Source organism: Dama dama, chromosome 3 (assembly GCF_033118175.1).
Source record: "Dama dama isolate Ldn47 chromosome 3, ASM3311817v1, whole genome shotgun sequence".
NCBI classification, from domain to species: Eukaryota; Metazoa; Chordata; class Mammalia; order Artiodactyla; family Cervidae; genus Dama; species Dama dama.
This window is the reverse complement of record NC_083683.1, coordinates 70,770,085-70,839,107: the sequence shown is the minus strand read 5'-3', so window position 1 is coordinate 70,839,107 and position 69,023 is coordinate 70,770,085. Positions and strand designations below refer to the sequence as shown.

Sequence of the window (69,023 nt, the reverse complement as noted above, 5' to 3'; positions counted from 1 at the left end):
TCACTGCACTTCCTTTTAATGCACCTGTTGTTCTACCTTGTCTGAACTGGGGCCCTGAGTCTCAGTCCACACTGTCTGCCATGACACGCATCTCATGCAGCCTTCGTCCCCCACCCCGGCCCCTGTGTAGGATCAGCAAGGAGGGTCATGGGGTTTAACATCACAAGCTCTCTACAATCTGAAGAGGATCCCTGAGGGTTAGTCCCAAGGTCCTAAACACCTACCTTCAAGTTAAAAAGTGAATCAATGATTATTCGATTTCAGTTGGTTTATGTCTGGCATTCTATGTGTGTGTGTGTGTGTAAATAATAATATGAAAATCTTAAGTCTTCAGATCAAGCATGAAGTTCTAGGTCCGCATCTGAGTAGGGGACATGGAGTGACCTGAGGGCCTGACACCACAGCCTTGAAGGACTCAGAGACTCTTGATCCTCCTGGTCATGCTGACTCTTCATCAGTCCCCTGTCTGACACCAAGGACCAGACTCAGAACTTAGACACTTCAACCCTATCCTCTCTCTGCTCTCCTCCCCTAGTGATGCCCTGGCCATCTCTCCTCTGGGAAATCCCCTACCCGGGGACACGACTCCCGCACATTTGGAAGTGCCCTCACTGCAGCCCCTGGAGTCTCACCCACAGTTGTGACGCAGCAGTTCCCCTGATGAGTTACCTCATGGTTACCCTCCCCACAGGGCGCCCGGAACCTATATATGTAGTAGTTAAGCACACTCAATCATCAAGTGTGCAGGACTGCACGCTGAAATCATTTCAGTCCCCACTCTGCCTCCAAAACTGACCGTGGGCCCTCAGGCAGGCAGTGATGTGTTTAATCAAACTCCTTAGTCCTAGACCCAAGTGGACACCAAATAGATAAAAAGTTTCTTCCCGGTGAAAGACCTACACAGAGCAAGAGAGAGAGACTTGGAAGGAACAGTTTCCAGAGAGAGGAAAGCCCTGAAAAACAGTGCCCTGCAAGCACAGAAGCAGGAGGACAGGGAGGACGTGCGTTCAGGCCGTAACCCGAGGGTCTGAGAAGGTCTCCACGCCCTACTTGGACGTGAAGTAGCTTCCAGGGTTCACCCAGCCCACGACACTGGAGACGTTGACCACACGGCCTGCTCACCTTCCACACCAGGGACAGCAGACTCAGGGTCACCCCTAATAGGTTTACGTACAGAGTTTTCATGAAGTACCAACCGCTCATTCAGTGGGGGTGGACGTGGAGATGCTGGCATTATTCACCAGACCCCAGAGTCCTGGGAAGAGTGAGGGTGGGTGGGCAACAGTGTGCCGGCCCAGGAGCGAGGACCCAGCTCTGATGCCAAATCCCTTCCAGCCCAGGGAGGACTTTGGGAGAGAGGGTGCAAGGGGAATGGCTGGAACAGACACCACCATGATCCAGCTGGCTGGGGACCAGAGCCTGGGCCCTGTGAGCAGAGGGAGGACAGAAGGTGTGCCTCCGTCCTGACTCAGCCTTCACAGCACAGTCCTTTGCCTGGAGACAAGAAACTGGCACCCCAGAGCTGGTGAAATCAGGACGGACAAAAATGAAATAAGACGGATCCGTAGTCAGGAAGTCGGTGTGAGAAACTTCATAGTCCATGTTGTCCTCCTGGATGTTATAAATATCTCGTTACATAGATTCTCAAACAGCTTCAGGATGATGCTCAACAGCTAGTAAGAGGGAAAGAGAGGAAAACATAGACAGACAGTAAGGTAGGAGGGGATGAGAGAAAGAATATTGAATAAAAGGGGAAAAAAGTGGTGAGTAAAATCTGGGTGCAGGTTGGTTCGGTAAAATACACCTGAAATCCAGGTTTAGGGGAACATGTTGACAAGCCTGGTATTGACTTTTTGGACCTGGGCTTGAAACACTTTCATCAACACTAAACTGCATTCCTGAAGGAATCTGAGGAATTCTGAGGGTAGTGTTTCAGACGGAGGCAGGCATGCCTCTATTAACCACCATCACCAGAACTGGAATTTACACTTTGCGCTAGGAAAATCCACCCTCCCTCCCACCATAGGAAGCCACTCAGGCTCCAGTCCCTACCTCAGGTGCTGATCAGTCCCCTCCAATCACAGGTGCCCAGCTTATGGAAACCTGTCTAGGAGAAACAAAGATGAATACCAAGAATTTAAAGATGTACCAATTAATAGGACTCAGGGCAGAGAGCAGGGTCAGGGCAGTTGGGCACAGGAATTATTAACACACATAATTAATCCCTCCCCTGCTCAGCAGCAAGGCTGCCCTTGTAGGAATGGTCATCCTCCCTCTGTATTTGACAAAATATCAAATTAATATACATGACTAGAGAGTAAGAAATTGTGTGGAAAGAAGTTTACCAAGACATCATTTATGTTGAATACAATGAATAAAATGTGGGAAGCTATTATATTCACACCATGAGTACTTTTTACTAAGTAGTGCTGTTCTAAAGAATACAATATTTTCCATTTGTAGAAGAGCTAGTGCCTATCCTTCTAAAACTCTTTCAAAAAATTACAGAGGAAGGAACATTTCCAAACTCCTTCTATGAGGCCACCATCACTTTGACACCAAAACCAGACAAAGACAACAACAATAAAAAAGAAAACTACAGGCCAATTTCAATGATGAACATAGATGCAAAATTCATCAACAAAATTTTAGCAAACAGAATTCAGCAACACATCAAAAAGCTCATACACCATGGTCAAGTGGGTTTATTCCAGGGATGCAAGGATTCTTCAATATATGCAAATCAATCAATGTGACACACTATGTTAACAAATTGAAAGATAATGTGGTAGCCACGAATTCCAGGAAACAAACACTCAGAAGGACAATGCAGATAGTGGGGTGCAGTTTATTACACTGGCGGGCCCAAGGCAGAGTCTCCTCTTAGCCAAGGACCCTGACCAGTTTTTGTGAAAACCTTATATACCCTAAGGGTATGTGCTCAAACCCATCCCCCCAAATTCCCTGAAACTAGTCTGAACAAAGGAAAAGAAAGATACAATCAAATTTAACCTGTGATGCCTTAAGCCTAGGTAGCTAACAGTGGACAATTATCAATAGGCCTGTGGTCATACCCCAATAAGCATAACAGAATTTATGATTCTATTTGGTCACACAGATAATTAGGGTATTCTTTTAGGCAATGGAGAGTAGGTAGGAGCCCTGGGACTCTTCCATGGGGTGGGGGGGCTCTGGTTTTCCAGTTGGTATGTCGTTTCCATAGATCCTGGGCATAGAGCTCAAAGTCCACAGTCTGGCCCAAGATGGAGTCCTGCTTTCAAGATGGAGCCTGTTCTGTCTCTTTCCTCCTTCATTCCCCACCTCCTAATGCTCTTAACTCATAGTATGAGCATCACTCATAGGGATATATTGCACCCTGGCTCTCTGACTGCCAATTTGGGAGAACAACACCAACCTTTGGGTCACAAAGTTCATTATACATTGTACAATGCAGGGTCCACAAAGCAGAACTATCAAGGCAATTGTAACAATGGTAAATATAGTTTCCCACCAATCACTGTTCACCCAAGATAGGACCGAAGTCCAGAAAGGAATGTTTTCATTTGACATTGATTTTAGCTGGTTTTTCATGTCATCTAAAGCAGCTGATACATTGCAAGATAAATCAGGAATTTATACACAACATTCAACCTTAATTATAGCACAGGTCCCTCCTTGAGCAGCTGTGAGCATGTCCAAATGCATTCTATTTTGAATTACCACTTTTCTCATTTGGATTTGTTCTTCATTTAAGGCTTGGATGGCTTTAGCGCCATCTAGAAGGGCCTGTTTTGCGAAATTAGTCAAGGCCTCTACTTTATTTTATTTATTTATTTTTTAATGTTAATTGGAGCCTAATTACTTTACAATATTGTGATGCCTTTTGCCATACATTCACATGAATCAGCCATGGTGTACATGTGTTCCCCATCCAGACCCTCCCTCCCACCTCCCTCCCCATCCCATCTCTCAGGGTCATCCCAGTGCACCAGCCCTGAGCACCCTGCCTCATACATCGAATCTGGACTGGCGGTCTATTTCACATATGATAATATACATGTTTCAATGCTGTTCTCTCAGATCATCCCACCCTCGCCTTCTCCCACAGAGTCCAACAGTCTGTTCTTTACATCTGTGTTTCTTTTGCTGTCTCGCATATAGGGTCATCGTTACCATCTTTCTAAATTCCATATATATGCATTAATAAACTGTATTGGTGTTTTTCTTTCTGACTTACTTCACTCTGTATAATAGGCTTCAGTTTCATCCACCTCATTAGAACTGATTCAAATGCATTCTTTTTATAGCTTAGTAATATTCCATTGTGTATAGGTACCACAGCTTTCTTATCAGGCTTCCCTGGTAGCTCAGATGGTAAAGCATCTGCCTACATTGTGAGAAACCCAGGTCCGCTCCCTGGGTTGGGAAGATCCCCTGGAGAAGGCAATGGCAACCCACTCCAGTATTCTTGCCTGGAAAATCCCTTGGACTGAGGATCCTGGTAGGCTACAGTCCATGGGGTCGCAAAGAGTCGGACATGACTGAGCAACATCTCATTTCTTATCCATTCGTCTGCTGATGGGCATCTAGGTTGCTTCCATGTCCTGGATATCGTAAACAATGCTGCGATGAACACTGGGGTGCACGTGTCTCTTTCAATTCTGGTTTCCTTGGTGTGTATGCCCAGCAGTGGGATTGCTGGGTCGTATGGCAGTTTTATTTCCAGCTTTTAAAGGAATCTCCACACTGTTCTCCATAGTGGCTGTACTAGTTTGCATTCCCACCAACAGTGTAAGAGGGTTCCTTTTTCTCTGCACCCTCTCAGCATTTATTGTTCGTAGATTTTTTGATAGAAGCCATTCTGACCAGCGTGAGATGGTACCTCATTGTGGTTTTGATTTGCATTTCTCTGATAATGAGGGATGTTGAGCATCTTTTCATGTGTTTGTTAGCCACTTGTATATCTTCTTTGGAGAAATGTCTGTTTAGTTCTTTGGCCCATTTTTTGATTGAGCCCACTTGAAGAGTGGGTCTTTCGTGGGGGGAAAGGTCACTTGTGCCCCCAATTTAGACAGTAAGCCTCTTCCCAACAAAGGTACTGGGCATTGAGGGATGTATAAAAATTTATGAGTCACTAGGTGTCCCCCCATCTGACATTTTCAGGGTAGGCTTGAGACACAAAGGCTGCATTTATCACCATCTGAGACCGAGTAGCCTCTGGATGTATTGGTGTGTAAAGTCTACAGGCCTTGCACAGTCTTTTGTAGAACTCAGGGTGATTCGCTTTCCCTTTGAATCACTTCGGAGGGTTTTGCCATATTCATAGGTTTTGGGGCCCCCCTCTTGAGACCTTGTAAAATAGCTGCCTGATATCTCTCCAGGCGGCCCCTCCCTTCCTCTGGGTCACAGCCCCAGTTGGGCCTCTCCCCGGGGGTGGCTGGTTCTCCCACCACTGCGCGTTTGCAGGCCCCTCAGGTGCCGTTTCTCTGAACCATTTTCTGGCCTCAGTGAGGATCCTGTGTCTTTTTTCAGTGCTGAAGAGGGAGACTAGGAGTTGGATTATGTCATCGCATGTAGGGCGGTGGGTTCGAACAATAGTCTCCATCGGCCTAATCATGGCGGTGGCTCCCCTGAGTAAGGTGGAGTGTGTCTGCCAGTTTAATACATCCGTTGAGGAAAATGACTGGTAATAATAGGCTACAGGGGGCTGATGGTAGTGCCCACATGCGTCCTGACCCGGAGGCTGCTGTAGCTGTCTGAGGGGCGTCTATAGTGGGGTTCTTTCCCCTGTTCCTTGGCAGAGTGCAGCCTCTGTCTAATTCCTGTGCTTTCTTCCCCTTCCCCATCAGTACTCACTGGGAGAGGTGGATACAATCTAAGAGGTCTGGCTGAGGTGGAATTCTGGGGGCGTTGACCAAAGGTCTCCATTGCTGGGATCGGAGCCTGCAAAAACGGCGGCTCTACGATCTCTGGGAGAGCCGGTGGAAGAGCAGCGGCTGCTGCAGGAACTTCCCCTGGCCCTGGATCGGGCATTAAGGCGGCCTCCGGTCCTGGTGGAGCACTGGGAGGCAGGCGCGTCATTATCCAGTATGGGGGAGGGGTCAGATCATCCCCGTCCAAATCCTGTAGAATTTCCTTTTTCTTCCTCAGCCAATTTTTGTGCCATTAATATTTTTCCCTTTCCCTTCTGGATACAGAACCTTGTCCAAGTAGGAGGGTCTTGAGCTAACCCTAGGCATGAGTCAATATATGGATATTGGTCTGGGTGTCCTGGCTCTCCTGTGACTACTGTATGGACTGCTTCCACTATTTTTAAGTTCACGGTGTTCTCTGGTGGCCATCCTACTCCCACAGGGGGCCATTCGACCTCACAGAGTATGTGGAGGTGGTTAGGCGTCATTTTCACCCCATAGTCTCCTCCAAATCCCTTCTTTAAAATTTTAATCATGCACTCCAATACAGTTACCTTAGATCCACTTCCCCCCCATCTTGCTTACCTTCTCCGACCTTCTTCTACTTTTCCTTTTCATTCTGTCTACGAATTTCTCAATACCCTATGTACTTCTAATGTTGCCACTCAGTGAAACACTTAAATTGCCATTTCGCCTGCTTCCTAATTGGGGTGAGAAGAGCCTTACTTGGCAGACCCCAGAGGGAGAAGGGGGATCAGCATGTCTTCACCTGCCAATCAGCACAGCCAAACCAGAACACCACGTGGTCCAAGACTGTTGATCCCTTAACTTTTTAGGTCCGTTCTGCCTTGGAGGGCTTGATCAGGTGTGGATGAAGACACAGATGGGTTATATATCCCACGTCCAGGCCGTCTCCGGAAAAGCTAATTCATACTCACTTATGTATCCACCTTCTTCTAGCCTGACAATTCCGGGGGGGCCAAGAACTTCACAGCAGACGGGACACCTCCCGGGGGAGGGCAGAATACAAGCACACAAAGACCAAGTTTCTTTTCCTAAAAATCCCCTGGCGATTGCTTGGTAATAGTTTTCCCCAAGACGGCGTGGACACGGCCTCCTAAATGACCTTCACAAATTTCCTTCCTAAGCCCTAACATGCTCGCCGACCTGTGCACCAAGCGGTCGCTGCCACGTGCCTGTTCCAGGCTCCTGTGGGCCCGTGCCCCTTCTAGTCCCACCCGGGGTGGGGGCGGTGACCAGGCCCCCTTCCCACCCTGCTGGGTGGGTTCCTCCTCACCTGAGTGGTCAGTTCCCCACTACCTGCTACCTGCCCCACTATGTGCTAACGTGGAAGGTCTGGGCGTTGAGAAACATAATCCTCCCAGAAGGGCGAGGTTCATCAAATGTTGTAGCCACAGGTTCCAGGAGAGAAACTCACTCAGAAGGCCAATACAGATAGTCGAATGCAGTTTATTACACCGGTGGGCCCAAGGCAGAGTCTCCTCTTAGCCAAGGACCCCGACCAGTTTTTGTGAAAACCTTATATACCCCAAGGATATATGCTCAAACCCATCTCCCCAAATTCTCTGAAACTAGTCTGAACAAAGGAAAAGAAAGAGACAGTCAAAGTTAACCCGTGATTCATATGCCTTAAGCCTAGGTAGTTAACAGTGGACAATTATCAATAGGCCTGTGGTCATATCCCAAGAAGCATAATAGAATTTATGATTCTATTTGGTTACACAGATAATTAAGGTATTATTTTAGGCGACGGAGAGTCTAGGTCCGAGCCCTGGGGCTCTTCCATGCGGGGGTGGGGGGGGGGGTGGAGTGGGGGGGGGGGTCTGGTTTTCCAGTTGGTATGTCATTGCCATAGATCCTGGGCGTAGAGCTCAAAGTCCACAGTCCGGGCCAAGGTGCAGTCCTGCTTTCAAGGTGGAGCCTGTGCTATCCAAAAGTCTACAAGCAATAAATGCTGGAGAGGGTGTGGAGAAAAGGGAACCCTCTTACACTGTTGGTGGGAATGCAAACTAGTACAGCCGCTATGGAGAACAGTGTGGAGATTTCTTAAAAAACTGGAAATAGAACTGCCATATGACCCAGCAACCCCACTTCTGGGCATACACCGAGGAAACCAGATCTGAAAGAGACACGTGCACCCCAATGTTCATCGCAGCACTGTTTATAATAGCCAGGACATGGAAGCAACCTAGATGCCCAGCAGCAGATGAATGGATAAGGAAACTGTGGTACATATACACCATGGAATTTTACTCAGCCATTAAAAAGAATTCATTTGAATCAGTTCTAATGAGATGGATGAAACTGGAGCCCATTATACAGAGTGACGTAAGCCAGAAAGATAAAGACCAATACAGTATACTAACACATATATATGGAATTTAGAAAGATGGTAACGATAACCCTATATGCAAAACAGAAGAAGAGACACAGATGTACAGAACAGACTTTTGGACTCCGTGGGAGAAGGCGAGGGTGGGATGTTTTGAGAGAACAGCATCGAAACAAGTATACTATCTAGGATGAAACAGATCACCAGCCCAGGTTGGATGCATGAGACAAGTGCTCGGGCCTGGTGCACCCGGAAGACCCAGAGGGATTGGGTAGAGAGGGAGGTGGGAGGGGGGATCGGGATGGGGAACACATGTAAACCCATGGCTGATTCATGTCAATGTATAACAAAAACCACTACAATATCGTAAAGTAATTAGCCTCCAACTAATAAAAAAATAAATGGGGGAAGAAAAGAAAAAAAAAAAAGAATAATGAGAGGCTCAAAAATCTTAAAAAAAAAAAAAAAAAGATGGAGCCTGTTCTGTTTCCTCCTTCAATAATAACCATATGATAATCTCAATAGATGCAGAAAAATCCTTTGACAAAATACAGCACCCATTTGTGATTAAAGTTCTTCAAGAAATGGGCATAGAAGGAACCTACCTCAACACAGTAAAGGCAACATATGATAAGCCTACAGCAAACATTATTTTCAATGGTGAAAAACTAAAAGCATTCCCTCTAAGATCAGGAACAAGACAAGGGTGTCCACTTTTGCCACTATTATTCAACATACTTCTGGAAGCCCTAGCTATAGCAATCAGAGAAGAAAAAGAAACAAAAGGAATCCAGATGGGAAAAGAAGAAGTAAAGCTCTCACTGTTTGCAGAAAATTACTAGAGCTTATCAGTGAATTTAGCAAAGTTTCAGGATACAAAATGAATACACAGAAATCACTGGCATTTCTTTCTTTTTTTTTTTTTTAAACCATATAAGTATGAAGCCTCCCTGATCCCTTTCGGCGCTCAGCCTGGTCATTAGGCTGACTGTCACCCCTCCTTGCCTGAATAAAGGTAACCTACTTCTGTTGAGGTCGTCTTTCCTTTTCTGCCTCGCCGGAACTATGCCTTACACATGTCCCTCGTAAGAGTCTAAGTCCAGATTGGTAAACTTTTGGAGGGCCTCTTTTAGCCTTTCCAGAAAGGCAATGGGGTTCTCATTGGGCTCCTGAGTTATTGCTGAGACTGGGCACAGTCCCACAAGTAATAGGCTTCTTTCTGTTTCCATGGATGGACTTTCTTAGGGCTGAGTCTTTCTGAAGCTTCTCCTACCCAGAACTGTTGCAACCTGAGAGCCAGGCGTCCCCGGGTCAGGGTGCAGATCCCCAGTCAGGTTGAGGCATGACAGCCTCCTAGAGACTGACTCCCCGGGCAGGTCGAGGCGTGACAACCTCCCGAGAATTGGGTCCCTGGGCAGGTTGAGGCGTGATGACCTCGTGGGACCCCTGGGACTGGCGGATCCCCAAGCAGGTTGAGGCATGACAACCTTTCGAGGACCAGATCCCTAGGCACGTCAAGGTGTGATGACCTCTTGGGACCCCCGGACTGGAGTTGGGCATCCCCAAGATCTCCAGTGTGACCCGTGCTAGGTAGGATTAAGGGGTTGGATATTATACAGTATTTCCCTCCCAAGTCCAGCTATTTTCTGATTGTCCCTCTAGAAGATTGTAGAGGCAACATTGTGGGCCAGGATGGGGCTGAGGAAAGGAGCATGAGACAGGAGGGTAGGAGGTAGAGCACAACCTTTGAAAGAATGACATAGCACAAGAGCATAAAGGAAACCAATTAAAATCAACTGGGTCCAAAAAAAAAAAAAAAAAATCAACTGGGTCCTAGAAGACGAGTCAAATTCAAGTAAACCTTAATCCCCAATCTATAAACCACAGACACGCCCAGAGGTGACAGGACAGCTCCAAGACACTGTCAAAGAGGGAGGAGTGGGTGGCTCCCCCAGGGCTGGGATGATCGTCCCACTCATTAGCATATGAATTCACTCACAAAACCTATCCAGACCACACTGCCCTCGGCAATGGCCCACACCCTGAAGATTCCCTCTGAATCCTAACAAATCCACCTCTTACCTTTGGCTTTGTCTCTCACTGAATTTTTGCAATAAGACCTCAGAGCCTGAGCTTTATTAGGTCCTGAAACCAGACATTCTGGGTTTTGGCCGGGCTCGAGTCCCAGGAGAGAGCTAAAGGACAGGAGGAAAAAGCAGTGGGAAAAACGTGCCAAGGGATCCCCTTCATAGCCTGCTGGAAAATCTGCTAAATACCTGACCTGTGCTCACAGTTTTCATTGGCCTGATTCTTGGCACAGACAAGAGTAAGGACAGAAGAACCCCCACCAGCTTGGGTAACAGCTACTGGGGCCCAGCAGATAGCTCCTTTGGGACATACCGAAGAGTAGCCTCTCCAGAGGCCCTCAATTGCGCCCACTGCTGCCCGCCTGTTTGCGGGGAGTTCGAGGAAACAAGAAACGAGAGGTTGTAAAGGAATTAAGATTTCGTTAGGCATGTTCCTCCAGCCATAGGAGCGAAGACCTATCTTAACCAGAGGTCTTCTGGAACCTGAGGCTGAACCACGTGGGCTTTCTGCCGAGTTCGTTTTTCGCTGTCCCGGTTTCCAGCACGATGGGCCTTCCCCTGCGCTGGGTTTTCTTCGCGTTCCGGGTTTTACCGCGGGAGCTTCGCTGAGTTGGGCTCCTGCTGTGCCTGGCCTCTTCTGTGTGGAGGTTGTCTCTGCCAGGTTAAATCCGAGTCACGGCACCATAGATGTCAGGCGAGGGTATGCTCCTAGGTTCTTGTTTTGGCACAACAATGATTTGGCGCTACGGACATTAAAGCCCTCGGCCGGTCACAGCTCTTGGGTCTGGACAAACCATGTCATAGCTCTTAGACAAATCAGTGTTACAGCTCTATTTTAGTTAGAAGATAGAAGGAGAATCCATCCTCGAAGGAGAAGAGAGTGGAGGAGTGCGCCAGTGCGGGGTGGCGGGTTGTGGAGAGAGAGAGAGAAGGAGCGTACGCAAATGGGGGGTGGGGGGGAGGAGAGAGAGAGAGAGAGAGAGAGCGCATACGCATGTGAGGGGGGGAGAGAGAGAGAGAGAAAGAAAGAGCAAACGCACGTGGTGGGGTGGGGGGAGAGTGAGAGAGAGAGAAGGAGCGAACGCACGTGGTGGGCTGGCGGTGGGGGAGAGAGATCACTGGCATTTCTATATACTAACAATGAAAAATCAGAAAGAGAAATTAAGGAATCAATTCCATTCACCACTGCAACAAAAAGAATTAAATATCTAGGAATAAACTTACCTAAGGAGACAAAAGAACTCTATACAGAAAATAATAAGACACTAATGAAAGAAATCAAAGATGACATAAACAGATGGAGAGATATTCCATGTTACTGGGTGGGAAGAATCAATATTGTGAAAAAGACTATACTACCAAATGCAATCTACAGTTTCAGTGCAATCCCTATCAAATTACAAACAGCATTTTTCACAGAACTAGAACAAAAGATTTCACAATTCATGTGGAAACATAAAAGACCCCGAATAGCCAAAGCAGTCTTGAAAAAGAGGAATGGAGCTGGAGGAATCAACCTTCCTCACTTCAGATTATACTACAAAGCTACAGTCATCAAGACAGTATGGTACTGGCACAAAAACAGAATACAGACCGATGGAACAAGATAGAAAGCCCAGAAATAAACCCATGCATCTATGGGTACCTTATTTGTGACAAAAGAGGCAAGAATACACAATGGGGCAAAGACAGCCTCTTCAATAAAGGGTGCTGGGAAACTGGAGAGAGATTAGATTAAAAGAATGAGATTAGAACACCTCCTAACACCACACACAAAGATAAACTCAAGATGGATTAAAGACCTAAATGTAAGACCAGAAAGGATAAAACTCTTAGAGGAAAATATAGGCAGAACACTCGATGACATATATCAAAGCAAGATCCTCTATGACCCACTTTCTAACGTAATGTAAATAAAAACAAAAGTAAACAAGTGGGACCTGATTAAACTTAAAAGCTTTGCACAGCAAAGGAAACTATAAAGAAGGTGAAAAGACAACCCTCAGAATGGGAGAAAATAATAGCAAATAAAACAACTGACAAAGGATTAATTTCCAAAATATAGAAGCAGCTCATATAACTCAATACCAGAAAAACAAACAACCCAATGAAAAAGTGGGGGAAAAGACCTAAACAGACATTTCTCCAAAGAAGACATACAGATGGCTAGCAAACACATGAAAAGATGCTCAACATCGCTCATTATTAGAGAAATGCAAATAAAACTACAATGAGATATCATCTCACACTGGTCAGAATGGCCATCATCAAAATGTCTAAAAGGCCAGCCATCACAAAGGCCAGCATCAAAAATGCTAGAGAGGGTGTGGAGAAAAGGGAACACTCTTGCACTCTTGGTGGGAATGTAAATTGATACAGCCACTATGGAAGACAGTATGGAGATTCCTTATAAAACTAGGAATAAAATCATCCTATGACCCAGCAATCCCACTCCTAGGCATATACCCTGAGGAAATCAGGGCTGAAAAAGACACAAGTATCCCATTGTTCATTGCAGCACTATTTACAATAGCTAGAACACGGAAGCAACCTAGATGTCCGTCGACAGATGAATGGATAAGAAATTGTGGCGCTTATACATAATGGCGTATTGCTCAGCCATAAAAAGAAACGCCTTTGAGTCCGTTCTGATGAGGTGGATGAACCCAGAGCCTATTATACAGAGTGAGGTGAGTCAGAAAGAGAAAGATAAATATCGTATTCTAACACATACATACGGAATCTAGAAAAATGGTACTGAAGAATCTATTTTCAGGGCAGCAATGGAGAGACAGACATAGAGAATAGACTTATGGACATGGGGAGAGGGGAGGAGAGGTGAGATGTAGGGAAAGAGTAACAGGGAAACTTACATCACCATGTGTAAAATAGACAGCCAACGGGAATCTGCTGTATGTCTCAGAAAACTCAAAGAGGGGCTCTGTATCTACCTAGAGGGGTGGGGTGGGGAGGGAGGTGGGAGGGGGGTTCAAGAGGGAGGGGACATATGTATACCTATGGCTGATTCATGTTGAGGTTTGACAGAACAGAGCAAAATTCTGTAAAGCAATCATCCTTAAATTAAAAATAAATAAATTTTAAAAATATAATATTCTCAATCATTATTTATTTTGTTTTTAAGAAATTTTTGTTACCTGTAAAATTGTTCACCTTCTTTCAGTGAAAAATTAAGATACAGACTAAGTCCAAAATGTAATATCATGTATGTCAAAATGTTGTGAGCACTTATCTGTGCATAGTGGGATTTGGGATAATTTGGTTTTCATCCACATACTTTTCCCATGGTCCACATGTCATGTTTTAAATCTATATTTAGATAAATTAAAGTTCTTTCTCCCATAAAAAACAGGCACAACTGTAAATACACACACTCAGGGGGGAAAAACTAGAGTAAGTAACCCCACAGTAGTTTATAGGCCTTCCTCAGACAACTCCTGAGATTCAGTGTCATCACTGAAAATGGGTGATATTTAAACCCAAGCCAGACGAATCTGGGTCACGAGAAAGAACTGGATCAAGGGCTGAGAACACAGACCAGCTCCAGGTGTGCCCCCAGCAAACCATGCAGCCAGCCAGCCAGAGTGCCCGCCTCCACCCCTCCTCCAGAAAGTCTGCCCTGATCACCCTGCTCACACAACACAAGAAACCCAGACCCTCTGCTGAGGAAGGAGGGGACGCCAGAGAGAGAGTCTTGCGAGGACACATTCTCATCAGGGAAATCCCTCCCCCAAACTGCAGAGCCTCAAGGTCAGGAGGTGTGGGAGCAGAAAGGAAGAGGCTGGACTCATCTGGTGGGTAAAGGCAGGTAGGACTTCAGCTTCTGGAAAACACCTTGAAACTCTCCAGGTTGCTGTCAAGGGTCTCCTCTTCAGAGAGAAAGAAAAAATAAACAAAAGAAACCTGGATGGTGCCTCTGTCCCCTGCATGCTCCATAAAATCTACTGGGTGGCCACAGTGATGCTTTCTGTCTTGATGAAGTTCAGGATCACCATTGCCAGCCTTCAGACCTCTGGTTCCTGAGTTTCTCCACCCCCTGCTCTGGCACACACACAGTCAATACCCTCAAGACACGCAGGTCCATCTGCCTAGCTAGTAGTTCTCTGAAGCCCCAGTCATAGCGTGTGATGAAGATGCACTTGTCCCAGACGTACTCATCTCCTGCTTCTCCTGGTATCAGCACCGGAGGTACAGCAGGCCCAGGAGGACCACCAGGTACAGTCACATGGTGAGGGGACAGACACAGACAGGCGGGGGTGAACTAGAGTCTGGCTAGTGTTCAGACAGGAGGAGAGAAGAACATGCACAATTATTATTGGCCTGTCAGACTCTAGGCTCTCTGGCGTGGAGTTCTAAAGACTTTCTTGTTCACCCTGTTTAGTGAGTATGACTGACTCTAATGACAATGCATTCGCTTTAGTACATTAACCCATTTCTCTTTTTTATTTTTCCATTTATTTTTATTAGTTGGAGGCTAATTACTTTACAATGTTGTAGTGGTTTTTGCCATACATTGACATGAATCAGCCATGGATTCACATGTGTTCCCCATCCCGATCCCCCCTCCCACCTCCCTCTCCATCCCATCCCTCTGGGTCTTCCCAGTGCACCAGCCCTGAGCACTTGTCTCATGCATCCAACCTGGGCTGGAGATCTGTTTCACCCTTGATAGTATACTTGTTTCAGTGCTGTTTTCTCTGAACATCCCACCCTCGCCTTCTCCCACAGAGTCCAAAATTCTATTCTGTACATCTGTGTCTCTTTTTCTGTTTTGCATATAGGGTTATCATTACCATTTTTTTTCTGTTACCATCTTTTTAAATTCCATATATATGTGTTAGTATACTGTATTGGTCTTTATCTTTCTGGCTTACTTCACTCTGTATAATGGGCTCCAGTTTCATCCATCTCATTAGAACTGGTTCAAATGAATTCTTTTTAACGGCTGAGTAATATTCCATGGTGTATATGTACCACAGCTTCCTTATCCATTCATCTGCTGCTGGGCATCTAGGTTGCTTCCATGTCCTGGCTATTATAAACAGTGCTGCGATGAACATTGGGGTGCACGTGTCTCTTTCAGATCTGCATTAACCCATTTCTAATGGACACCATTGCACTTCCAACACAACCTCTCAGGGATGACAATACTCTCCCCAGCTACTTTTCGCTGGTCCTTCCACCCCTGCCTGTTTCACTCTGCTCTGCTCTCTTCAGCCCCATGACCATACATTTTAAGCCTTACATCCTAGGTTTCATGGTTCACAACTAAATTCTTCCCTTTTTCTTATTGAAGCCTGTGACTTGGGTCTCCAATCTCATAGTCTTACAAAGAGACATACTTGAAATAAACACGTGGCTTCAAAACCCAGTTCTCTGGCCAACTAGCAGTGTAACACAGGGCAGCTGGCTCAGCCTCTGACCTGGTTTCCTCTCCAGCTCAGCTCGCAGAAGTTCCTCCTGAAAGACTAAGTCCCCTCAGCCTCTCTAGGATTAGAAGGGGAAGGCAAAAGAGAGTAAGATTGCTCCTGATGAAGTGGTTCTCTGGACCAGAAGGGTGTTCAGAAGAGCAGTGGGGGTGTCTGAGGCAAAGAGAGGGGACTTAAAGGGAATGGGGGGACACAGGCAACGGTGAGACTTCTCCCAGATGCTGGGACGGGTGTTGGAAGGACTCACACAAGCTGCGGTAACAGTCGTGGCCCTTTTATTCCGTGAGATGCCCTGCTCACAGACCTGGGTGCCCGGCCCCATTGCCCCCTGCTCCTCGGGCGCTCAGACCCCGCCCTGCCCCGCACACACCCAGAAAGCATAGGCTCAGACACCAAGAACGGACAGGCAGTAAGGACGAACCTGCACAGGGACCACGGGATGGGGAGGGTTCACCTCCCCTGAGCAGGGAGGGCTGTACACCCCCAAAACCTGAAATTAGGTGAGCTTCTATAAGGGTGATGGTGGAGAGGAGGCGGGAGCTGACCCCTCAGGGGACTGAAGAAAGGACCCGAGACTGGCCCCGGAACATCTGTGCATGGAGGGAGGATACCATCCAGGAACCGGGGTGGGCCACCAGGGGCGTGGAGCTGGTGAGAGGGGCAGGGACAGAGGAGCCGGGGTCGGTGCGTTTATCACACGCACCGGCCACGTTTATCACAGCTCCGACTGCCAAGTCAGGAAAGAAGACGGGCGCTGGGTGGAAGGAGAGGCTTCCCCAAGGACACAGAGGCTCAGACGCCCCTGGAGCCCATCCCAGCGGCCAACAAACTCTTAAGAGGAAGGCAGATTCATCCTTTAGTGGTTACTGCCTCCTGCAAGGGGCGGACAGTCTCCCTGAAATTGTCCCTCAGGTGGGACTTGGTAATAGTAATGCAGAAACAATCAAGGATGAAGGATGCGCCCTGGAAACTGGCAGGAAGCCAGGGAGCCATGAAAGTCTTAGACAAACACAAACCCTACTAAGGGGTAGAGTCATGAGTTTATTACTTGAAAGAAACAGGAGCTTTTTTTCTCAGTAAACACGAATTTCTTCAACCATAAATTCCCAAGGGGCCAAGCAACAGACACGTCCCAGCCCTCACACCATCAGCTTCCCTTTCGTGAATCCTGAAAGCTGTATGATGGTTGTGGGGGTCCCGGGAGGTTCAGGCTGGGAACAATCACAGGAAAGTCGGAAGAGAGTGGGAAGAGACAGGACACTGGGGTGACTCTCACTCACCTGGGAGCTGCAAGGCCCAGAACTAGAAATCTTTCAGGGAGACTCACTGACAAAACTCTCTGCATCCTTGTCCTGGGAGCCGCAGCGGGGCCACATTCCAAGCCCGCAGTTGTCAAGCCTACACGCTGGGGAGCGGGGCTATCGTCCCCTGGTGGCGATCTCCCAATCTCAGGAGGACCGCTGTCCAGACACAGGGCATTGCACACCCATCCCCTCCTCTCCTCCCAGGATGAGCGCTCTGAAGAGAGAGAGGCTTCGGGAACAAAGGGGGCTGGAAGGGGCCACGAGTGAGGGCTAATTGTGCAACCTGTTTCCAGCCCCACCTGTCTGCCGTCCCCCTGCAGCAGGGAGCTTCCAGAATGGACAGACAAAGCCTGTCTTCACGTCCTAAGGGTCTGATTCTGGGAGGAGATGATATTTGCGGTGGGGAGTCACTGAACCTGTTCTCCAAAAGCACCAGGATGGCCAGGGGAGGAGGAGGAAAAGTGCCTTGGGGGTGCTGTGTGGACTCTGGCACGGGTTCCAGCCGCTGCTCACGTCCGTCAGCCCAGACCTGGATCTGCCCCCAAGGAAGGCATCCCGGAAGAGGAGGTTGGGGATCTCTGAGAGTCCAGGCTGAGGACTCAGGACGGTGTGCATCGCACTTGTTTTTCTTGCTGATCTGGGTCTTTGCTGCTTTGAGTGGGTTTTTCCTGGCTGCAGGGAGCAGGGGTGCTCGTTGCTGTGGTTTCCCTTGTGGAGCACAGGCTCCGGGCCCATGGGCATCAGGACTTGAAGCATGCGGGCTCTGGATTTGTGACTCGAGGGCTCTCGGAGCCCATGCTCAGTAGGGGTGGCACATGGGCTTAGTCACTCTGTGGCATGTGGGTCCATCGGGGACTAGGGTTCGAACCCGTCACCTGCACTGGCAGGCGGGTCATTATCCACTGCACCACCAGGGAGGCCTGCACTTCATTTTCAATGCATTTGCTGTTCTGCCTTGTCTGAGATAGGGCCCTTGAATGACAGTCCACACAGTTGGCCATGGAACCCATCTCAGTAAAGCCCTGCCCCCACCACTTGCAAGACCCGCAGGATGACCAGGGCCTGGTAACCTCAGAAGCTCTCTACATTCTGGAGAGGAGTTCTGGGTGTGGGTCCCTATTTCCTGAACACACACCCCCAAGGCATAAAGTGAATCAGTGATGCTTTATTTGATATCAGTTGGTTTTGTGATATTGGGTATGTATGTGTGTGTGTGTAAATAAGAAACTGAAAGTCAGGAGTCTTCAGATTAAGCATGAAGCTCTAGCATGCATTCGAGTAGTTGAAATTTTCTGCTATAATTTTGAGGAAAAAAATAATCAGTGGAAATTCTTGCTTTTATTTCCTCTTCAGGATCCTATTTCGGCTGAGGTCTACTGAGTTGGCACTGGGCTGATGGCTTGGGCTTGGCCGCCCTCCACAGTCCACAGATACCTTCAGGCAAGAGGGCCTTTATCTCCCCTGCCCACTTCTATCCTGGGGAAGAAGGAGACTGAGTATAGGAAAGATACATGTGAAGAGGTGGACACGGGCAAAGCAAGGGGGACTGGAACCCCCAGTGTCTCATACCCTCCCCAAAATATGGCTTTTCACAGCTGGATGTGGGTCATAAGGCACAAGGAACAGAATGGAGACTGGACTGCTGACTCCAGCTCCTCAGCCACAAAACTTGTCTCTTTCTTCCTAATACCCCTGAATCCTAAGCAATGTCCCAAGAGAAGCCTGGGGTGGAGGTGGCGAGTGAGGTGAGATGGGTGTCCTGGTGATATGAGAAGCCTCTCGTCCACTCTATTTTCCTCCCCCGATGTACCCTCTTCCCACCCAGTACCCAACTACCGCCTATCACGCACCCCAGTCTTGGGTTACAGGGCCTTAGCAGGCCGAGGGTAACACCAGTACACCATGAGATCCACCAGGAAGCTGGGCAGGTTGCTCATGGGGAGATAGAGGAACTTGGCGTCCCAGCCAGGCGAGTATCGGGTGCAGGGGTGGCAGGCAGTCAGGGCATGCTCCATGCAGTCGGTCACCAAGGACAGATTCTGAGGCCACGGTGGCTTCAGCAAATTCAATATCTTCAAGACTGTCCAGAAGGAGACAGCATCTAAGTTATTCTCATTTTCCAACCCTACCAATTCCAGATCAACTTGAAAGTTTCTAAAAATTCCTTTCTCTCCCCAAATCAGCCTCCAAATTAAATCAATCGATTTCACTGGAAAGTGTCCCAATACCCCCATATTTCTATCCACACTAAGTAAGCCCACTCTAGAGCTCATCCTGTAGGTGTACCACATAATCTGAAGATCTCTACAAACACTAGAAATTGAGGCACCTGAAACAAAGTGGTTCTAACACCAGCTTGCCATGGTTCCACGGGTGGCCATCCCCCTGTGACTTCAGTTACCTTCCCCAATAAAAGAGCATTGTAAGAGAAACTGGTCTGGTCTGCCAAGCCTGGATCCTTTCCTTCTGTCACCAGTTGACCACATGGGACCCTGGAGATAAGCTCATGTTCCCACAGTGTGGTGGGACTCAGAGCCTGGAGGGTGGACCCAAGACTGGATGGGGCATTAATGATGGACCCAGGCTTCCAGACAAGAGCTGGTTTCTCTCCCTAAGGTCCATAGCTCACTCACAGTCAGCAATGAAATTGTCTCCATAGAGTTCTTTCACCTCTGGGCTGGTCTGATTCCACGATGCCTGGAGGTTTTCAAGAAAATTGTCACCTTGGGTCATATTGGTAATGAAGTAACCGGGCTCAATCATAGCCACCTTCACTCCGAAGTAGCAAAGCTCCCGTCTGTGGACAGGACGAGGGGCAAGGACTTGAGAGGTCGTGCAAGTAGAACATGAAAGAACAGTCAGACACCAGTACAGGGCTGGGTGAGATGGGCTGGGAGCTCTCAGAAGTTGAGGCACAGAAGCCAGGGAGAGAAGCTCATGGTGATGTTACTGCTTTTCTATGGAGTTTGACCGTTTTCCCGATTGTTTCACGCCCTGTGCCTGTCAGCTCTACATCCTGCCAACTGTGCTGCAGAGCACCACTGAGATGCTGCCTCCTCCTGTTCCTCTCAATCAATCAGTCACCACGTCTGCACATCCTGTCTTTCCGTAGTCCACGTCCCCTGTCTCCCCTTGCTCACCCCAGTAACCCCTCTGTCCTCTAAGGAGCACCCACCTGTCTGTGGACAGAGCTCCCACACATCAGAGCCACCCTCTCTCCTCAGCCAGTGGTCTCCACCACTGATTTGATGAGGCGGCTCCCTTAACTAATTGCTGCAAGGGGTACACTTCCCCCCAGGGCTCCCAGAGCCTAAATACCACAGCAGCTGAGTACATGGAAGGCCTGCACAATCAAATCTACCCATTATTGTGCCTCCAATAATTTCTGACCATGGGCCCTCCTGCAAGGCAAGAATCAGTTGAATCAAACTCTACAGGTCTAGGACCAACGGGGTGTGCGAAACATAGGAAGGTGTTTCCCAGCTTCCCAGTGAAAGACATACACGGAGTAAGGGAAAGGGACCTGGAAGGAAGCACCATTCGATCTGTGATGGATGAAAATCTCTGCAGAACCTCCGCCCCACTCCCAGCCCCCCCATCCCCCACCCCTGGCTCAGAGCACAGAAGCAGATGAGAAGAAGGGCCTCCCTCCCAGACCATCACCTGAGGGAGTCCGAGAAGGCCTCCACGCCATACTTGGATATGCTGTAGCCTCCACCATTGAAGGCCACCTGGCCCATGATGCTGGACATGTTGACCACACGGCCCCTCGCCTTCCGCACCAGGGGCAGCAGACTCAGGGTCACATCAATCACCCCCAGCAGGTTCACCTCCAGAATCTTCACAAAGTCCTGCTTGGTCATCCACTGGTTGGGTGCCGTGGGTGTGCAAATGCCGGCATTATTCACCAGACCCCAGAGTCCTGGGAAGAGTGAGGACGAGAGGGCAACACTGTGCTGGCCCAGGAGAGAGGACTGGGCCATGGCCCCAAGTCACCTTCTAACCCGGAAGGACTTCAGGAGAGAGGCTGCAGGGGGAGTGGCTGGAGCAGAGACCAACACTCTCCTGGGGGCTTGGGGGAGTCTAGACCCCGTGAGCAGTGGGAGGACAGGAGCTGTGCTCCCTCTTGACGCAGTCTTCATACTCCGCCTACTCCTGGTGACAGAGAACTCGCACCCCGGAGCTGACGAAGGCAGGCACTCAGCTTAAGGAAGTCTTGTGTGTCCACAGTCTCTAACTCAGAGGGTGAAGCTGTGTCTTTCACAGTCCCTGTTGTCTTTGCAGACATGATAAATATTCCCTAGCTTTTCAGATTTTCTGACACCTTCAGGACTGAGTGATTAACAGCTAGTATAAGGGAAAGAGAGGGAAACAGAGAGACAGTGAGAGAATGAGGGCAAGAGAGACAAAAAAGAGACATTGGATAAAAGACAAAAAAAAAAAAAAAGTGAGTATCATATAGCTGCAGATTGTTTGGATAAATAAGACTTGAAAGGGAAATTGTGGATAGGCCTGGTATTGACCTCTAGAGCCTGGGCTTGAAACACCCCCATCAATACTGAGTCATGTCCCTGCAGGAATCTGGGGAATTGCATGGGGTATTTGGAGGGGAGGCTGGGCTCCCTCTCTTTACCCATCACCCACAGAGCACAGGGTTCACCCTCTACCCCAGAAAACCCCACCCTGTCCTCCCACTAATATAAGAGATCACTCTAGCCCATCTCCTCGGGAAAGATTCACCAGCTTGAAGGAAACTACACTGCGGGAATCAAAGACACAATCCTAAGGATTTCTTTTTTGTTCTTTTTTTTTTTTAAGTTTTAATTGAAGGATAATTTCTTTAATTGAAGGATAATATTGTGCTGGTTTCTGCGATACTTCAGTGTGAAACAGCCATGGGTATACAAAAGTTCCCTTCCTGTTGAAGCTTCCTCCCACCTCCCATCCTATCCCCTCCCTCTAGGTGGTCACCAAGCACCTGATCTGAGCTCCCTGCATCATACAACAAATTTCCCCTGGCTTCCCACTTGACATATGGTAATTTATACTGGGACTGACGAGCCTGTTAGCAGGGCAGCAGTGGAGACAGGGACATAGAGGACAGATTTGTGAACAAAGTGGGGAAGGAGAGGGTGGGAGGGATCAAGAGAATCTCAAGGTTTTATTTAGGGTAAACACTTGGGAACCATAAGCCTCAGGGCAGCAAGAGTAGGCATTCAGGGTTGCTGGGGTAGGACTGTCAGAAATATCCACACAGAGAGCTGAGTTCCTCTTCTGCTCAGAAACACACCTGCCTTGTAGGAAGAATATTCTCCAACCATTTGTTATCAGAGACACAATCAATACACACGATTATAGTGTAGGGACTTGGGTAAAAAGAAGTTTGTTGAGATATCATTTATGTTGAATGTGGTGAATAAAAGGTAGGAAATGATTATGTATCTTACCATAAAGTACATTTTCGTAAGTAATACTATTTAAAAGTATAGTATTTGCTCAATGATAACCTATGATGTTTTTGAAGAAATTTTTGAAATGTTCCAAATCTACATATACTCATTTAGAGGAAAGAAAAAGATACTAACACGTGAAAACAGAAGACTATGTACATCAAAATGTTAACATTACTTATCTTTGGGAGATGAGCTTGTTTCAGAGTATTTGGTCTTAATCCCTACACTTTTCTGAGTTTCCACAATGATCACGTAGTAAGATAAGAGAAATTAAATTTCCTTTCTTCCCTTGCAAAACTTGGGACAATTGTAGTAATGAAAAGAAAATGCAGAAGAAGAAAAACTGAAGAGAGAGAGAGAGGAAGTGACCCCAAAGTAGATTTCCGACTTTTTCTGACAAGTCTTGAGAGCACAGTGTCATCCCCCCAAATGGGTGACATTTAAACCCAAGTGGGACGGCGATGGGTCACCAGCAAGAACATGACGAGCAGCTGAGAACACCGCCCAGCTCCAGTCCTGGGCTCCAGCCCCTCAACCACACCCCTCCCCCACCTCAAGCACTTTTTCAGCCAGACTTCTCCTCCAGAAAGTCCACCCTGATCACCCTGCTCACTCAGCAGCAAGAAACCCAGACCCAGAGAGGAGGGGACACCAGACAGGTTGTCTGCAAGGACACAGTCTCATCAGGGAAAACTCTCCCCAACTGCAGATCCTCAACGTCAGGAGGTGGGTGTGGAGAATGGAGGAGGTTTGGCTGGTCAGCTGGGTGAGGTGAAGAAGACAGGTGTGACTTCAAATCCAGGAAAACACCTTGAAATCTTCCCCAGGGAGCTGACAACCAGTGCCCCTCACACAGAGAGAAGAAATAAACAAACAAGAAATCCGGGTGTTACCTCTGTCCCCCACATGCTCCTTCACCCACTCGGTGGCCGCAGCGATGCTCTCAGTCTTGGTGACATCCAGGATCACCGTCTGCAGCCTGTCTGACGTCTGGTTCCTCAGCTGCTTGGCCCCCTGCTCCGTCAGACACCCAGCCAGGACCCTCAAGCCTCGCAGGTCCAGCTGCCTGGCCAGCAGGTTCCCGAAGCCCGAGTCACAGCCCGTGATGAAGACGAACTTGTCCTGGAGGTGGGTCACCACCTGCCTCTCCCGGTACCAGCGCAGGAGGTAGTAGAGGCCCACGAGGACCACCAGGTGCAGCCACATGGCCTTTTACGGGACAGACACAGCCTGGGGTGAACAGAGTCTGGCTAGTAAACAGGCAGGAGGAATTAAGAACACACAGGATTATGGTTGGCCAACCAGCTTCCATGCTTTCTGGCATGGAAAGATTTTCCTGTTTACCCTCTTCAGTCAGTATTACTGACTCAAACCCCAAAGCATACTCTTGTCTCTGGCCAAAATCTTGGCTCTCTCTGTCCACAGAAGCCAAATGAAAAATACAGACAGAGTTGAGAGGAAATAGAAAGGTGGCTTTCATTCTCAGCCAGTGGAGAGGGGAACACAGTAGTCTCATGTCTCAAGTACTGTGCCCTCCCACACCCACTCCGTGAGGAGTGTACTGCTGCTGAGTCGCTTCAGTGGTGTCCGCCTCTGTGCGACCCCATAGACGGCAGCCCACCAGGCTCCCCGTCCCTGGGATTCTCCAGGCAAGAACACTGGAGTGGGTTGCCATTTCCTTCTCCAATGCATGAAAGTGAACAGTGAAAGTGAAGTCGCTCAGTTGTCTGACTCTTTGCAACCCCATGGACTGCAGCCCAGCAGGCTCCTCCGTCCATGGGATTTTCCAGGCAAGAGTGCTGGAGTGGGGTGCCATTGCCTTCTCCGATGAGAAGTGTAGGGGCTTACATAAGGCAAGGGCTCACAGTCAGGAATCACTGATGAGGAACAAAGGTGATCAGATCTTGATTTCTTCCTCTTCGATTATTTCAAAGATAGTCATAAACTAGCATCAGCAACCCAGTAATTGAGTCTGGCAGTTCGGCGGCTCTGCGGCCTTCTTTCTGATATGGAACCACAGGGGGAAGGATGTTTTAAGGGTAAACAGCAAGTAGGAGATGTATTTAGCATAGAGTCAAAGGAGAACATGGAACTGTAGCTCCTAATGAGTTAGGGGGCAGAAAAGCAAACTTAGTTACAGACATAGAGGGTTAGAAACAGTTAAAGTGAAAAACAAAAAAGCTAGGAATGTTGAGGCCTGCTCACTGTTCTCTTTATCTTCTTTGTTCTCAGGAAAGGAAGAGAGAAAAACCCATTCCTCTTTTTTCCTTCTCACTACAACACTCTTTGGTACAGTTAGCCCATTTCTAACCTAAGCCATTATATTTTCAACACAACTTCTTAAGGATGACAATAGTTTTCCCAACCACCTAAGCCTGGTCCTCCCTATCCTCCTGGTTTCCCTCTACCCAATTCTCCCCTCTCCACCCCTACCTCCATACATTAGAACCCTTACGTCTCTGGTTTCATGGTTCACAACTATCTATATACCAAAAGAATATAATCACTCTGATTTTGGTGTTGACCGTCTGGTGATGTCCATGCGTAGAGTCGTCTCTTGTGTTGTTGGAAGACGGTGTTTGCTGTGACCAATGCGTTCTCTTGGCAAAACCCTGTTAGCCTTTGCCCTGCTTCATTCTGTAGTCCAAGGCCAAATTCGCCTGTCACTCCATGTATCTCTTGAATTTCTACTTTTGCATTCCGCTCTCCTGTGATGAAAAGGACATCTTTTTTGGGTGTTCGTTCTAGAAGGTCCTGTAGGTCTTCATAGAACCATTCAAATTCACCTTCTTCAGCATTTCTAGCTGGGGCATAGACTTGAATTACTGTGATATCGAATGGTTTGCCTTGGAAACGAACAGAGTTCATTCTGTCGTTTTTGAGATTGCACCCAAGTACTGCATTTCAGACTTTTCTGTTGACTATAAGGGCGGGGCCGTGCCCAGTAATAAGGTTCCTAATGGGAGAGACTGACTGAGGGGAACCTGGGTCTTGCTCTGAGGGGAGAGGCCAGGCCTGGTAAGAAGCTTCCTGATGGGAGAGACTGACTGAGGGGAACCTGGGTCTTGCTCTGAGCGCCGGGGTCAGGCCCAGTAAGAAGGTTCCTGATAGGAGAGACTGACTGAGGGGAACCTGGGTCTTGCTCCTAGGGGTGGGACCACGCCCAGTAACTCTTTCATCCACTTTTCTGTTGTTGGGCAGGGCTCTGTTCTTTCCCTTTTGTTTGACCTGAGACCAAAGTATGGTAGACGTAATGAAGTTAATGGTGACCTCCTTCTAAAGGTCCCATGCACGCACTGCTGCAGTCAGCAGCCTCGACGCTGCAGCAGGCCACTGCCGACCCACACCTCCGCCGGAGCCTCCTGGAGGCTTACAGACAAGTCTGGGTCAGTCTCTTGTGGGGTCACTGCTCCTTTCTCCTGGGCCCTGGTGCGCATAAGGTTTTGTTTGTGCCCACCAATCTGTTTCCCCAGTGCTGTGTATGTTCTGGTGGCACTATATAATTGTTAGATCTGGGCTTAAAGAAAATAAGTCTCAAGTGACTAAGACAAAACATTGCAGAAAAAAATTTTTGTCCTGTTTTCCTTCCTGAGAGCCCTGGACTCCTTATCAACCTACCTAAGAATTAAGTCTCTCACCATGACACTAAAGACATCAACCACACGGCCCTTCGCATTCTGCACCAGGGATGGAAGACTCAGGGTCACGTCAATCATCCCCAACAGGTTCATGTCCGGAATCTTCACAGAGTCCTGTTTGCTCAGCCACTGGCTGGGTGCAGTTGGCGTGGAGATGCCAGAAATATTCACCAGACCCCAGAGTCCTGGGAAGAGAGTGGGTGAGAGGGCAACACTGTGCTGAGCCAGGAGAGAGGACCCGTCTTGATGCCAAGTCACCTTCCTACCCAGGGAGGACTTTAGGAGAGAGGCTGCAGAGGGGGCGGCTGGAGCAGAGACCCCCAGGCTCCTGAGGGCTGGGGAGACCAGACCCTGAGAGCGGTGGGAAGACAGAAGATGTGCCTCCGTCCTGACTCTGTCTTCAAGGCCCAGCCCTCTGCCTGGTGACAAGGGGCAAGAACCCCAGATAGGATGAAAGTGGGGGATGAAGATGAGGAAACCTAGTGAGTCCATAATCTGGCACTCGGAGGGTGACATTCTGGCTTTCCACAGTTCATGTTGCCTTTGCAGTCCTGATAAATATTCCCCTGCATTTTCAGATTATCTGACAGCCTTCAGGACTGAGTGCACAACACCTAATATGAGGGAAAGAGAGGAAAACATAGAGAGACGATGAAGACGGGAGAGGAAGAAAAGAAATCTTGGATAAAAGATAGAAACGAAAAGATGAGTAAAGTCTGAGTGCAGATTGGTTTGGTAGAACAGACTTGACATCTCAGGTTTGGGGAACTTGTTGACAAGACTGGTATTGACCTCTAGGCCTGGCCTTGAAACAGCCATTTCGAAACTGAGCTTACTCCTACAGGAATCTGGGGATTCAAGCGTAGTCTGTTGGGGGCACACACCTGCCTCTATTAGCCTGCCTCTCCCAGAATCAATTTACACTTTGACCCAGAAAAATCCACCCTCTCCTCCCACCCACAGGCAGCCACTCTGACCCTTTACCCACAGTTCACAGGTCACCAGATTCATGGAACCTGTTTGTGAAACACAAAGACAATACCAAGAGCTTAAAGACTAACCAACTAACAGAATTCAGATCCAAGATCAGAGTCATGAGAGTTGGGTAGAAGCTGTTGGAATTATTAACACACAAACTTAGTCCATCTGCTGCACCATTCCCAGCCCGCACTTGGAGGAATGTATATCCTCCCACCATATTTGACCAATGATCAAATTAATACATGTGATTAGAGTGTAGCAAAGTGGTAGAAAGTTTACCAAGACAACATTTATGTTGAATACAGTAAATAACACGTGGGAACCAATTACATTCATGCCATGATGTACTTGTGACTAAGCAGTGCTATTCTAAAATGTATAATATTCATAATCATTATTTATTTTGTTTTGAAGAAACTTTTGTTCTGTGTAAAATTGTTTGCCTTCTTGGTGGAAAATTTGACTAAATTTATAGGCAAAATGTAACATGGATGTATAAAATGTTATCAGTTCATATCTCTGGGTGGTGTGATTGGTGTGACTGTAGTTTTTAATCTGTGTGCTTTTCCCATTTTCCTCAATAATCATGTTTTACATGTATTCTAGAATGAAAGAAATTATAGTTCTTTCTTACTCTCTGATGACACGTAAAGATTGTGGTAAAACACACACAAAGAGCAAAACAAAAGAGAGAGAAAGTGACCCCATTGTAGTTTTCTGACCTCCTTCAATGAGGGCCGGAAGGCACAGTGTCACCATTGAAAGTGGGTGCCACTGACCCCCAAGCAGGATGACTACAGGTCACCAGCAAGATCATGTTCAAGTGCTGAGAACACAGTCCAGCTCCAGCCTTGCCCCCAGCCAGCCATGGCCCTTCCAACCAGAATCTCCTCCAGGAAGTCCACCTTGATCACCCTGTTGACTCAACTTCAAGAAACTCAGACTTTCTGCTGAGAGGCGGGGACACCAGACAGGAAGTCTGCAAGGCACATTCCCATCAGGGAAAACTCTCCCCCAAAATACAGAGCCTCCAGGTCAGGAGGTGAGGGTGGGAGATGGAAGAAGCTCATCTGGCCAGCTGAGTGAGGTGAAGAAGGCAGGTAGGACCCCACAGCCTGAGAAAACCTTGGAATCTTCTGCTGGGAGCTGTCATATGGACTCCCTTTCACAGAGACAGGAACCATCTGTCCCACACACACTCCTTCACCCACGGGGCTGCTGCAGCATTGCTCTCTGTCTTCGTGATGTGGCAGATCCCCTTCTCTGGTCTGTCTGATGTCTGGTTCCTCAGCTGCTCGGCCCCAGACTCCATCAATCACGCAGCCGGGACCCTCAAGCCTTGTGGGTCCAGCTGCCTGGCCAGCAGGTTCCCGAAGCCCAAGCCACAGCCCGTGATGAAGATGAACTTGTCCTGGAGTTGGCTCACCATCTGCCTCACCCGGTACCAGGGCAGGCAGAACAGGCCATCAACACCACCAGGTGCAGTCACGTGGCTTTGCAGGGGACAGACACTCAGAGGCTGGAGTGAAACCAGAGTCTGGCTAGTGTTCAGACAGGAGGAATTAAGAACACGTATGATATTGGTTGGCCCATCAAGCTCCAGGCCATCTGGCATGGAGTCCTCAGGCTTATCTTGTTCATTTTCTTTGGTGACTATTAATAATTATTAATAATTCTGGCCCCAATATTTGTTTTTTATCTTTTTAATGCACTTGACCCATTTCTACCAGATGCCTTTGCACTTCCAAAACAGCCCTTTAAGGATGACAGTAGTTTATACAACCTCATTTTCCTGGTTTTCCTACTCCTCTTTATTTCATTCCAGCCACAACTCCCGTCCCCACCCCTACTCCCACACATATAGAACCCTTACATCCCAGATTTCATGGATCACAATCATCTTCTTACATTTATTCTATTTACCTCTCGGACCTGGATCTCGTAGTTCTTATAAAAGGAACACAGTGAAATCAAGTCACCTGATTTCAAACCCAGCTCTGCTGCCAACTAGCTGTGGGACATTAGGTAGCTGGCTTAGCCTCTGACCTGGCTTCCTCCTCTGATTCAGCTCACAGAATTCCCTCTTGAAAGTCTAAGTCCCCTCAGCCTCTCTAGGATTGGAAGGAGAAGGCAAAAGAGAATAAGGTCTCTCCTGTTAACAGTGGTTCTTTAGACCAGAAAGGTGTTCAGAAGAGCAGTGGGGGTGTCTGAGGCAGAGAGGGGGCCACCAAGGGAATGAGGGGACACAGGCAATGGTGAGACTTCTCCCAGATGCTGGGATGGGTGTGTGCGGGACTAACACAAGCTGCTCCAACAGCGTGAGAGGGTAACAGCTGGAGGGCAAGGGGTCTCCAAACGCAGGAAATAGGCTGCAAGGGTCAGACATCTTTTACCTCTCTCCTAAGTGGCAGGAGGAAACAAACTAACTAGTGTTATACTTTTCCCCCTTCTCTATGCACATTTAAAAAGAGGTTTCTCTTGAAATTCTGTGTTGCCATAATGACACCTGGTTCCACCTGAACATAACTTCTTTTAAACCTTGAGCTAACCAATGCAGTTTTCTTATGGAAATGTTTGTCTTAAGCTATGTTAATGTGCTCTGTGTTTACCCTCCACTGTGTCTTCAAGTCGTTTCCCCATAAAGGCTCAGAACCCACTTGACAAACCAGAATGTTATACTGATACCTTGTTCTTTTAATCTGTTAATGAAACTATATATTTGCATGGAAATTGCCTTTCTTCAAGATTACTGTCAACCATTTTTTGCCCTTGGATGACTCACCTGATGCCATTCTCTGAGTTCTGAGACATTTCCTTTCTTTAATTAGCAGACCGCTATTACCTATTTAACATCTAGCAAAAGACTAGCAGCAGGGCACTCTTTCTGCCGCCTTCTGATGTCTATGTCAGAAGCTTTCACTATCTCCTTTAATAAAACTTTATTACATAAAAGCTGTGAGCGAAAAAAAAAAACAAAACATTGTATGGGAGTGTCAGTTTCCCCACATCCACACCAACTCTGGGTGCTATTAATTTTGATATAGATATTTACCATCTCAATATGTAAAAAATAATCTCATTACTGTTTTAATTTGCATATCTTTGTGATGAATGCTAAAGCATCTTTTCCTATGTTTATAAACTATTTATGCTTCTTTTTAAAACTATATATTCTTGTTCTTTGACATTTGCATGGCTTTTAAAGTTGATGATCATTAAAAAGCAAATTTAAAAAAAAAAAAAAAAAAGCTGTGAGCGATCAAGCCTTGTCTCTGGCCCGGGACTGAATTCTTCTCCTCCAGAGGCCAAGAATCTTGGTGTCTTTTGTGGTTCAGCAACAACCTTTCAAATGTTCCCCTTTTAACCCAAGAAGATATCCTGCTCACGGACATGGGTGCCTGGACCCATTGCCTTCTCCCGCTCTGTGCTCAGACCCCGCCCAGCCCAGCACCACAGCCAGAATCCTGACCAGTCAGACACTGAGAAAAGGCGGTCGGAACCCTGAGAAACATTAGCTGGAATGCTAACTCTTCCAAGCAGTGAGATCTGTAAACCACAATGATGGAAAGAAATTAGCTCAGTTTGTATGAGGGTGAGGGTGGAGAGGACGAGGGAGCTGACCACTCAGGAGACTGAAGGAAGTTCCCAAGATTGGATCCCAGGACAGCTGTGCATGGAGGGGTTCACTGGGAGGCAGAGGATACCATCCAGGAACGGGGCTGGGCCACGAGGGGCGCGGAGCTGGTGAGAGGGGCAGGGACAGAAGGAACTGGGGTCAGTGCCCTGGGCATCTCCTCACCGTCCACGTTTACTCCAGCTCTGACTGCGAGGTGGGAAAGACCACAGGTCCTGGGTGGAAGGAGAGGCTTCCCCAAGGACACAGAGGCTCAGATGCCCCTGGAGCTCACCCCAGCAGCCAACAAGCACAGAGGAAGACAGATTCAGCCTTCAGTGGTCACTGTCTCCTGCAGGGAGCTGACTGTCGTCCTGAAAGGGGTTGCCCTTCAGGTGGCAGTCAGCAGCAGTAATGGAAAGGATGGTCCTGCAGAAACCAGCCTCTGCCTGCTTCTAGGTAACCAGCAGGAACCCTCCTACAGGGGCTCCCCAAAGGGTGATGAGGAAGAAGGCCAGGATGGAGGATGGTGCCCTGGAAACTGTCTGGAAGCCAGGGCGACATGCAAGTCTTATACACACACTGACCCTGCTAAGGGAGAAGGCTGTGGTTTCTTTACTTGGAGATTTTTTTTTCTCAGTGACCTCCAAAGCATCAACCATAAATCCCCACGGGGCCACGCAGCAGACTGGTGCCAACACTCCGGGCATCTGTGTCTGTCCTGTGAATCCTGAAAGTTACAGCCTGGCTCTGGGACCTGTCAGGAGCTCCACGCTGCATTCCAAGTGGGGAAGACCCCAGGAAGATCGGGAGAGACCCGAGACGGGGGCTGGGGTGACTCACTCACCTGGGAGCTACAGAGCCCACAAGAAGGCATCTCTCGGGGCCCACGCCGTCAGGGAGACTCACTGACTAACGTCTCTGCCCCTCTGACCCTGGGAGGTGCAGCTGGGCCACATTCCAAGGCAGCAACTGCCAAGATTACACGCTTGGGAGCAGGGTGTCGCCCCCTGGTGGCGCTCTCCCAATTTCAGGAGGTCCACACTCAAGACAGTACATTCCACACGCATCCCCTCCTCTCCTCCCAGGACGAGTCCTCTGAAGAGAGAGGCTTAGGAAACAACATGGGGCTGGAAGGGGCCACGAGTGAGGGCTGACTGTGCAACCTTGTTCCCAGCCCTGCCTGCCTGCTGTCCGCCTACGGGAGTGAGCTCTCAAAATAGACAGACTAACCCTGTCTTCACATCCTAAGGGTCTGATTCTGGGAGGAGATGGTGTTTGCGGTGGGGAGCCACTGAACCTGTTCTCCAAAACCACCAGCACGGCCAAGGGGAGGAGGACGGAGCCTGCCTTGTGGCTGCTGCGTGGACTCTGGCATGGGGTCCAGCCCCTGATCACGTCCTTCAGACCAGACCTGGCTCTGCCCCCGAGGAGGGCAGCCTGGAAGGAGGAGGACTGGGAATCCGCTGAGTGTCCAGCCTGAAGACTTGGCTGGTGTGCACTGCACTTCTTTTTCAACGCATTTGATGTTCAGCCTTGTCTGAGTTAGAGCCTGTGAGACAGATCAAACAGGTGGCCATGGAACCCATCTCAGTGCAGCCCTGCATGCCCCAGCCCCTTGTGGGACCAGCAAGGAGGGTCAGGGCTTCATAACCTCACAAGCCCTCTGACATTCTGGAAAGGATTCCAGGGGGTGATTCCAAACCTCCTGAACACACTCCCCCAAGGCCTAAAGTGAATCAATCATGCTTTATTTGATTTCATTTGGTTTGCTGAGACTGGTACTATCTGTGTGTGTGTGATAAATAATAATCTGAAAATCAAGCACCTTCAGCTTAACCATGAAGCCCTAGCATGCATTCTAGTAGCTGAACTTTTCAAATGAAATTTTAGAGAAAAAATAATCAATGGAAATTCTTGTTTCCAAGATGGATCAAAACCTGGTTTCCGTGTCCAAACCTGCCAAGGCCACTGCACTGGCACCCAGGCTATTGGATCAGGCTGGTGGACACCCCCCACTGTCAACAGACACCTCCAGGGAAGAGGGGCTTTTATCCCCCTGCCCATCATTTCCGTCCTGGGGAAGAGGGAGATAGGACACGGGAAAGATTCATCTGGAACGGTAGACGGAGCCAAAGCACAGGGACTGAAGCCCCCAGTGTCTCATGTCCTCGCCACAGTATGGCTCTTCACAGCTGATGTGGGGCATAACACACAAGGGACAGAATGGAGACATGATCAGCTGACGCCAGCTCCCCGGGGACAATTTGTCTCTTTCTTCCTACTGTCCCCGAGTCCTAAGCAATGACCCAAGCAAAGCTTGGGGATTGGGTGGGGAGTGAGGTGGAATGTGTGTTCTGGCTCCGTGAGAATCCCCCTCTCCACTCTATTTCCCTCCCTCCTTGTGTCCTCTCCCCACCCACGACCCAACTCCTGCCTACCATGCACCCCACTCTTGGATTACAGGGCCTTAGCAGGCAAAGGGGAACACCAATACATCATGAGATCCACCAAGAAGCTGGGCAGGTAGCTCATGGGGAGATAGAACAACTTGGCGTCCCAGCCAGCCGAGTATCTGCTGCGGGGATGGCAGGCGGTCAGGGCGTGTTCCATGCAGTCAGTCACCAAGGACAGATTTCCAGCCCACGGCGCCTTCAGAAAATCCGTTGCCTTCATGACTGTCAGGAAGGAGACACCATCCTAGTTATTCTCATTTTCCAGCCCTCCCACTTCCAGATCAATTTGACTTCCCAACAGTTTTGTTCTCTTCCAAAATCATGGTCCATATCATATCAGTAGATTTCACTGCAATATGTCCTAGCATTTAGCAAAAATACACTTCCACACTAAGTTAGTGCCCTCTAGTACCTTTCCAAGAAATATGTATACTACATACTGGATGTCTCTACCCACCCTAGAAATAGAGGCACCCGAAAAAAGGTGGTACTAACACGAGCTTGCCATGATTCCAGCGGTGTATTCCTCTGTGGCATCAGTCTCCTTTCCAAATTAAAAGGGTTTCTGAAGAGAAACTGTTCTCTAGATCTACCAAACCTCTATCCTTCACTTCTATCACCAGTTGACCAAAAAGAGACCTTGAGGATGAGCTCATATCTCCACTGTGCATGTAACTCAGAGCGTGGAGGTTGGAAATGAGACTGGAGGAGGTACTAATTATGTATTTCTGAATATTTTTCTAAAGCCCACAGCTTACTCACAGTCAGCAAGAAAGTTGTCTCCATAGAGTTCCTGGATCTCTGGGCTGGCATGATCCCATGCTGCCTGGACGTTTCCATTAAACACCTCATCTTGGGTCATATTGGTCAGGAAGTAACCGGGCTCAATCATAGCCACCTTCACTCCAAAGTAGCAGAGCTCCCTCCTGTAATGTAGACAGGATGAGGGGCAAGGACTCGAGAGGTTGTGCAAGCAGAACATGAAAGAACTGTCAGACACCAGTACAGGGCTGGGTGAGATGGGCTGGGAGCTCTCAGAAGTTGAGGCACAGAAGCCAGGGAGAAAAAAAAAAAAAAAAGAAGAAGCCAGGGAGAGAAGCTCATGGTGATGTTACTACTTCTCTATGGCGTTTGACCATTTTCCCGATTGTTTCACGCCCTGTGCCTGTCAGCTCTACATCCTGCCAACTGTGCTGCAGAGCACCACTGAGATGCTGCCTCCTCCTGTTCCTCTCACTCAATCAGTCACCACGTCTGCACATCCTGTCTTTCCATAGTCCACGTCCCCTGTCTCCCCTTGCTCACCCCAGTAACCCCTCTGTCCTCTAAGGAGCACCCACCTGTCTGTGGACAGAGCTCCCACACATCAGAGCCACCCTCTGTCTGTACCCAGAGGTCTCCACCACTGATTTGACTACGTGGCTCCCTTGACTAATTGCTGCAAGGGGTACACTTCCCCCCAGGGCTCCCAGAGCCTAAAAACCACAGCAGCTGAGCCCATGAAAGGCCTGCACAGGCAAAACTACCCATTATTGTGCCTCCAATAATTTCTGATCATGGGCCTTCCTGCAAGGCAGGAATAAGTTGAATCAAACTCTATAGGTCTGAGACCAACTGGGGATGCAAAACACATGAACATGCTTCCCACCAAAAGACCTACACAGTAAGTGAGAGGGACCTAGAAGGAAGAGGCATTAGGTCTGTGATATATGAAAATCCCTGTAGAACATCCGCTTCTTACCCCTTCCCTGCCTCAGTGCATATGAGGAGGAAAGAGAAGGTCCTCCCTCCCAGGCCATTACCTGAGGGAGTCTGAGAAGGCCTCCACGCCGTATTTGGACATGCAATAACCTCCACCAAAGAGGGCCAACCGGCCCATGACGCTGGAGACATTGACCACACGGCCCCTCGCCTTCCGCACCAGGGGCAGCACGTTCAAGGTCACATCAATCACCCCCAGCAGGTTCACCTCCAGAATCTTCACGAAGTCCTGTTTGGTCAGCCACTGGTTGGGTGCCATGGGTGTGCAAATGCCGGCATTATTCACCAGACCCCAGAGTCCTGGGAAGAGTGAGGACAAGAGGGCACTGCTGTGCTGGGCCCAGGAGAGAGGACTGGGCCATGGTGCCGAGTCACCTTCTACCCTGGAAGGACTTTAGAGACGAATGTGCTCCGGGGGTTTGAGGCGACCAGGACCGGTGAGCAGTAGTAGGCGCGCGCAGAAGGCGAGCCTTCCTCCCAGCCCGGTCTCCACACCCCGCCCACTGCCTGGTGCCACGGAACAGGAGCCCCAGAGCTGATGAAGACAGGTATTGAGCTTGGGGAAATCTAGTGGGTCTATAATCTGGAGCTCAAGAGTGAAGTTTTGGGTTTTCACAGTCCATGGTGTCTTTGAAAGTGAATGTCACTAAGTTGTGTACGACTCTTTGTGACCCCATGGAATTCTCCAATCCAGAATACTGAGTGGGTAGCCTTTCCCTTCTCCATGGGATCTTCCCAAGCTAGGGATCGAACCCAGGTCTCCCGCATTACAGGCAGATTCTTTACCGGCCGAGCCACAGGGAAGCTCAAGAAGACTGGAGTGGGTAGCCTATCCGTTCTCCAGTGGGTCTTCTGGACCCAGGAATAGAACCGGGGTCTCCTGCATGGCAGGCTGATTCTTCACCAACTGAGCTACCAACGGTGTCTTTGCACACTAATAAATATCCCCGGCTTTCAGGATTTTCTGACAGCTTCAGGCCTGAGTGCTCAACAGTTAGCATGAGGAACAGAGAGGCAACATAGACGGGCAATGAGGATGGGTGGGGAAGAGAGGAAGAAAGGAATCAAGAGATGAAGGCAAAATCAAAAACAGAAGACCATAACCGAGTGCGGATTGGTTGGGTAAAGCAGACTTGAGATCTCAGGACTGGGGGAACTTGGTGGCAGACCTGGTATTGGCCTCTAGGGCCTGGGCTTGAAACACCCGCACGTCAATGCGAGCAATGTGTCTCAGGAATCTGGAGAATTCCAAGGGCTATTTTGGGGGAGGGCAGGGATGCCTGTCCTTACCCTTGACACCCAGAGCACAGAGTCCACTCCCTACCCCAGAAAACTCCACCTTCTCCCACTCAGACAGGAGACCATCCTGGCTTCATCTTCTTGGTGCAAATTCACCCAGCTTAAAGGAGACCTATTGCAAGAATCCAAGACACAATCCCAAGAGTTTAAACTAAACCTTTAGCAACCATGGGCCTCATGGCAGCAGCATCAGGCATTCAAGGTTGCTGGGGTAAGGGAACCAGAAGTTCCACACTGAGGGTTGTTCAGCAACATGCTTGGCTTGTAGGATGAATACAGTCCAGTCATCTTTTATCAAAGACAGTCACCAGACATGGTTATAGTGTAGGGACTGGGGAAGAGGCAAGTTTGCAGAGATATCATTTCTGTGGAATATGGTGAATAAAAGACAAGAAATAATTATGTATCATACCATGAAGTACTTTTTAGTAAGTGATGATGCTATTTTAATGTGTAGTATTTTCTCAGTCATAATTTATGATGTTTTTGAAGAAATTTGTATCATGTTCTAAATCTATGTATTTTCATATAGTAGAAAGAAAAGGATAAATGTGTGCAAATATAAGATCGTGTATGTCAAAACACTAATAACCCTTATCTCTGGGTGGTGAGATTTTTAGAGTGTTTGGCATACACTCTTAGTTTCCACAATGATCATTCTTTCGTCACTTAGTAAAAAAAACTAAAGTTCTCTCCTTCCCCTGCAAAACATAGGCAGATTTGTAGGAATTAAAAAAAAAAAAAAGCAGTAGAGAAAAGAAGAAAGGCAGAAAGCAGAGAGAGAAAGTGACTCCATAGTAGTTATTTGACTTCCCCTAGGGACGGGGGAACCTGGTGGGCTGCCGTCTATGGGGTCACACAGAGTCGGACACGACTGAAGTGACTTAACAGCAGCAGACAAGCCCTGAGAACTCAGGATTGTTATTTGAAGATGAGTGACATTTAAAGCCAAGTGGAATGACTGTGGGTCAACAACAAGAACATGGTCAAGTGCTGAGGACACAGCCCAGCCCAAGAGCCGCCCTCAGACACCATTGCAGCCTTTCAACCAGAGCCCCCACCTCCAGCCCTCCTCCAGAAAGTCCACCCTGATCACCCTGCTCACGCAGCAGCAAGAAATGCAGACTTTCTGCTGAGGCAGGAGGGAACACCAGACAGGGAGTCTGCAAGGACACAGTCTCATCAGGGAACTCTCCCCTAAACTGCAAACCTTCAAGGTCAGGAGGTAGGGGTGAGGGTTGGAAGAGGCTTGTCTGGTCAGCTGGGTGAGGTGAAAAAGGCAGGTGGGACTTCACGTCCAGAAAAACACCTTGGACTCGTCCCTAGGGTGCTGACAACAGATCTTCTCTCACACAGAGAGAAGAAATAAACACACAAGAAATCCGGGTGTTACCTCTGTCCCCCACATGCTCCTTCACCCACTCGGTGGCCGCAGCGACGCTGTCAGTCTTGGTGACGTCCAGGATCACCGTCTGCAGCCTGTCTGACGTCTGGTTCCTCAGCTGCTCGGCCCCCTGCTCCGTCAGACACCCAGCCAGGACCCTCAAGCCTCGCAGGTCCAGCTGCCTGGCCAGCAGGTTCCCGAAGCCCGAGTCACAGCCCGTGATGAAGACGAACTTGTCCTGGAGGTGGGTCACCACCTGCCTCTCCCGGTACCAGCGCAGGAGGTAGTAGAGGCCCACGAGGACCGCCAGGTGCAGCCACATGGCCTTTTACGGGATAGACACACACAGCCTGGGGTGAACAGAGTCTGGTCAGTGCTCAGACAGGAGGAATTAGGAACATGCACCAGGCTGGTTGGCCTGGAGGCTCAGACTCTCTGGCATGGACTTCTCAAGACGTTCCTGTTCCCCGTCTTCATTGAGTGTAACTGACTACGATCCCAGGGCTTGCTTTTGGTACTCTCGACCTGCTTCTCATCGATACCATTGCATTTCCAACACAAAACCTTAAGGATGACAATTCTTTTCCCAGCCTCACTTTCCTGGTCCTCCCACTCCCCCCTGTTTCCCTCTGCCCACCTCTCCCTCAATCCTCACACAGCCACACACACATTACACGTTCTGCACCCCAGATTTCATGGTTCACAACCAAACTGTTCCCTTTTTCTTACTGAAGCCTGTGACCTGGGTCCCCCAGGCTATTTTACATTACGGGAGGCTTTTTCCAATGAAGAGTCGTATGATGGGATACACTTGGAATCAAGACACACATGACTTCAAAGCCCAGCTCTGGCGCCAACTAGCCATGTGACCTTGGCAGCTGGTTAGCCTCTGACCAGGTTTCCTCTCTGGCTCAGCTCACAGAAGTCCCTCCTGAAAGACTAAGTCCCCTCAGCCTCTCTACGATTAGAAGGAGAAGGCAAAAGGGAATAAGGTCTCTCCTGATACAGTGGCTCTCTGGACCGGAAAGGTGTTCAGAAGAGCAGTGGGGGTGTCTGAGGCAAAGAGAGGGGACATGAAGGGAATGAGGGGACACGGGCGATGGTGAGACTCTCCCAGATGCTGGGACGGGGTTGGAAGGACTCACTCAAAGCTGCTCTAACAGGTGTTCCCCGCCAGTTGGTGCCCTGGGCATCTCCCCACCACCCACGTTTATCACAGCTTTGACAACGAAACAGATGCCCCCGGAGCCCATCCCCGCAGCCAGGAAACACAGAGAGAAGGACAGATTCAGCCTCTAGTGGTTGCTGCCACCTGCAGGGTGCTGACTGCCTCCTGAAGGGAGTTGTCCCTCAGGTGGCAATCGGCAGCGGTAATGGAAAGGATGGTCCTGCAGAAACCAGCCTCTGCCTGCTTCCTGGGTGACCAGCAGGACCCTCCTACAGGGGCTCTCCAAAGGGTGAGGAAGGAGAAGGCCAGGATGGAGGTTGGTGCCCTGGAAACCGTCAGGAAGCCTGGGGGACATGCAAGTCTTATACACACACCAACCCTGCTAAGGGAGAAGCTGGTGGTTTCTTTACTTGGAAGAAACAGGAGCTTTTTTCTCTGACCACAAATTCCTTCACCGTAAATTCCCACGGGTCCATGCAACAGCCCCATCCCAATCCTCACACTATCGTCTTCCCTTTTCCATATGAAAGTCATGTGATGACTGGTGGGGTTTCCGGAGCTTCAAACTCTTGTTCCAGGTGGGTACAATGACAGGCAGGTCGGGAGAGAGCAGTAAGAGGCAGGAGCTGGGGTGACACTCACCTGGGATCTGCAGGGGCCAGAACAAGAAATCTCTCAGAGGCAGCTCTGTCAGGGAGACTCATTGACAAAAATCTCTGCATCTCATGTCCTCGGGGGGTAGTTGGACCAGATTCCAGGGCCGAACCTCTGACCCACACGTAACCCAGCGCTGACGCACGCACCCCTTGGCGTAGCCCCAGAGCGTCTCAGGAGGGACCACTGTCAAGCTAAGGCCACCCCCACCCACTGCCTGTTCTACACCCGGGACAGGTCCTCTGAGCCGGTGGAGGTGGGGGTAACAAATGGAGGAGCAGGAAGGGGTAGGGAGTGAGGGCAGACTGCCCAAGCTTGTTCCCAGCCCCGCTGTCTGAAGTGGAGATTCTAAAATGTGGAGACAGGTCAGTGTGTTTCGGTGACTGGAGGGGTTGGGGACTCACTGACCCCAAGCAACTCACAAAAGCCAGGACAGCCCAGGGAAACAGTGACAGCGCCTTCCCTCTGGCACTCCTGTGGATCTTCATAGCGTGGGTTCCTGCCCCTGCATATGTCCATCAGACCAGACCTGGTTCCCTCCTCAAGGAAGGCGGCCTGGAAAAAGGAGGAATGGGGCTCTGCTGAGGGTCCAGGCTGAGAGTGTGACCTGGTGTGCACTGCAATTTTTTTCCAATGCATTTGTTGTTCTGCCTTGCCCGTGAATCACAGTCCCCAGAGTTGACCATGGAACTTGTCTCAATGCAGCCCTGCATCCCTCAACCTCTTGTAGGACCAGCAAGGAGGGTCAGGGTTTGTAACCTCACAGGTCCTCTGACATTCTGTAGAGGATTGCTGGAGATGCGTCCAGACCTCCTGAACACAAACCCTCAGGGCATAAAGTGAATTAGTGATGCTTGACTTGACTTCAGTTGGTTTGGCAGGTCTGGTGGTGTGTATGTGTGTAAATAAATATATGAAAATGTGGGGTCTTCAGATCAAGCAAGAAGCTCTAGGTTTGCATTGAAGAGGAGAACGTGGATTGACCTTGAGGGGTTGGCACACTACAGCCTGAAGGATTCAGAGATCCTTGAGGATCCTCCTGGTCACGTTCATCTCTTCAGCAGTCCCCTCTCTGACACCAAACCATTAAAACAGGTTTGAGTTTCAGGGGTCCTGCAGCATCTGACCTCACTCTCTTTGCTTGAAAATGGTGATATTGTTCTATAGTGTAAGGTCCCCCTAAACACGCCATATTCTCAATTTTGAACAAAAAGAAATAAAAATTCAGTTTTTTAGTTGACTCTTGGAGAAGTCCCTCCCACTTCAGTTGCTCTCAGCCCAGAAATCTGTATGACTTTGTACAAATGCCTTCTCCACTGAGTCCATACTCAGACCATCGTGAGAGGAGAGGACACGCAGTCAGGGTCTCTGGAAGCACTGGGACCTCAGGGGAATTCCTGCCCTGCACATAGTAGGTGCTCAGTAAGCGTTAGCAGAAGACATAAGACTGGCCTCCAGAAGTGACTCCCACGCTCCTCCGTTGGAGGCTGGGGGAAGGGGATCTGGGCTGGGGGACCTGGCAGGTGGCAAAGGATGGAGGGTGGTGACTCTATAGGAGGCGACAGAGGGAAGACTGCAGGGAGGGTTCCCGTGAGAGAGAGGCTGTGTGCCCCCAGGGAAGGGTTCCGGCCCTGCCTCTCCCTTACAGACCTCTCTTGTTTGTCCATCCTTGTGTTAACCCTGGGACCCCTGGTCATATGATAAGCCCCAGAAAGACACATTAGCCCCCTTGCTTCTGCAGACAAAGGGGTGACCTCACTTCCTTCTTCAAATCCTCCTCAGGTCACCCTCCACACACACCCCTGACTACAAGTATCTTTAGGGAAGAAGGGCTTTCATCTCCCACGTGCATTTCAGTGGGAGCGCAGACTGGCCAGGTCCAAGGCACAGCTGGAAGAGGTGGGCAGGGGCAGAGGGCGGGGGCCTGGACCCTCCCAGCTGCTCAACTCTCCCATAAGTGTGGATTCTTCCAGGTCGCAGGAGGGCCATAAGGCTCAGAGCCTTGAGAGGCTGATGAAGAAACAGGACACAGACAAGAGCTATTCATCGCAGTTTCTCACTACAAAGCATGTTTCTTCCTAAGTAATGTCCCGAGAGAAGCCTGGGGAGGAGGTGGGAGTGAGGTGGGTGGGTGTCCTCGCGACATGAGGACCCCGCTCTCCACCTTATTTCCCTCCCCCCATGCATCCTCTCCCCTCCCAGTACCCAACACCCTGTTACCATGCACCCCAGTCTTGGATTATAAAAAACACAAAAGCAAGGAATATCACTCACAGTCTGTTTCTACAAGGATTAAGTCATTCATCACTACATTGCCGGCTTATAATGTACAATGAAAGGAATCCACAGCAAAGAGCAGGAGACGGGACTCTGCTCTGGGAAAAACAGCAAACAGGCCATTAGAAAGAAATATTTCCAAAGAAATTCTTTATTACCATCGAATCTTGCATCTTTCCATACTTAACAAAGCACTTAAATCATTAACTGAGATATATGTTCCTTGGGACTAACCATAACCTTCTACTGAGATGTATGCTTGATTGCACATATCCTGCAACCAAAGTTACTGGTTTCTGTTTCTGCCTCTTTGGGGCAGGACCTCAGAGTTATCCTATAAACTCTATCCTGGGACATTGTCCTCATGGGGCATTGTCCTCAGCAAAACACTAAATCAACTTAACTCACAGCTCTTACATTGTGGGATTTCTTTTGTTGTTTTTTTTAAGCTGATGATTTCATGGGCTTCTCATGCATCTCCAGTATATCGTGAAGTCAGTCAGGAAGGTGGGCACATAGCTCATGGGGAGATGAGTGAGCATGCATTCAGGCCAGGTGAGTAATGGATCTGGAGGTGGCTCGTGGCAGGGAGTGCTCCATGGAGTTTCTCAAGAGTATTAGACTCAGATCATTTTGGCTTCAGTATTTCAATTGACTTCGTGACTATCCAGAAGGCAATCTCATACAAATATATTCTCATTTCCCAACTCTCCAACTTTATTTTGTATTATATTATATAGTATGCACATTATATTCCCCTTCTTTTTTCAGATTTTCTGGCCCCTTTAGGACTGAGTGCTCAACAATCAGTATGAGGAAAAGAGAGGGAAACAGGAAGAGACAATGAGGAAGGGCGGGGAATTCAGGGAGAAAGGAGACAACAGATAAAAGACAAAAACAAAAAGATGAGTCTAGTTTGGTGAAGACTGGTTGGGTAAAACAGACCTGATGTCCATTCTCTGCATCTGTGTCTCTTTTCCTGCCCTGGTAATAGGTTCATCTGTACTGTTTTTTAGACTCCACATATACACGTTAATTTTGAGGCTTCCCTGGTAGCTCCATGGTAAAGAATCCACCCACAGTGCAGGAGATCTGGGTTCAGTTCTTGGGTCAGGAAGATCCCCTGGAGAAGGAAATGGCAACCCACTCTCGTATTCTTGCCTGGGGAATCCCGTGGACAGAGGAGCCTGGCGGGCTACAGTCCACGGGGCTGCAAAGAGCTGGACGAGGCTGAGCAGCTGACACTACGTGTGTTAATACGCGGTGTTTGCTTTTCTCTTTCTGACTTACTTCACTCTGAATGACAGACCTAGGTCCATCCACACTCTACAAATGACCCAATTTCATGCTTTTTATGGCTGAGTAATGTTCCATTTTATTATGTACTACTTGACATACATAGTAACACATATAAAACGATAGCTAGAGGGAAACTGTTTGGTGCCCTCTGATGGTCTAGATGGGTGGGAATGGAGAGGGGAGAGGCCTGAGAGGGAGGGGATGCATGTATACATATAGCTGATTTACTTTCCCGTACAGCAGAAATTAACATTGTAAAGCAAATATAATCTAACTTTAAAACTGAAAAACAAAACCCAGAAACCCCAAGTTCATGCAAATATGTTGACAGGCCTGGTATTGACCTCTAGGGCCTGGTTTTGAAATACCCACATCAATACTGAGCAATGTTCCTACAGGAATCTGTGGAATTCCAAGGGTAGGCTTCCAAGGGGAGGCAGGGCTGCCTCTATTAACCACCCTCCCCAAATCGGAATTTACACTTTGTGCCAGAAAAATCCACCCTCTCCTCCCACCCATAGGAGGCCACTCTGCCCCCAGGCCCCTCATTTCACAAGTGCCCAGCTTCGTGGAAACTTGTCTGGGAGACGCAAAGACAAATACCAAGAACTTAAAGATGTACAACTCACAGAACTCAGGGCAGAAGAGCAGGGTCGGGGCGGTTGGGAACAGGGCATCGGAATTATTAACACAGAGAATTAGTCCCTCCACTGCTCAGCTCTGAACCTGCCCTCAGAGTGTATATTTTCCTACCATAATTGAACCAAATGCCCAATCAATACATACGGTCATATTATTGTACCACACATGGCTTATGTATGTGTACGCTTAGTCGTGTCCAACTCTTTGCAACCCCATGGACTGTAGCCCTCCAGGCTCCTCTTGTCCATGGAATTTTCCAGGAATTTTACTGGAGTGGGTTGCCATTTCCTACTCCAAGGGATCTTCCCGGCCCAGGGATCAAACCTATGTCTCTAGCGTCTCCCGCTTTGCCAGGCAGATTCTTTACCACTAGCACCACCTGGGGATTTCTACCATACAAGGAATGTTAGCGAATATTTTGTAATAACTGTAATGGAATGCAACCTTTAAAAATTGTAAAATAAAAAATTTTAACAAGGCAAAAACAAACAAACATAACCAACCAAACCGAAAAAAATAAAAAAGTAAAAAGTATGGTTATACTAGAAAATTGGGTAAATAAAAGTCTACCAAGACATCATCTATGTTCAACATAATGAGTAAAATCTAGGAAACCATTATATATCATATCCATTACATACCACTTTAGTAAGTAATGCTACCCTACAGGATAGAATGTTCCATCATTAATAATTATGTTTTTGAAATGTTTCTATTATGTTATAAAATTGATTACCTTCTTTTAATGAAAAGAAGTACAATAACACTATTTGCAAAATATAGTTCTATGTATGTCAAAATGTTACCGGTACGTATATATGGGTGGTGACATTTGGGGTGATTTTGGTTTTCATCCTTGTACTTTTCTGTATCCACAATGATCATGTTCTACATTTATACCAAGATAAAAGAAATTAATGTTCTTCCTTTCACCAATAAACCACAGACAGAACTGTGTGAACAAAAACAGAGGAAGAGAAGGTGACCCCATAGTACTTTTCTGACCATCTCTACACAAGTCCTGACAGCTCCATCATCATCTGAAAATGAGGGACATTTAAACCCAAGTAGGACAACGGTGGGTGACCGGCAAGAACATGACCAGGGCTGAGAACACAGCCCAGCCCCAGCCCTGGCCCCAGCCCCAGCCACCACGCAGCCTTCCAGCCAGAGCTCCCGCCTCCTCACCTCCTCCAGGACGTGCACCCCAATCACCCTGCTCACTTAGCATCAAGAAACCCAGGCCTGCTGAGAGAAGAGAGGACGCCAGACGGGAAGTCTGCAGGGACACACTCTCATCAGGGGAAGCTCTCCCCCAAGCTGCAAAACTTCAAGGTCAGAGATGGAAGTAGGGGGGTGAAAGAGGCTCCTCTGTCAGCTAGGTGAGGTAAAGAAGGCAGGTGGGACTTCAAGTCCTGGAAAACACCTTGGAATCTTTCTTGACAGGGGATCTCCCCTTCACACTGAGAGAAGAAATAAATACAAAAGAAATCTGGGTGGTACCTCTGCCCTCCACACGCTCCTTCACCCACTCGGTGGCCGCAGCGATGCTCTCTGTCTTGGTGACGTCCAGGATCACCGTCTGCAGCCTGTCTGACGTCTGGTTCCTCAGCTGCTCGGCCCCCTGCTCCGTCAGACACCCAGCCAGGACCCTCAAGCCTCGGAGTTCCAGCTGCCTGGCCAGCAGGTTCCCGAAGCCCGAGTCACAGCCCGTGATGAAGACGAACTTGTCCCGGAGGTGGGTTACCACCTGCCTCTCCGGGTACCAGCGCAGGAGGTAGTAGAGGCCCACGAGGACCGCCAGGTGCAGCCACATGGCCTTTTATGGGACAGACACAGCCTGGGGTGAACAGAGTCTGGCTAGTAAACAGGCAGGAAGAATTAGGAACATGCATGATGACGCTTGGCCAACCAGGTTCCAGGCTCTCTGGCATGGAGTTACCAAGATTTTCCTGTTCCCCGTCTTCAGTGAGTATAACTGACTCTGACCTCAGCGCATGCTCTTTGGTATGCTTACGTCATTTCTAATAGATGTCACTGCATTTTAAACACAAACCCTTAAGGATGACAGTACTTTTCCCAACCTCACTTCCCTAGTCCTCCCTGTTCCCGTGGCCCACCTCTCCGCTCTCCACCCCCACCCTTACCCCCACAGATTAGAACCCTTACATCCAGGCTTCATGATTCACAGCTAAATTCTTTCCTTTTTCGTATTGAAGTCTATGACCTGGGTCTCCCAGATCAAGTGGAGATTCTTACAAGGGAATACACCTTATAAGGGAAGACACATGTGGTTTCGAACCCAGTTCTGCTGCCGACTATCTGCGTGACGTTGGGCAGCTGGCTCAGCCTCTGACCAGGTTTCCTCTCTGGCTCAGCTCCCAGGAGTCCCTCCTGAAAGACTAAGTCCCCCAGCCTCTCCAGGATTAGAGGGAGGAGGCAAAAGAGAATAAGGTCTCACCTGGTTTCCTGGATCAGAAAGGTGCTCACAAGAGCAGTGGGGCTGTCTGAGGCAAAGAGAGGGGCCACGAAGGGGCTGAGGGGACACGGGCGATGGTGAGACTCTCCCAGATGCTGGGAGGTCACAGAGAGCTGCTGGAACAGGCGTTCCCCTTTCACTGTGTACAGACGCCCTGCCGGCTGCTCTGGGTGCCCGGCGCTGCTGGCCTCCCCCTTCGGTGCTCAAACCCTGCCCAGCCCGGCGACACACACAGAACCCAGACCATGCGGACACTGAGAAGAGACTGATTTGAACCATGACATCATTAACTGGAATGCTAATTTCCCCCAAGCGGGGAGGGCTGCAGAGCCCAATCATTGGAAAGCAATTAGTTCACTTTGTGTGAGGGTGATGGTGGGGAGGAGGAGCGAGCTGCCCGCTCCGGAGACTGAAGGAAGGGCCCGAGACTGGACCCCAGAGCAGCTGGGCCTGGAGCGGCTTTCTCCGTGGGGGCGAGGATACCATCCAGCAACGGGGCTGGAATTCTGAGTGGGGCGCCTCCAGCCTGGCACCCCGGCAGCCTCTGATGGATGGGGCTGCAGTCCCTGTTCAAGTCCCCAACAGGACCTGTTCCACCCCTCAGGGGAAAAGCCAGCACCCTCAGGAGGCCAGTGAGGCATGCTGCGGCTCCCAGGGTCTCTGAGGAGAAAGACTTCTTTGTCGATGTGGTTCTCCCTCCACGGTGACTGGCTCCCAAGTTGTAGCCCTACAAGAAGCGTGCATGGGTGGTTTGTGTTTCCGGAAGTCCTGGCAGAAACCAGAGTTCCAACCAGTCCACCATTCCCTGACTTCTGGAGAGGATTCCTGGAGTCAGGCCAAACCTCTTGAACACCTTTCCCCTAGGGCTACAACAGTCTTTGGGGGAAGAGAAATGACAGGCATCAAATAGTTCCAGGTGAAGCCCGAAGCAATGGCCTAGTGTTCCTGAACCTACGGGGACTGTGCTTGTCCTGGGTGCTAGAGAACTGCTGCCTCGGAGCCCCGGAGAGCAAGGGCTGAGGCTCATCATCTTCTATTTCCAGGACCTGGCAGTGTTTGGCATCTGACAGAAATGAATGAACCTTTACCGCGACATCCTCTTCCTCTCTCCTTTTGCCCCTGCATTTCTGACCTTGCCTGACAAGATGAAATCCCCCAAAGCCTCCATCTCCCTCATGTTTATTATAAAGGAGGGAATGCAGAAGGCCTCAGCAAATCCTCTCCACTCCAGCTCTCCAGGAGTCTAAGCATCCTTATGTTGTCTTCAGAAGCGTGAAACTTTATGAAGGTCAGGTCTCAGGAAGCACCGGGGAATTTGAGGGGAATTTCTGTCCAGCACACATTAGGTGCTCAAAATGAGTTACTAGGGGGCTTGCCTGGTGGCTCAGATGGTTAAGAATCTACCTGCAATGCGGGAGACCCGGGTTGGATCCCTGGGTTGGGAAGATTCCCTGGAGAAGGGAATGGCTACCCACTCCAGTATTCTTGCCTGGAGAATTCCATGGACAGAGGAGCCTGGCAGATTACAATCCATGGGGTCTCAAAGAGTCAGACAGGACTAAGCAACTAACACATACACACAAGTTAACAGAAACTGAATAAATATGCCATCAGCCAGGGATTGTCAGAACACCTACCGAGACCCGGGGAAGGTGCTTCAGGTCAGGAGGTGGGGCAATCTGAGGGAGGAAGAGAAGTAAGGGGCAGGATGGACAAGTGAAGGGGGGATGCTGAGGCGTTCCAGGAGGCTGCTGGGCGGGGCTGGTTTCCCTGGAGGAATGGTACCCGGGGCCCTGCTGGTCTCTGTCTGTCTCTCCAAGCTTCCTCTTCCTTAGACTAACGTGCATACCCCCACACACATTTTCTTGGGAAACCACGAGAGGAAACGGCTGTCCTTCATCTTGTGAAAGGATAAGGGCTGTGAGCAAAGGCAACTCACTTCCCGTTTCTCACGTCCTTCCACAGATTAAACCACTCTTCTCTCAGCCTCCATAAAGGGGGCTTCTCCCCAACTCAGGAAATGTCCCAGAACTCCCAAGTCTGAGTCCCCTCCTTGGAAGCATCGGCCCTACACCACTGTTTTTTATCCTAGCCTTCATCCATGAGAAGCTCTTCTAGGGTGGTCTTTGTTAACCTTCTGGACATCATGGACCCCTTTGAGCATCCAAGGAAGGCTCCAAGCCCCATAAAAATGACTTCACACAACAGACAGGTTTTGGTATGTACTTTTCACTGAGTTCACAGACCATCTAAAGCCATTAGGTGCCAGCATCCAGCTCAAAAATCCTTATAGTAAGAGTTTACTGAACTACTAGCAGCGTGGCTTGGGCAAGTTGTTTAATCTCTCTTTGAACCCACCTCTTTAAGTTGTGAGGATTAAATGAAGTGGTTGCAACTGGCAAATGAAAAGGCAGCAGCTGTGAGCTGTAACTGTTACTACAACTCTTCTTTGGCGAGTCTATGGCACTGAGGGCTCTTGACCTTCTGTGTAAGAAACACGCTGTCGCAGGACAACTAAATAGAGGACGGTGGTGTTGAGCCAATTTGCTGCTGCTGCTGCTAAGTCGCTTCAGTGGTGTCTGACTCTGTGCGACCCCATAGACGGCAGCCCACCAGGCTCCCCCGTCCCTGGGATTCTCCAGGCAAGAATACTGGAGTGGGTTGCCATGTCCTTCTCCAATGCAAGCATGCATGCTAAGTCGCTTCCGTCGTGTCCAACTCTGTGCGACCCTATGGACAGCAACCCACCAGGCTCCTCTGTCCACGGGATTCTCTAGGCAAGAACACTGGAGTGAGTTGCCATTTCCTTCTCCAGTTGAGCCAATTTTAGAGGGGAAAAAAATTGATAGTGTTGGTGGGAACGTGGAGAGGATCTTGGTCAATTCCATTAAAAAGGGATTTTTCCAAGAAGTGGAAAAGGGGGCATGCCTACGCCAGATGCTTTACATATACGACGTTATGTATCTCATACAATAATCCTGCGAGGAAGCACCGCCATCTTCATTTTATACATAAGAATGTGGGCTCAGAAAGATAAAGTGACGCCCAAAGTCACACGGCTGCTCACTGCTGGGACAAGGCGTCAAAGCTCGGTCTGGTCCCCAGGCTAGGGTTCTCTCCACCATCTCCAGAATGAGTGAGGGAGCAGGAAGAACTGCGCAGAGCCAGGATCCGGCCGCTGGACCACATCCATCACTGGGGAGCCTGGGGAGCCCCTGCTCTGACAAGGCTGCCTCCCTGGCATGGGGAAGCCACTGCAGGCAGGCAGAGCAACTTCCAAGCTGGGGCTTGCCTTCTGCACTCAGTGACCTTCAGGAAGCTCAGGTTGGGGAAGGAAGTGCAGTTGTTGCCAAACCCCTCTGCCTTGACCTGTCCACAATCCACCTGCCCTCACACACGAAGTAGGGTCCTTGGCCACACAGGCCGGGCAAGCGGGGCAATTCCTGGGACAGCCCGCACTTGCCCCTTTCTCCAATGTCCAGACACAAGCCCCTGGCCCCCTCCCGCCCCTGGGAAGCTGCGTGCCTTTATCTGTGCCTCCCAATAACTCCTTCCTGGTACCTTCCTTCCTTTCTGATTGTTGATTACAATGTCTTGTCTATATATTTTTGAAAAAAAAAAGGGGGGGAGGGGAGGGAGGAGGCTGGGAGGAGAGAGAGAGGAAAGAGTAAATTTCCAGGAATTGTTTGGCTGCTGCTGCTCTCACTGCTTGGAGCAGAGCTGTGTGCCCCCCCCCTCCTCCTGCCCTGCTCCCCGAGAAGCCTGGGCTCCTGCACCTCCCTCCTCCCCTCCCTTCCAGTCTCTCTTCCCAGCTGCCTCCTCCCTCCTAAGAAAAACACCCACAAGAAAACTGCAGAGCCATCGCTTATTCCTTCCTGAGGGAGCAGCTTTCCCTCTGGGCCTCTGCCAGAAGGAACCACCGGCATTTCCTCTTGCTGAAATGAACACACTTGGGTGATGGGGATGGGGGAGGGGGCTGGGGGGCAGGTGGAGGTGAGGCACCAAGGGGTGATGTCTCCATGTGGGAGGGAAGAGGTCCTTGACAGAAGATCAGAGACCTGGGAGCGAGCCACTAAAAGGCAATCTTGAGAGGAAAGGAAACGACCACGGATCAAAATGTGTGGTCCACGTGGAGAGAACAGAAGCCAGAACTAAAGGTCTTTCTGGAGGGTGTTCAGTCCAGTGAAGCCTCCATCTGTGCGGGTCAAAGGCACCGAGAAGGAAGTGAAAATTCTCAGAAGGTTCCTTACTGAAAAGAGGTAGCCCATAGGATAGAAACTGAGATCCTAAACAGGGAGAGTGGAACTGTCTGAAAAATAGAAGTAAACCTCATACCAGGGACTTCCCTGGCAGTTCAATGGTTAGAAATGGGCACTTTCACTGCCAGAGCCTGGGTTCTGATCCCTGGTCAGGAAATAAAGATCCCACAAGCCACACCACATGGCAAATACAAACACACACACACACACACACACACACACTGCATTTTATCTGTTTTTTAATCATTTTCTTCCTCTCTGCCTTTTAAAAAATTATTTATTTATTTACTTAATTGCTTCCCAGGTCGTGGCAGGGGTAAAGAACCTAGTTGCTAACGCGGGAGACACAGAGACTCAGGTTCGGTCCCTGAGTCGGGAAGATCCCCTGGAGTAAGGAAATAGCAATCCGTTCCAGTGTTCTTGCCTGGAAAATTCCATGGACAGAGGAGCCTGGAGGGCTAGTCTATGGGGTCGCAAGGAGTCGGACATGGTGGAGAGAACGCACTTATTTATTCATTTTTGGCTGTGCTGGTCTTCGTTCCTTCTCCGGCTTTCCTCTAGTTGCAGACAGCGGGACCTGCTCTCCAGCTGCGGTGCACAGACTTCTCACGGCGGTGGCTGGCCTTGTTGCGGAGGCCGGGCTCTCGGACACCCGGCGTCCAGTAGCTCCTCTCTCAGATCTCTCACCCTCTCCTCCCCCACCCCCACCCCCGGCTGTGTCCACAAGTCCAGTCTCTATGTCTGCGTCTCTATTCCTGCCCTGCAAATAGGGTCATCAGTACCATTTTTCTAGATTCCATATATACACATTAATATACAGTATTTGTTTTTCTCTTTCTGACTTACTTCACTCTGTGTAACAGGCTATAGGTTCATTCACCTCATTAGAACTGACTCAAATTCATTCCTTTCTTTGGCTAGGTAGTACTTCTTTATCCATTCTTTGCTGATGGACATCTCAGTTGCTTCCCTGTCCTGGCTACTGTAAATAATGCTGCAATGAACTCTGGGGTACATGTGTCTTTTTGAATTATGGTTTTCTCAGTGTATGTCCAATAGTGGGAATTATGGCTTTCTCAGTATATGCCCAATGGTGGGATTTTAGTGCTTAATCGTGTCTGACTCTTTGTGACCCCATGGACTGCAGCCCACCAGGCTCCTCTGTCCATGGAATTTTCCAGGCAAGAATTTTGGAGTGGGTTGCCATTTCCTCCTCTAGGGAATCTTCCTGACCCAGGGATTGAACCCACATCTTCTGTGTCTCCTGCATTGGCAGGCAGATTCTTTACCACTGTTGGGTCACGTAGTAGTTTTATTCCTAGTTTTTAAAAATAACCTCTATACCATTCTTCATAGTGGCTGTATCAGTTTGCATTCCCACCAACAGTGCAAGAGGGTTCCCTTTTCTCCACATCCTCTCCAACGTTTATTGTTTGTAGATTTTTTGATGGTGGTTTTCTGACCAGTGTGAGGTGATACCTCATTGTAGTTTTGATTTGCATTTCTCTAATAATGAGTGATGTTGACCATTTTTTCATGTGTTTATTGGCCATCTGTACATTCACATGTGCTTAATGCCACCATCACCACCAACCATCTCCATGGAAAAGGATATTTTAAATCTTTCAGTTTTCTTACAGCTTTCTCTAGAAAAACTGTATCTCTACTCACGACACTTCTGACACCAAATGTGTAGAGTTTCCCCCCCAACACCAATCGGTTTTCCAACTCTCCAGACATCGACTGGCTATTCTGTAATTTAATTCAATTCTGACACCAGCCGCCTGGAGTTAGTGTCAGACTCCACATGTTTAAGGGCTCACAAGATTGCCCTTACTTCAGGTGCAAGCAATGGGTTCCTCTAGGTACCCACACTTCTATCCAATGTGACTACAAACTTGGGGGTCCCCACAACCCCCTCCTGCCAGTTTTCATAATTTGGTGGAATGACTCACAAAACTCAGGAAAATATTTACTTGTGTTTACTGTTTTATTGTAAAGGCTATAAATGAAGAGCCAGAAAAAGAGGTACACAGGGTGAGGTCTGTCCCCATGGAGCTGAAATATACCACCCTCCTAGCACATGGATGTGTTGTTCTCCAAACAGGAAGCTCTCTGAACCCCACAGTTTAGGAATTCTTATGGAGGCATCGTCACATAGACATGACTGATTAGCAATTTAGCCTCCAACACCATTCTTCTCTCCAGAGGATGGTGGGAGTGAGGCTGAAAGTTCTAAGCTTCTAATCAAGGCTTGGTCTTTCTGGTGGGCACCCCCATCCTGAAGCCATTCAGGAGCTGGCCAGGAGTCACCTCATTAGAACAAAGACATTCCTATCACCCAGGAATTTCCAAGGAATCTGGGAATTCTGTGTAAGATGCTCTCATCACTCAGGAAACTCAGTATGTATCGTTGAAACGGATACATTCCCGCAGGTAAAACAGATGGCTAGCAGAAGTCGCTGTGTAACAGGTGCTCTGCGCCAACCTAGAGAGGTGGGCGCGGCGGGGGGTGGAGGCAGGTTCAGGAGGGAGGGGGCAGGTGTGTATTCATGGTGGCGATGGTTGCATCGTCACATTATGGTCACATTATTGTACAGCAGAAACCAACACAACACTATAAAGCAATTATCTCCCAATTAAAAGTCAGAAAAGAATTTTTAAAAGTACATGTGAATGTACTTAATTCTACTGAACTATATACTTTAAAGTAACCACAATGGTAAATTTGATGTTATGTTTATTTTACCACAATTAAAAAGGTCAATTAGCAGACTTTATAAAAAAAAAAAAAAAAAACACTCTTTGGATAAACAAAATGCACTATATCCACACAATGGAATATTACTTAGCCATAAAAAGAAATGAAGTATGGATACAAGCTACAGCACAGATGGATCTCAAAAATGTTATGCTAAGTGACACAAATCAATGAAGTTAGAACACTCCCTCACACCACACACACCCATACGCACATACAAGACTCAAAATGGCTTAAAGCCAAGTAGAAGACATGACATCATAAAATTCTTAGAAGAGAACATAGGCAAAACAGTTTCTGACATAAATTTTAGCAATGTTTTCTTAGGTCAGTCTCCACTAAATACAGAAATAAAAATAGAATAGAAATAAAAATAAACAAATGGAACCTAATCAAACTTATAAGCTTTGCACAGAAAGGGAAGCCAGAAACAAAATGAAAAGACAGCCTTGAGTGGGAGAAAGTATTCTTGCCAATGATGCAACCAACAGGGCCTAACTTCCAAAATATGCAAACAGCTCATATAACTCAATAACAAAAAAATCAAAAAATGAGCACAAGACTTAGACATTTCTCCAAAGAAGGCATACAAATGGTTGATAGGAACAGGAAAATATGCTCAACATTGCTAATCATCAGAGAAACGCAAATCAAATCTATAATGAGGTACCACCTCACACCAGTCAGAATGGTTGTTTTTTAAAAGTCTACAAATAATGAATTCTGGAGAGGATGTGGAAAAAAGGAACCTTTCTACACTCTTGGTGGGAAAGCAAGTTAGTGCAGCCATTACAGAAACCAGTATGAAGGTTCCCTAAAAAACTAAAATTAGAATTGTCATATGATCCCCTCCTGGGCATATCCATAGAAAATTCTTTCAGAAAAGATGCATTCACTCCAATGTTCATAGTGGCACTATTTATAATAGCCAAGACATGGAAGCAACCTAAATGTCCATCAACAGATAAATGGATAAAGAAAATGTGGAATACTAGTCAACCATAAAAACGAAGGAAATAATACCATTTGCAGCAACACGGGTAAATCTAGGGATTATCAGACTAAGTGAAGTCAGAGAAAGACAAACACCATATGACGTCACTCAGATTGGACTCTAAAATATGATACAAATAACTTTATTTACAAAACAGAAACACTCACAGACATAGAAAACAAATTTATGGTTACTGAAGGGGAAAGGTGGTGGTGGGGGATAAATTAGGAGTTTGGGATTAGCAGATACAAACTATCATGTATAAAATAGATAAGCAATAAGGTCTTACTATGTAGCATAGGAACTATATTCAATATCCTATAATAAACTATATAACCACTGGTGGTCCAGTGGTTACAACTCCATGTGTCCCCTGCAGGGGGAATGGGCTGGATCCCTGGTCGGGGAACTAAGACTCTCTGTGCCGCATGGTCCAAAAAGGAAGAATATATATGTAACTGAATCACTTTGCTATATACCAGAAACTAACATAACATTGGAAATCACCCATACTTCAAGTTTAAAAATCTTTTAATATTATGGTAAGGGAAAAAGAAAAGACACAAAGGTCACACATTGTATGATTCAACTGATATTAATTATTTTTAATACATAAATGGCTTGCCAGGTGGTGCTAGTGGTAAAGAATCCACCTGACAATGCAGGAGATGCGAGATATGGGTTCGATCCCTGGGTGGGGAAGACCCCCTGGAGGAGGAAATGGCAGCCCATGCCAGTATCCTTGCCTGGAGAATTCCATGGACAGAGGAGCCTGAAGGGCTACAGACCATGGGGTCACAAGAGTCAGACACAACGGAGCAACTGGGCACAATGCGTCAAACCAGAGAGAAAGCAGAGCAGTGGGCGCCAGGACTGAAGAGAGGGCAGACTTGGGAGTGCAGGCTTAACGGATGTGACAAGACTTTCTTCTGGGGTGATGAAAATATTTTGGAATTACATAGAGGTAGTGGTTGCACAACAGTGTGAATACTTAATGCCACTGAATCGTAAGCTTTAAAATATTAATATTGTCATAGGGATTTCACCTGGATTAATTTATGTATGTCCAAGCCCCTCCAGCCAACACACCCCGGGCCCCACAAAGCGTGGGCTCCGCTCTCACGACGATGCCGCTGTGTGGCTTGTGTGAGACAGGCAACATCTCTGGATAAGGAAGCCCATCCTCCCTCCCCACAGGGGTTCCTGGGGGATCAAATGGCTAACTGAGATGAAAAAGCTCAGCTGACACAAGATGCTCACCAAGAACACACACCCGCCTGGGGCTCCGAGCCTTCCCCTCGGCTTGGAGGGAGAAAGAAGCCTGGTGTCTTATCTTCTCTCTCTCTCCTCCACACTTGGCTGGAGCAGTATGGAGCTTGGGGGCTGGAGAATGCTGTTCACCTCCCCCTCCCCATCCAGGAGTCTCCCTGGAGCTCAGCACAGTCTCCTCCCCATTCAGTCTTGCCTCTCCCTCCAGAGTCTCACCTCAGATCACAGAATGAAGGCTGGGGGAATGGCAGGGTGGCCATTCAGCAGAAGGGCCAGAGTGACTACATCTGGGTAATTTTCGGATTTACTTTAGCCCTCCTACCCCCATCCAGTTCTAGTTCAGTAGGAGTCAAGACAGACAGGGGAGAGTGGGATTCCAATCCAGTTTATCAGTGGAAAATATATACCGATACAAAGCTTTAGCATGTCACTGTGATGGCTCGTTTAATTATCAGGAGCACCCTTATTAGTAGCTACGATTGTTGTCCCATTCTGCAGAGGAGAGCACTGAGGCTTAAAGAGGTTAAGTTCACCCAGCCACAGGAGTCTGGATTTTAATGTTTGCAGCCTGACTCCTCCCTGTCACCACCACACTGGAACTTTTGCTGTGACTTCCCCTCTAACTGGATTGGGAGAAGGCAGGAAAAACCCCGACCCTCTCCCACAGAGCCTCAGCCAGTGATACTGCTTCCCGGATGAGAAGGGCGGCTCTGAAACCTGCAGCAGAGCCAGCTCCGCGGCCACAGTCCCTCCAGCCTCCCTGCCGCTCCCCACCGGCCCAGACCCACCGGCCCTCCCCGACCGGAGGCGCTCTCCACGGGGAAGCTCAGGTGAGGGTCGCCCGCTCTCAGGGAAGCAGGGCGTGGGGTCTGGAAGTGATTGGTTTTCCTGCATGATCCACAGATGTCCCCAGGGATGAAGCGGAGGGGTGTGCGCGCATATGTGTGTGTGTGTGGGTGGGTGGGTGGGTGGGTGTGTGTCTCACACGCAAGGCCCAAATAGCGAGACAAAGCAGGAGCCCCTAAGGAAGGCCCGCACAAAAGGGCCAAGCAGTGAAGCTCCAGGAGAGAAGCGGAGATGGAGCCCACCTTGGGGACTGGTCGCCGGGAAGAAAGCGGTTGGGCTCTGGCCTCTACCACCACGGAGACCCCTTAACAGAATATTTCTGTTCGTGCGTCCAAGCCAGCAGTGAGTTGTGTGCTATTTATTCACGGTTCGAATGTTACACTTCCCTTTCTTCCTCTTCAGACTCAGGATCTTTCCCCAAAACCTCCCGCCCCGCCCCCCCCCCACCCCCGGGGCCTGTGACCTTGGGGACACGAGGCTGCCGTCGAGGCTCCCTCGCTGCTCCAGCCGTCGCTTCTCCCCATCAGGCACTCGCCAGCCCTCATGTCGGCCACCTCGGGGCCCAGCCTGGCGCCCAGCAGGGACGTGGGCGAGATCTACAACTGGTCGGAGCTGCTGCACTTCTTCAACCACACCCTGCCCGAGTGCCACGTGGAGCTCAACGAGAACACCAAGCGCGTCGCCCTCTTCGTGGTCTACCTGGCCATCTTCGTGGTCGGGCTGGTGGAGAACCTCCTGGTGATCTGCGCCAACTGGCGGGACTCGGCCGGCGCGGGGCTGCTGCGTCTCTACGTCCTGAACATGGCCATCGCCGACCTGGGCATCGTGCTGTCCCTGCCGGTGTGGATGCTGGAGGTCACGCTGGACTACACCTGGCTCTGGGGCAGCTTCTCCTGCCGCTTCGCCCACTACTTCTACTACGCCAACATGTACGGCAGCGTCTTCTTCCTGGCGTGCCTGAGCGTGGACCGCTACCTCACCCTCGCCCGCGCCTCCGCCGCCCGGCAGCGCCGCCAGCACCGCGCGCGCCGCGCCGTGTGCGCCGCGGTCTGGGTCCTCTCGGCCCTCATCCCGCTGCCCGAGGTGGCCCACATCCGGCTGGTGGACAGCTTCGAGCCCATGTGCCTCTTCATGGCGCCGTTTGAAACGTACAGCGCGTGGGCCGTGGCGGTGGCCCTGTCCACCACCGTCCTGGGCTTCCTGCTGCCGCTGCCGCTCATCGCCGTCTTCAACGTGCTGACGGCGCGCCGGCTGCGGCAGGCGGGGCAGCCCGAGGGCCGGCGCCACTGCGTGCTGCTCGGCGCCTACGTGGCCGTCTTCGTGGTCTGCTGGCTGCCGTACCACCTGACCCTGCTGCTGCTCACGCTGCACGGCGCGCACCTCTCCCTGCACTGCTACCTGGCGCACCTGCTCTACTTCTTCTACGACGTCATCGACTGCTTCTCCATGCTCCACTGCGTGCTCAACCCCATCCTCTATAACTTCCTCAGCCCCAGCTTCCGCGGCCGGCTGCTCAACGCCGTGGTCCACTACCTCCCCAAGGCCCAGGCCAGGGAGGGCAGACAGGCCTCCTCCTCCCCCTCCTCCTCCTCCACGCAGCACTCCATCATCATCACCAAGGAGGGCAGCCCGCCCCCTGCAGCCCGCGCCCCCCACCACCCCAGCCTGAACTTCCAGGCGGCACCTACCCCACCCGCCTCCGTAGCCAGCTGAGGGGGAGTCCTGCGTCCTCCAGCAGCGAAGTAGAGAGCTGGAAGTGGGTGAGAGATCTGGGGAGGGGGTGGGCGTGGGGCGGGGGGTGGGGGGCGGTGGGAGAGGGTCAGAGCACTCATGGCCAATATTGAGTTTGTCTTCAAATACTAAGATGGGGATGGGGAGGGAGGCAGGCAGGGGAAGACAGCAGACCCTTGGCGTTGTACTGTTTGAAACCATCCTTGTGCCGACGGGAGAGGCGCAGGGGAAAAGGTGAAATAAAGAATAGAGACACGACTCTGAATCTCTGAACAAGTCTGCACTGCAAGCTGGGATTGGGAATGGAGCTGAGGCCAAAGAGATGCTCAGCAAAAACCACCCCGGCCGGAAAGAGTGAGCTCCACAGGAACCGCACACAACCTTCCTTTTGTGCTTGCGCTTGTTGACCTCCCAGCACATCATGCAGGCGGCAGGGACAAGAGGCCAGAGGCCAAGGAGGCAGGAGGCCTCAGCAGGCTGTTTCCCAGCAGTGCATCCTCAATGCGATGATAAATGGAGCGGGTGGGGACCGCAGGGGCGGGTGAGGCCGAGGTCTGAGACAGGCACCCCGCAGCTGGGCCGCTGGGCGGACTCTCCTCCCCCACCATTCAGGAAAGGGCTTGCTGACACGCTCCACTCTGGTCCCCTCCCCCCACAAGCAGAGGAGCTGTCCCGAAGTCCATGCCCCTCTGCCCCCAGCTCTGGGTCTAGCACATTTCCAGACTTCTGCCCCCAGTCCCTCCCGTTCTCTCTGGATCCCAGGAAAGTATCAAGGGACAACCCTTCTGGGAGCAGACTTCAGGATGGGCAGCAGCAGGCACTCACGGGGGGCTCTGACCCTCAGTCCTGCCCCTGCAGGGGATGGGAAGCGGAAATCCTCCGGTTCTGTCACAGGGCAGAGGCCTGGAGTCTCCTAAAGCCAGTTTTCACCCTCAGCCTTCTTTCTTCCTGGCCAAGTCTCCTCATAACCTTCCTGTCCAGAAACTTGTATTCACACTTGTCCTATAGACAGGATCAGAAGTCCTCTTGGGAACGTGGAGGTCTTCTGGAAAGGGCTCTGTATACCAGTTTGGGGAACCAGGACCTTGTCCACGAAGCGCTCTGACTGAAGTAAAGCCTCAGAGAAGGCCCCAGCCCACCAGTCCCGAACCTTCCGCCTCTGCACCCTGCCCGTGGAGAATTGAGGGGCTCGTGGACACAATCAGAGACCTTTTGTCCTGCTCAAGTGCTCAGTTATGTCTGGAATGTTTAATTTGGAACGGCTACTCACTGACCTGCAGGGCCTCCCCCTCTGCTCTTGGAAATCTGAGACGCATTAAGCAGATTCACCAGATGCATTAAACATGTGCTCCAGCGCTGTATGAACCCATTTGTCAGGAGCACCAAGGGAAGTCCATTTAACTCCCTCTGCTCACTGGACCCAAACCTGAAAAAGGGTCTTTTTATTTAAAGGGTCCCGTGCTAAAAACTGCTGGTTGGTGGCACAGGGCTGAAGCCTTTTTCAACGAGGGGAGTCCAGGAACCTAACAATGCAAAGAATGTATTATAAAGACTTTCCTCCCCTGAGCCCACATAAAAACCCAGCCCAGATCCAATGCCCTTATCACTGTCATCCCCAAATCAGACTCCAGAAGTTCTCTCAAGGAAACCCAGATCTACCATCTCTGTTACATTCTAGGTTACCTGAGGCCACTTTCTCAACATCTTCTTTTCTCACAGATTCCACTTGGCAACCAGTGATCACTCTGATAACACAGGTACTTCCTCAGGCCCCGAGAAGCAAGCAAGGGGATGATGGCAGCAAGGCCCCTGGCTCTGTGTGCTGAGGGCTGATGGGGGCCCGGTCCCACCAGTGTGCCCTGAGGCCAAGGGGACCGTGTCACGTCCTAACTCTAGAGGCCTGTCTCCTCTCTGCAGGGGGACGTTGGTTACCAATCTCATGAAATTAGGCCAAACCTCCGCCCCCTCTCTGACTCTGCCTCTCTCCATTCCGACACACCATGTCATGGTGAATGGCACCAGCAAGACAATTTGTGACCAACCCTCTGGGCTAACAGGAGTCCCCTTACAGATGGTCCCTCTGAAAAGGTTGGGTCATCGAGTTAATTTTCCACTAAAAACAGATCAAGTCAACCCCGGGGAATTCCAGCTACAGGAAAGGAAATGTGCTACCTGAAAGAACTCTGGCATCCGCTGAGCAGAATATTGCTACTGAGAGGATGATGGCCCAGATACTCTGAACTGTGAGGGACGAGCAGACCACAGTAAATAGGAAAAGAACTACCATTTCAAATTTCCTTTTTTTTTTTTTATTCTAAATAAAAACCACACTTTGTGCTGAACAATGGAATATAAAAGAATCAGATGTACAACGATTTTAGACATCTACTATTTGAGAAAAGAAGTTTACAAAATATACAAAACTTTACAGCAATAGATAGTAAACACTTAAATATTAGGAGGTCAGTACTTATTAATTTAATGGAAGGAGTTAAATGTCAACAACTCTTCTCAGTTTCATAAGAGATGTAGCTAGTAGAGGTGGGAGGGGAGGGTGGACTGGACAGGGGAAAGGTGTTAAAGAAACATCCAAAGTAGAAGTTGCATTTTCATTGGGATATTAAGTTTACCATGAGTAAGCACACTGAAACAAACGCTGTGTGCCCTGCTTCCTGATTTAGTCGGTGCAGGATTTAGGGAAAAGGACACACGAGGATTCCCAGATGGGCCCATTTCTGCACACAGCCCACTTCCATGCCAACAAAATCATGTCCGTGTGTAAAGAAGTGTGAATTCACTTCCAAAGTCGAATAGTCTGGGGGCCGGGGGGGGGGGGGGGGGGGTGTGGGCGGGGCGGTGATAGGGCACAGCGGGTGGTCAGAAGAGGAATATTCACCAGCAGCAAAACCTGCCTGGGGAGAAGGTCGTTCAACTCAGAGGTCTCCTAGAGACAAAAGGGTACCCATAGACCAGAAGAATGTCAGAAAGAATTTTTACCTATTTCCTGACCCCCACCCCTACCTCCTTTCTTCCCAACTAGCCATGAACCAGAGACTCCAAGGAGTCTGAAACTTCAGAGCTTCCCAACAGGTCCCGCAGCATCAGTGAGTCACTGCAGGGCAGAGGAGCGCCCCGATGCTGACCCCTTCCTCTGGCCGCGGCAGCTGCTTACAGTGGGCCATTAGGATAACAGGGGCTTCCCTGGCGGCTCAGATGGTAAAGAATCTGCCTGCAACGCAGGAGACCTGGGTTGGATCCCTGGGTCGGGAAGATCCCCTTGAGATGGGAATGGCTACCCAACCCAGTATCCTTGCCTGGAGAATTTCATGGACAGAGGAGCCTGGTGGGCTACAGTCCATGGGGTCGCAAAGAGTCAGAACGACTGAGCGACTAACACAAGAACATTAGAGTATCATCCTTTCCCTTAGGAAAAAAGGTGAGAATGGCCTTGTGTTTGCTTTAATGCTCTAGTTGCCACAAAATTCTTAATAGTTTTTAAACAAAGGGCTCTATAAATTATGTAACCAGTCCTGAGTACTGAACAAGAAAAAGAGGTGGGGGATGAAAAAGAAAAGACATTCAAGGATCAAACAGAACGAACCTTGGGACGATACAGCAGAAGACAGTGCTAAACTGGGCTCCAGGGCAGAGAGGGCAACACAACCCAATGAACAGACAATTGAAAATATTTTAAATCCAGAATAAAATTAATACCTTCCACCAGGTACCCTAGAGCGCCCTTTGCCACAAGATAGTGTTTCAAGTAAAACAGTGCGGAAAAGAGTGGCTGGTGGCAAAGGAAGCAAACGCGACTCCAAACAGAGGAAGGGCTGAGGTGTGAACAAGGGGCACACGCGGGGGACAGTGTTTGGTCAGTGAGCCTCATGAGCTACTGACCCTGCTACACGTCTGACTGCAGCCACCCATGTCACCCTGGTCAGCCACTTGGCCTCGGGAGGATCAGGGGGTGCAGTCTTTTATTTAGTGTTTTAGGGGTAAAGTTTCAAGGATTTGCTTTTTGGTTTACTGGCAAAAAGGGAAAACTTCACAGTTTCAGGTTAAGTATACAGACTACCCAGCATCAGTGATAACCCTCCGTTAAGGAAAAGGGTTTCTCCAGCACACTGATCCATTCTCAGCTACCCAGCTGGCTTCCAGGGAGTAGGCCCACTCTCAAATCTGGCCATTCAAAACTCAGTCCTCACCCACAATCTGGGAGAAACCACTCAGGCTTGAAAAGCTGAGAAGATGTTGACTGTGGTCTTTTACACACTTCCCTTCTTAAAGGACTAATGGGAAGAAAGGAAGCAGTCAGTCAGGGATGAAAAGTCTCAGCACTGCTTTCTAACGAGAATGTCCCAAGGGGACATTTAACTCATTGGATTCTGACAGTGAAAGCTGGCCACTGGGCAAGTCCCTTCAAGTAATGGTCACCTCACTGGAGAGCCATGCACACAAAACTCCGAGGCTTTATCAATTAGGGCTGGGGGTAGATCCGGGGGCAAGTCCAAAAGGGACAGGGCTTTGGTTCACTTTCATGTGTTACTATAACTTCCCAACTTCAGGAAGAATGAGAAAATATGCACACAGGGCCTTCATGTGATCTTATCCCCTCAATCCAGTCCCCAGCCGACTCAACCCCAGGATGGAAAGGGGATAAAAGGTCCAGGGATTTAACAAGACTCAACTTTCTAGAATTTACATCCATTTCCTAAAGGGCTCCCTGGGTTTATTCTGCAAGAGACTTATCTGGAGAGAAAAGCATTTGCTTGTTTAAAGGCTTGACCTGTTCTCCCCTAGTTCAAGCCCCTGTTCCCCAAATATCTGGTGGCCAGGACTGTCCCCTGGAATATGGCTACTTGCTAGGGAGAAGCTCATTTTCCTGAAGTCTCTTAGCCAACAGAGATGCTGGGTAATATGTATACAAAAACAAAAATAAATAAATATTAATGTCCAAAAAGGCTTTGTGAGTTAATTAAAACTACTTGCTTGTAAAACAGCCCGGGGTGCTGCTGAGTCCCACGAGGGCCAGGGGCAGGGCCGAGGCCAGGGACCCCCAGAGCTCGCCTGAGCAGGTGAGGTAGTATGGGCTTCGGAGGTGCCACCTTGTGAGATGCGAGATCTGAGGGCTTTCTCCCTCAAGCCTTCTTTGGGCAAGATCCCCTCAAAAGGCAACTAAGAACAGTCAACCAGCAACCCCGACTGGGAGATCCATTACCCAGTCACCTGGAGAGGGCCTGAACCAGCTGTCGGCCAAGTGCACCCTCTGGTGGCCATGCAACGACAGACCAGGATAAATCCAGCAGGTCAAAGCCGCCAAAGCTGCCAAAACTCTGGCCCAGTTAGCAGAGTAAACAACAGGTTCCCTGACTGGGGCAGACAAAAAGTACATCCAGCTACTTGGGTCCCTTTAATCCTGAAGGGCTCACAGTCCACCCGTCCACCTCACGGGGTCTTCCCGTCTACACTACAGGCCAAACACACTTCTCGGTGGGAGACTGGATGCAAATTAAGGCAAGGCTGCTGCTTCAGAGACATCCCCACCCTTCCACCAGGAAACTCAGGGTCGAGGGAGGCAGCCAGACAAGTGATGACTACATCAGAGTAGCTCCCTGTCTTTTTTGCCCACAGGGAAAGCCTGACATCCTGGGCCACCACTCCATAAGATCACATTTCTTTGGAATTGAGGGGAAAAGAGAAATCTCCCTTCCTGTCCGTCCCAGGCTGCTGCTTTCGGCAGCACTGCAGGACACCTCTTAGCGGCTGGCAAGGATTCATCCCAAAGCTTTCAGACCTAAACAGAAAGCTTTGTCCCCGGTTTGGATCTAGCTGCCAAGAGATTTTACAGTCCAATCAGCAGATTCGAGCCCTGGAACAAGCAGGCCCCTCATCCCTGACAGCGTGCCCCGATGAGTGCTGGGACCAGCACCCAAGGGGGAGCTGCCTTGTCTTTCCTGAATGACCACATTCCCAAAATCTCTCTCCTAGCTGGCTGTCCCGGTTGGAGGTCCGGCAATAATACCCACAGTGAAAACCTCTCTCCACCTCCTGTTCAGTGAGGCTGTTGGTTGGATTCTTAGCAGCATAAAACCTATCAGTAAACTAAAACTCAAGAGGCTGGGGAAGGGAATCTAGCTGACACCAACTGCCTGATGAGATCCCAAAACCAGCCTCCAAAGAATCAAAGACACAGCCCTCCACGGACAAGAACAGCTAAGGAGGTAAGCACGACAGGGCCGCTGCTTCTCAGAAACAGTTAGTGTTCATGTGCTATATATTCTTTTGTCTTCTTTAAACACAGGACAGAACAGAATTCCTAGCAAGGCATAACTGTAACTTCAGGTGGGGCAGGACCAACAGCCACTAGGAAACCAATGTCCTGGCTGCCGCCTGGGCGCTCCCCCGGCTCTGTGGGGACCCAGTCAGCTGTCCGGATTCTTGTCCGCTTCTTTGGAATGGATGATGTACATGAAGGTCTGCTCGATGGTGAAGTCAGGGGGGAGGCTGCCTTTGTGCACGCCGACGTGCTTGCTCATGAGGTTGAGCGTGGAGCTGTAGTGGCCGCAGACCGTGCAGCGGTACATGAGCGCCCCCGCGTGCGTCTTCAGGTGGCACTTGATGGTCGAGCGGCCGCGGAAGAACTTGTGGCACACCTTGCACTGGTACGGCTTCTCGCCCGTGTGGATCCGCCGATGGTAGTTGAACTCACTCGTGTGGGCAAACCTTTTGCCGCACACCTTGCAGCTATACTTGCTGTTCCCAGGTTGACCTTGCAGCGCCAGCTCCTCGCTTAGGAACTCCTCTGCTGGCAGCTTCCGCTTCTGGAGAGCTGGGTTCTGGAGCCCAAAGCCAGGCCGTGTGTCAAGGCCACTGTTGCACTTGTGCTGGCTGACGTGGTAGCGATAGGCAGCCTCCGACTTGAAGCTCTGGCTGCACAAGTGGCAGTGGAAGAGGGCATCTTCCAGGCTTTGGTGCACAGCCATGTGCTTCTCCAGGAGATGCCAGTCCACAAAGCTGTTTGCACACACGGAGCAAGAGAAGACAGAGATGCCTAGGTGGGCAAGTGTGTGCCACATGAGGCTGCAGAGGTTGAGGTGGCGCTGGTCACAGACGCTGCAGGCCTGGCCCTTCAGGTTCAGGTGGTCAAGGATATGGCCCCGGACCACGTGGAAATCTTTGGCCAGTGCCTTCCCACAGGCAGCACATTTCAGCTCTGCAGAGACCGCCCCTGCAAAGAGACCCAGCTTCCCAGGCAAGGGGTCGTTGGGGTGGACGATGGTGTTGTTCTCAAATATTCCATCCCGCCGGTGGAGGGTCAATTGCCACTGGGTAAAGAACTTAGTTTCACACATGTCGCAGGAGAAGAGGAAAATCCCGATGTGGGAGAGAACATGGGTGACCCGGGAGTTCCGGTCCTGGAAATGGGTCTCACAGACCTTGCAGTTGCCAGTCAGCAGGTCCACGTGGTCCCGAGCATGCTGTCGGATCAGTTGAATGTTGGGCTCTAGAACCTTCTTGCATACCTGGCAGGGCATGGCCTTATTCTCTCGGTTTTCACTCTCTCCAAAAGTTAGCTCATCCTCACTGTCGTCACTCAACTCAATCACCTCCTCAGCTGTGCCAATCTCCTCGGTGGGGTCTTCAAACTGCAGGTCGTCATCCCCCAGGTCCTCCAGTTGGAGCTCATCCATCTGCCCAAAGCTTGGGTCTTTGGAATGGTCGCTGTTGCTCAGACAGGAGTTGGTCCCAGTGGTGATGTCTACTGCACTGTCAGGGGTGAAGAAGCTGTTCTTACCGAAGTCTCCGTTGCTCTGGACTTTGTACGGCTGGCAGGAGCTGGTGCTGGTTTGCATGCCCGTGCTGACAGTGCCCAGGACTGGCTGGCCCCCCACGCTGGGGACGGATGTGAACGGAGCAGGGGCATCGTGGTCTTCTGACTTTGGTGGCAGGGGCTGCAGGCTGTGGTTAGTGTCACTGGTAACATTTCTCTCCTCCTCTTTATAGCTTCCTCCAGCATCACTAGGTAACACATAGTTTCTATCAGAACCAAAGTGCTCCCCGCCACCCCGGAGTTCTCCAAGGGGATGGGGGTGTTCTGCTGAGCTACAACTCGGGGTACCAGAGTGGTTCTCACTGGTGCTGCTCAGGGGCTTGGCCACAGCAGTGCTCTCCAGGTCAGGAAAGGTGGAGTGACAGGCCCGGAGGAGATCCTCCATACCCAGACGCTCCGCTACCTCGTAGATGACCCCGACGTTGATCAGGTCCGTGAAGAGTTCCGACGTGTAGACAAAGCTCAGAATCTTCTCGAAGTTGGCAGGGGTGATGAAGTCCACCACGTAGGTCCTGGCAGCATCAAGCCCAGTGTTGAGGAAGAGGTTCTGGAAGTAGCCAGCCGCGCAGGCCAGCACGGCTTTGTGGGCCGGGAAGGAACGGCTCCCCACCACGATGGTGACATCGCACATGGTCTCCGAGAGCCGGCACTTGTTGAGTTCTTTCAGCAGGTTGTTGGGGTGGTTGGTGCTTTGCAGTTTGATCCTCATGCCCATCTTAGCAGCTCCTGTGAAGTTGCCTCTTTATCAGCACAGTTAATCTGCGGATAGCAAAAGGAAAAGGTGGATGGCCAAACACATCCTTGTAGGTGAAGAGCTCTGCGGGACAAAATGCCACCGTCTGCATGTTTTCAAGCCCCAGGGAGAGAGCAGGCGTGAATGGACACACACTTGCTCCATTCTGCTGGAGGGGACAATGACAGCGCAAGTGATGGGACAGTGACCTTTCTCCCTGCACATCCTCCAAGACAGAGTGATCACGAAAAAAATCCAAAAATATTGAAAAAAAACCTGATAAACTGGCCTGTAAGAGAAGCTGGAGGCCTGACTGGACAGAAGCTAGTGCTTTAAAGCCAAGTCCAAAGCATCCTCTTGATACCTTCTTATATTTCATTACCAGAGCAACTGGTTCAAACTTTTCTCATATTAATTTCCTAATTTCTTCCTGAATACAAGCTTTCCTATCTCACTGAGTATATTCTCTTCCCTTACTAGGCCAAATGCCATACACATACTTGAACACAATGATCAAGCTCCATTAGCTACTAGGGGAAAGATAAGGATGCTTTATCCTTTCCTTTCCTTTCACTGCTGTGTTCTTTCAAGCCCTAAAATAAATCACTTGCTTATTCTTGAGTTCCCATCTTTCCCTATCCAAGCTACCTGCCTCCTCGCCCAGGGCCATTCAGATACTGCTCTATCACATTCCCTGTAGCTTGTGCATGAAGCAAGAGAAGTAAAGTAAAGAAGAACACAACTATGGTATTTAAAATTACCTAAATAGTCTTCAGGTCTTTTTTCCCCTACCCTTTTCAGGAGCTATGCTTATGTTGACCAGAACTGAGAGATTTACCTGATGCCTGGAGATAGGGTTTGGAATAAGAAGCCACCAATTACACAGGTAACTCCTAAAGTACCATTCCCCCCACCCCTCCCTTTTTGAGTCGTGCAGGCCAGGAAAAAAGCCAAACTCGTTGCCCTCTCCTTCTGCCTCACGACTCGCCCTGTGCAACACAGCCCCCTTCCTCCACCTCACCACACTGGACTAACTCCCAACTTTTTCTGGGGCCCAGGAAGCCTCTGAGCTTCGTTGGGTACCAGCGAAGGCTCTCCGGGGCCCCGGTGGCCACACGTCAAAGGTCAGCAGGTCGGGGCACCGGGAAGCCCGAGCGGCAGTGGGAGGGGACGGATTCGGAACTTCTGAGAAGGGACCCCAACAACCGCGCGGCGCCACGGTCTCGGGAGGGTCGAACTCGGGAGGAAGGGCGTTGGATCGGCTGGGGCACTCCATCGGGGGGCACCGAGCACCTCGATCCCTCCCCCAAACGGCCGGGAATCCCTCAGGGCGACCTCGGGCGGGGGTGAGCGGGCGGCGGCGGGGCGCCAGGCCGGCCGGGGGTCGCAGGCTTCGGCGGCGGGGCCGGCGGGGGCCGGTGCGCGGCTGGGGGACGAGGGACCCGGCCGAGAGCAGCGGGCGGGAGGGAGCCCGGCGAGAGCGAGAGGAAGGCCGGGCCGAGGGGCGGGCCTCGGCCAGGGCAGCCCTCGGCCTGGCCGCGCTTACCCGGCTCCGCGGGGCCCGAGCACCATCGCCGCCGCCGCCTCACACAAAGGCCCCGGCCCGCCCGCCTCGCGCCCGGCCCGACGAGGAGGCGGCGCCGCCGGCCGCGGCCAGACTCTCCATCCGCCGCGCCGCTCGCCGCGCCGGCCCGGGCCGCCCCCGCCGCCCGCCCGCAGCGCCCCCCGCCGTCCCGGAGGAGGCAGCGCCCCCGCCGCCCGCCCGCCGCGCCCCCCGCCGGCGGGGCCGGGCGCGAGGCGGGCGGGCCGGGGCCTCCGCGCCCGCGGGGGAGCCCGGGCCCACCCCCGACCGCCGCGAGGCCCCCGCGGGCGTCTGCCAGGACGTTTCCAGCCCTCCCCGCCACGGCCACCCAGGCCTGCCCCTTTCTGGAGCACTGATCCTGTAGGTGCCGGACCGCTCCCCCCTCGCCCTGGTACCTGGAGAGGGAAAAACCCTCTCCCAAGGCTAAGCTTAAATCGCCTCCCCGGTTCTACAGCTCACAGTCCCAAAAGTTTGCTCTCAAAACGTCTGCTGGTGTAGTTTCAGAAACAGTCGTAAGATTGCCACTGTGACTATTTGTCTCCTCCGCTAGGCAGTGCGCTTCCTGAAGGCAGGCGCTGTGGTTCTGCACCCGGCTGTCTCCGCCCGCCCACCCCGACACCCAGGCTCTGGGTCACAGGAAAGGTGCGCAGCAAAGCCTGTTTGAATGACGGAACCAGTGCTTGAGCGCTGGGCTCCCGGCGGACCACCCTCTGGAAGTTCACTGTGGACCCTCCTTCCAGCTGCGCCGCCAAATGAAGGATTTCACAGGATTCCACCGCACCTTGGCAGCGCAGGCCTGTTTCGGGCAGC

The 69,023-nt window shown here is 49.9% G+C and overlaps 5 protein-coding genes across 8 annotated transcripts; 1 reads left to right on the top strand and 4 right to left on the bottom strand.

Moving 5' to 3' along the window:
• Positions 1–18,965: 18,965 nt before the first annotated feature.
• On the bottom strand, positions 18,966–31,685 carry LOC133042643 (retinol dehydrogenase 16-like). Its single transcript, XM_061123448.1, has 5 exons — positions 31,636–31,685; positions 23,450–23,802; positions 20,767–21,025; positions 19,737–19,900; positions 18,966–19,183 (listed from the first exon to the last, which is right to left on the bottom strand). Exons 2-5 carry the CDS (start codon positions 23,760–23,762, stop codon positions 18,966–18,968), a joined length of 954 nt encoding a protein of 317 aa, XP_060979431.1. The 5' UTR covers positions 23,763–23,802; positions 31,636–31,685.
• A 1,563-nt stretch (positions 31,686–33,248) lies between these two features.
• Positions 33,249–38,010, bottom strand: LOC133042635 (retinol dehydrogenase 16-like). 2 transcript variants are annotated; one of them, XM_061123434.1, is made up of 4 exons: positions 37,698–38,010; positions 35,047–35,305; positions 34,007–34,170; positions 33,249–33,466 (listed from the first exon to the last, which is right to left on the bottom strand). In XM_061123434.1, exons 1-4 carry the CDS (start codon positions 38,008–38,010, stop codon positions 33,249–33,251), a joined length of 954 nt encoding a protein of 317 aa, XP_060979417.1. The 2 variants fall into 2 exon arrangements, with proteins under 2 accessions (XP_060979417.1, XP_060979406.1); XM_061123423.1 differs by having other exon boundaries at positions 33,249–33,488; positions 34,014–34,170.
• Positions 38,011–38,720: 710 nt separating this feature from the next.
• On the bottom strand, positions 38,721–45,544 carry LOC133043421 (17-beta-hydroxysteroid dehydrogenase type 6-like). Its single transcript, XM_061124227.1, has 4 exons — positions 45,232–45,544; positions 39,660–39,732; positions 39,499–39,505; positions 38,721–38,741 (listed from the first exon to the last, which is right to left on the bottom strand). Exons 1-4 carry the CDS (start codon positions 45,542–45,544, stop codon positions 38,721–38,723), a joined length of 414 nt encoding a protein of 137 aa, XP_060980210.1.
• Positions 45,545–56,178: 10,634 nt separating this feature from the next.
• Positions 56,179–59,148, top strand: GPR182 (G protein-coupled receptor 182). 2 transcript variants are annotated; one of them, XM_061123405.1, is made up of 2 exons: positions 56,179–56,320; positions 56,864–59,148. In XM_061123405.1, exon 2 carries the CDS (start codon positions 56,880–56,882, stop codon positions 58,047–58,049), a length of 1,170 nt encoding a protein of 389 aa, XP_060979388.1. In that variant the 5' UTR covers positions 56,179–56,320; positions 56,864–56,879; the 3' UTR covers positions 58,050–59,148. The 2 variants fall into 2 exon arrangements, with proteins under 2 accessions (XP_060979388.1, XP_060979394.1); XM_061123411.1 differs by lacking the exon at positions 56,179–56,320 and adding an exon at positions 56,477–56,678.
• A 1,764-nt stretch (positions 59,149–60,912) lies between these two features.
• On the bottom strand, positions 60,913–68,627 carry ZBTB39 (zinc finger and BTB domain containing 39). Of its 2 annotated transcripts, none has more exons than XM_061131928.1 (2): positions 68,609–68,627; positions 60,913–66,657 (listed from the first exon to the last, which is right to left on the bottom strand). In XM_061131928.1, the coding sequence occupies exon 2, from the start codon at positions 66,611–66,613 to the stop codon at positions 64,490–64,492; it is 2,124 nt and encodes a 707-aa protein (XP_060987911.1). In that variant the 5' UTR covers positions 66,614–66,657; positions 68,609–68,627; the 3' UTR covers positions 60,913–64,489. The 2 variants fall into 2 exon arrangements, with proteins under 2 accessions (XP_060987911.1, XP_060987901.1); XM_061131918.1 differs by lacking the exon at positions 68,609–68,627 and adding an exon at positions 68,178–68,273.
• Positions 68,628–69,023: the final 396 nt, after the last annotated feature.

Bases quoted from the DNA above. Each gene is read 5' to 3' on its own strand.
- LOC133042643 (XM_061123448.1), bottom strand. From the start codon at position 23,762: ATGTGGCTGCACCTGGTGGTCCTCGTGGGCCTCTACTACCTCCTGCGC. The intron at 21,026-23,449 runs GTAACACCCGGA...CACTCTTCCCAG, and splicing joins GGAGCATGTGGGGGACAGAG to GACTCTGGGGTCTGGTGAAT. The intron at 19,184-19,736 runs GTGAGTGAGCTA...CCTTCTGGACAG, and splicing joins AGACAATTTCATTGCTGACT to TCTTGAAGATATTGAATTTG.
- LOC133042635 (XM_061123423.1), bottom strand. From the start codon at position 38,010: ATGTGGCTGCACCTGGCGGTCCTCGTGGGCCTCTACTACCTCCTGCGC. The intron at 35,306-37,697 runs GTAACACCCGGA...CACTCTTCCCAG, and splicing joins GGAGCATGTGGGGGACAGAG to GACTCTGGGGTCTGGTGAAT. The intron at 33,489-34,013 runs GCTGACTGTGAG...GAGAATAACTAG, and splicing joins TCTATGGAGACAACTTTCTT to GATGGTGTCTCCTTCCTGAC.
- LOC133043421 (XM_061124227.1), bottom strand. From the start codon at position 45,544: ATGTGGCTGCACCTGGCGGTCCTCGTGGGCCTCTACTACCTCCTGCGC. The intron at 39,733-45,231 runs GTACCACCCAGA...TCCCGGGTGTAG, and splicing joins GGAGCGTGTGGAGGGCAGAG to AACAGGCAGTGGGTGGGGGT.
- GPR182 (XM_061123405.1), top strand. From the start codon at position 56,880: ATGTCGGCCACCTCGGGGCCCAGCCTGGCGCCCAGCAGGGACGTGGGC.
- ZBTB39 (XM_061131928.1), bottom strand. From the start codon at position 66,613: ATGGGCATGAGGATCAAACTGCAAAGCACCAACCACCCCAACAACCTG.